Source organism: Triticum aestivum, chromosome 5D (genome assembly GCF_018294505.1).
Source record: "Triticum aestivum cultivar Chinese Spring chromosome 5D, IWGSC CS RefSeq v2.1, whole genome shotgun sequence".
Taxonomy (NCBI): Eukaryota; Viridiplantae; Streptophyta; class Magnoliopsida; order Poales; family Poaceae; genus Triticum; species Triticum aestivum.
This window is the reverse complement of record NC_057808.1, coordinates 481,768,381-481,840,469: the sequence shown is the minus strand read 5'-3', so window position 1 is coordinate 481,840,469 and position 72,089 is coordinate 481,768,381. Positions and strand designations below refer to the sequence as shown.

General features: G+C 44.7%; 2 protein-coding genes and 1 long non-coding RNA gene across 4 annotated transcripts; 2 read left to right on the top strand and 1 right to left on the bottom strand.

Moving 5' to 3' along the window:
• Positions 1-45,610: 45,610 nt before the first annotated feature.
• LOC123122977 (uncharacterized) lies at positions 45,611-49,049 on the top strand. The gene is made up of 2 exons (XM_044543366.1): positions 45,611-47,241; positions 48,687-49,049. The coding sequence occupies exons 1-2, from the start codon at positions 45,831-45,833 to the stop codon at positions 48,698-48,700; spliced, it is 1,425 nt and encodes a 474-aa protein (XP_044399301.1). The 5' UTR covers positions 45,611-45,830; the 3' UTR covers positions 48,701-49,049.
• A 1,165-nt stretch (positions 49,050-50,214) lies between these two features.
• On the bottom strand, positions 50,215-52,554 carry LOC123122978 (cytochrome c oxidase subunit 6a, mitochondrial). Of its 2 annotated transcripts, XM_044543368.1 has the most exons (4): positions 52,344-52,553; positions 52,128-52,234; positions 52,004-52,046; positions 50,215-50,421 (listed from the first exon to the last, which is right to left on the bottom strand). In XM_044543368.1, the coding sequence occupies exons 1-4, from the start codon at positions 52,453-52,455 to the stop codon at positions 50,384-50,386; spliced, it is 300 nt and encodes a 99-aa protein (XP_044399303.1). In that variant the 5' UTR covers positions 52,456-52,553; the 3' UTR covers positions 50,215-50,383. The 2 variants fall into 2 exon arrangements, with proteins under 2 accessions (XP_044399303.1, XP_044399302.1); XM_044543367.1 differs by lacking the exon at positions 50,215-50,421 and having other exon boundaries at positions 51,876-52,046; positions 52,344-52,554.
• Positions 52,555-55,314: 2,760 nt separating this feature from the next.
• On the top strand, positions 55,315-57,698 carry LOC123122976 (uncharacterized). Its single transcript, XR_006460443.1, has 4 exons — positions 55,315-55,406; positions 55,616-55,837; positions 55,933-55,998; positions 56,153-57,698. It is a non-coding gene; the product is annotated as an uncharacterized lncRNA (long non-coding RNA).
• The last annotated feature ends 14,391 nt before the right edge of the window (positions 57,699-72,089 follow it).

The window sequence follows — 72,089 nt, the reverse complement described above, 5'->3', positions numbered from 1 at the left end:
ACTACCTTATCAACCATTGTGCATGCTCTTACCAACCAGCCCTACCAAGAAACGACTACTCTACAAAGTGCCGTTATAGGCACGTTTCAACCCATGTCCCTGTTTGGATACATTTGTTGCCAATCTAACCCTGCCATCCAAACACCACTTTGGTTAGAGTTAGTTCAGGGTTAGAATCTAACCTCTGACTTAGAGTATCCAAATAGGGCCCATGTCGCCCATAAATCAACGCCTTCTATTCGACCGGGCGTTATGACTTGTGGGACCTACATGTCAGTCTGCACAAAAATCCCCGAGTGACCTCCTACCTCCGGCCCGTCCACCTAGTCATCCTCGGCCATGGGACGCAGCTACCGCCGCCGGCAGAAGGCAAGGTCAAAACTGCCGGTGGTGCGGAGCCCATCTTGCGGCAGCACGGATGCCAGCTCCGTCCGGCGCTCGCGGCCGCTAGCTAGCCAAGATAGCTCCGTCCAGCTGCTTGTCTGCAAGGTTTGCTAGCTAGATTGGCACGGCAGCGCGGCGGCTTGCTCACACGCGCCGCGCTAAGGCCAGCCATCTGGCTTGAGCGAAGGCCAGTGCGGCGGCTTGCTCGCTCGTGAGTCACGCTCGGGCCAGCCTACCAACCCGTGCGGAGGCCAGCGCGGCGTCCGGCCCGTCCGGCGGAGCGGCGGCCAACTCGCTCATCACCGGCGCCACCGACGAACACACATCAGTACTGTTTGAAGTAATGTTCAGGAAAAATAATGATTTGAGGGGGAATAACAGGATAGAAGGTCAGATGTGGGTCCCTCGTGTCAATGGTCAAACAAAATGTGTTGGTTTAAGCTGCCTCGTCTGCACGGACATGTGGGCCAACCCTGTCATAAATGGGTTTAAACTAACCTAATCGGTAGGTAGTAGTTTTTGGCATGGATTAAGAAATTTTGGGTATGTTTTTGCTATTTTTTGTACAATAGATTCTTCCTAGGGCTGGTTGAAAGTGGTAGTTTTTTGTTAAATACTCTACATATTGTAAGTAGGAGTGAAAGTTAAGCTTTGGAACCCAATAAGCAAGGCTAGTTACATAGTGCATATGTGTACATGATTGAAAGTAAATATCAACCATGAGTGACTAATATCTTGATGGAAAACTTGAAACTATGGAATACTAGGTTTTTTTTGCATGGTTGGAAATACTAGCAATGTTCATGTGCGTTGCAACGAATCATAATTAGAATAATACTTATTCACAAACTTGATACAAAACACTCTAATTTTGATATACATATATCACTAGAGATATATTATGTTTCAATTAGAATATAATCCTTGGGCTGTTTTGGTGAGGTCAGGGAGGGATGTGGTTAGTTTTAAGATACTAATTATGGGGTTTTCTGCAAATTGGTAGACAAGTGGGATGTTTGTGAGAAAAGGCAACAACTTACCTCACAGTCGTTAGATGTAGATCTAATGGTCACAAACGACGGATGGCAGACACACCATCATCACCAACTTAGTCTTCTGTAGGAGTACTAGCAAGATCCGTGCATTGCACGGAACATCAAGATGCATTTTTATAAAAACACTCATTGTGATTGACCGATGCGAGAGTAACCCATGCGTAAAAACTAATGATATCTCGAGAAATAGGAGATAAGGTGAAGAGGAGTGGGGCGTGGTGGTGATTGGTGGTCGGACCGAGTGGAGGCATGGGGATTGACGACGCCGGCAGCGGCCACCAGGCCAGTTTGTTCCAGAGGCTTCCTTTCTTAATTGCTCAACAATGAGGTTGTTGGAGATAAGGATGAACGAGGGAAGGCCTTGTCTGCAAATGTGGAGAGGGGTGCGGGTATCTTTTAGTTTAATTTTCATCAGTCAGATATAGATCGGACGGTCTATATTGCAAGATGGCACGCGTACCATCATCACCAACTCGGTTTTTTATAAGAGAAAAAAAAATATAAGTATGGAGATACAAACGTATTATCGATACTTGTTTCCGTAAACTAGCATCTATATTCTATTCAACACCTCAGCATGTGAGGCCTTCGCACAATGACTTCTCGACTGTGTAAAACAAAGATTTTCCCGTCGCCGATAAGGAGGGGGTGACGGCGGCGCACTTTTTGGCTTGCTCTAGTCCTAGTAGTCATACTAGGTGGTCTAAGCACGTGTAGATTTATTCTTTGTCACGTCTCGTGTTCGCCGTACTGCCACGACTGTTGATGAATAGACGGTAAGTTATTCACGGGGAAACCCTTGTTGAGCGTGTTTGCGAGAGAGAGAGAGAGAGACAGTGTGCGTGTGTGATATGTCTAGAGACTGAGGCAATGATAACATATTCTTTGTGTCTATGTGTGTGGAGGATAGAGAGAGACATGTACATGGAGCTTTGTGTTGTGTAACGTGGAGACACATATACATAATTAGAGAGTGAGTGTGCGAGATATACATGCGGACATGGGGAGAGATGAGGATCCAGATTAATGGGTGTTTGTGCGGGTCTGTGTGTGTTTGTGCGCACGTTTGTGTGTAAGAGGGAGTGTGTGTATGTGGAGTAGAGAGACCACTAATGATGTAAACCTAGTATAAGGGAAGGGGGAATGGTGTGACATGTGTAGTAGCGGGATAGCATGGGTGCGGGCGGGGGGAGCAGACTATTTGGAAGAGACTTAGATTGTGTGTGGGAGAGGGGTGTGAGAGCGAGAGAGAGAGAGAGAGCTAGCGACGGAGAGAGAGAGAGAGAGAGAGGAAGAGAGGGGGCGAGAGAGGGGGCGTTTGTGTCCATAAATGGTGTATAGATAGGGAGACAATGTTGATGTTGTTTGAAATTGGCCTATGTGCGGAGACGCAAGGGCAGCGAGTCATCGTGTGTGTGATAGGGACTTCATGAGAGATCTAGAATAGATGGTGTAGAGAACAATTATCGAGATCGAGAACGATGATACATGATGGAGCTATGGAAAGAGTCACGACATATATGTATACAGGGAGGAGCTGGGGCGGGTCCGCATGTGGGAGAGATAGAAAGAGGAGAGTGGTGCACAAGGAGACAAAGTGTGCTTGTTTTGCAGTGGGGGTGGTGTGTGAGGTGAGTGTGCGAGAACCACATAACTAGGGAGATAGACGTTTGGGGGCGACGTTTTGTGTGTATGGGAAAGATACACTCTACATAGTGCGTGTGCTTGGGAAAGAGAGATGCCGGGAGACCTAGCTAGAGAGTGGGGGAAGAGATGTGTGCATGCCCAAGAGACAAAGTGATAGAGACCTATATTGGGGTCCGGACTTTAGAAGAGAGAGGGGTGTTAATGTGCTCGTGTGTTGGTGTTTGGGGGAGAGAACGACTTCTCTGTGTGTGGGGGGCGACGAGGGGGGAGGGTTGGCTTCAGATAAAGAGTGAGGTGTCTATATTTGAGGGACTTTAGCATAATTGAGATATACATGGTCAATAGTGTGTGCACTCAAGGTTGATCAATTTGTTTCACAGTTTGGACTATGAGATAACGATACTTTTGAACATGCGTGATATACTTTGATGTACCAGAATTACAAACCTAAGATTGGAATTTTGGAATTCGACTCCATCATTAGCTTTTGTAATTCATTTAAACGGAGGTACATTTTTAAGCCGGGATTTCGTGATTTCAAATTCATATATCAAACCTAGAGATATACACATACGGGCATGTTCAAACTTTATAATCATCCACTTTATTCATACACATACACATTTTTGCTTTTGTCATCATATTTAGGATAAACACATTTGGAATTTCATTTGAATTGGACCATATGATGGTATTTGCTTGTAGTAGCTCAATGATCCATATTTGAATTGAATGGACAATCTAAGTTTCGAGTTGGAGACATTGATTTTCAAAACTTGCACTTTTTTTGCGTGCAAAACAAACAAATTCTCGGCCATGATATCATAGTCGACCGTACAAGAGCAGAATATAATTTCACCAAAAGCTTTCAAACTTCCCGCTCACATCGAAATATCCCGCGCCCAAAAGTTTAGCCCTGCGATATTCCTGTTTTACCCCTGCCACATGAACGGAAAAGGGCTGCTTTGGTAACTCCATTGTTTTCCCCTCTTTGCCCCCAACATTCTTCCCCAGAGCCCCTCCCCTTCCCCTGCCTGACCCCCAACCACGGCAAGCCGCCGAATCTAGTCATCCTCCGCAGCGGTGGACCTCACACCCCGACGGTTCTACCTTCCGCACCTTGGAACCCCCAACTGCCAACTCACCACTTCAACGGAGCCGCTTCAGCGACTGGCTTGTACACCGCTCCAGATCTCCTTGACCGCCATCATGGTCCACCGCACCAGATCTGCTTAACCGGCGCCCTCGTCCACCACAGTGTAGGCCCTTCACTGACTCCCTCGTCCGTCCCTTCGCTGGCCCTTCATACAAGCCCTCGTCCGCCGCAACAGATCCGCCTCACCGAAAGCACTGTACAACGCGCCCGCCAAAGCCTTCGTCCACTGCACCGGACCAGCTCCACGGACGCCATATTCAACTCCACTGGCCCTGCTTTACCGACGCCGCAGCCTCATCAGGTTATTTCGATCTGTACTCCTTCGGTTTTTCTCTTTATCGTGCAACTGTTCACTTACCACAGATGAGCTTTCTTGTATGTCGACAGGCGCCGCAACCGTAGCACCGGAGCCGCTTCAGCGACCGCGACAGCCGGCCCAAACTCAACCGCAACACGAGCACCATCGACGATCCTTATCTATCAAGTATGCCAACGATACCCATACGCCGCCGAGAATCAGGTACTATTATCTAACGGCCGGCGCCTACGTTCACTTTCTTAGCATAAGCACTGCACCTTTGAATTTCTTCAGGGCATCATTCAGTTTTTCATGAGACGCGTTATTCTACTTGCACCTGTAGGGCCATACTTCTGACACTGAACATGTTACATGTGCTAAATTACATACCAGTGCACATATAGTTAATATGCTTTAGTTTTGTCCTAAGTATTACTCTACTTCCTAGATATCACTGCCTACTATTTTACTTCTTGCATGCTATATTTATGATAATGGTGTTGTTCTGATGCCACCTGTTGGTTCCATCAGACTGCTTCATGTTCTCTATGCTTAATTACACATCAGCAAACTAGCATGTGGTTCCGCTGGTTTTTGTTCGTTTTACCCTACATTTTCTGATGCTAGCTATTACATCACTGCTACGAGCCTCTGTTCATTACTTTTTTGTGTTTTCTTGATCTTCCCAAGTTGCATGAATAATTTGACACTTCTATTAATTATGGAGCTGCCAACCCCATCAAGCAAAATATTTGTTCTTTTGGGGCTGGCACCTCGAACAAGCATAAAAATAGAGGGAAGCAGATATATTGTCGTGTATGCACACACCCTTCTTTCATTAGTTTAGATGAACCATTGATGATCAATTCGAACCAGTGCATGCGATTAAAATTAATTTTACCTAAATAGAGGGTGCAGAATAAACTACAACAAGTAGATTTGCAACCACGGGATGCTGACGATATCTTCCAGGAACATTGCAACAGCAGCGAGGCTTCACAGCAACATATGGTAAGCCAGTGTGTTTTAGTACATGTGAAATGTAATGCGTGTGGGCTGCTTTCTTGGCTTGTGCCCTCAACCTGTAATCCTATAGAATAACAAATAGTTCAGTTGTCTGCTTTGCTGTATTGCTTGATTCGAATGCTTGTTTGTTACTTGTTACGCTATACCTGAGTTGGCCAATATGTCAGCAGTGCCTGCTGTACTATCGTAAAGAAATGCATGCCTAGTTCATTTGAGTCCTTAACTTTTCCTCTGAACTTCATCACAAGACTGTCTTCGTAGTTTATACGAGGCCACACTGTTAAGTGCTTTCTCAGATTATTTCAACTGCTTAGATGCCTTGGCAACTTAAATATAGCGGTGGTACACTCCCTTTCAACTAGGGATGTCAACTGGGTCCCGTTTAAAGTCCACTAGTGGTATGATAGTTCAAAAGAGTTTTTGTTTTTTGAGGAAAATGAACCACGGAGCTAGCAAAAACTAACTAGATGGGACTGGCGGATGTCGTTTATTTGCCACTTACATCCCTAGTTTCATCTTACCGTTTTAATTTCTTTTCGGCTGATGCTGCTTCGAACCGTTTAAATATAGCTTGCCATGCTCGGCAATAATTCGTATGTCGTTTACCATGTAAGCTTACTGCCTGGATCATGTGATAACTATCTCTTACTTATGTCCAGCGGAAACCTTTCAGGATGCCATTCACACTAGGACACAATGTACAACCCCAGAATCTATTTGTGGAAGCAGTGCACCATCCATATTACCAGATGGTAGCAGTTCAGAGGCAACACCGCCGGAGAGCAGTCTGAGCACATATATTATAGTTCTTGAGGCTCTACTAGAGGCAGAAAGAGATGGTGTGGCTGCCATGAATGAGGCAATCTCGATCTTGAAGCTGGAAATTATGCAATTAGTTGCACGCATTATGCAAGCAACCCAAGAATTGGAGGAAGTAAGAATGTTGCATTTGAAGATGGAGGAGGTCCTGCTACTTCTGCTATCTGAAGCCCAGGGTAATCCCAGTTCTTCTTTAGATAGCAGTTGAAATTGTCATTAGATTATTGTACTTGCATGTCGTGTCATATCTCTGAATGGATTATGTTGTAAGACCCCCTATATTGTCCATGTGTTGTAATGATCCGAATTTTTTAGGCGAGGTAATCCTCAGTACTTGTATGATTGACATAAGGTGAACTGTTTTTCGTGTGAGCATATTGTATTGGATGAAATAACTGTTTGACTCAAAGTGTATCCAACCTACTGAATTCGAAGATCACGGGATTTCTAAATCAGAATCATATATAAAGGTGGAATAAATCTTTGTTGTGGTTTTGAAGAAATAAATAACAAAACGTAGAATTATCTGTGGATATTCGTAATAAAAAAAATTGGATTTGGATTTAGTTGCCAGGGCCCAGGGCAAACGTGAATGCTAATTCTCCCAAGTTTTGAACGAAGTGGCTAAACACCCACTATCATTTGTGGGCTGCCCAAAGCAAGTGTTTGCGAGATGGAAATTACTGTCTACCCCTGACACTTGACATCCTTATCGACTGGATTTACACTGTTGTCGATAGGGGTAGACTAGTAACTTCAATCAGACGTGACATGACGGCCTCTGAGCCCATTCAGACACGGTGGGCGCCAAACATGGGCGGCAAAACACATTTGATTCAAGCTCGTCCGAAAGACATGTGTCTCTCCCTCCATTTCAACATTCATCCATGGTGGGCGGCAAAACAAACTCTCCTCGTCCCAAATCGATGTAGGCTAATATTTTAAATAGGGGCAGATGTGTAACTTCCCTCAGACGTGACACAACCGCCCTACCTGTCAGCCTCGTTCATACACCGTGGGCGCCAACCGTGGGCGTCAAAACACCCTTTCCTCGCCCGAAATCATTACCGGCAAATATTTGGGAGATGCGAGATTACTGTCCTATCCCCAACCGACGTGATGTCCGAAATTTTAAATGGGGGATAAGTTCGTAACTTTGCCACATTTCAGACAAGCGCGTCCCAAAGTTTGAGATCCCCCTCCCCCTCCATTTCCCCATTCATATACCGTCGCCGCCACGACAACCTCCCCACTATGGCCAGCCTCCTCCGTCCGTGACCCCATCCTCCACCTTGCCGGAGCTGCTACCCCTACCCCGTCGTCCACTGCAAGAGATGGACGTCTCTCATCCACGGCGCCGGACCAGGATCCTTCAATCACGTCGTCTCACTTCATCGGCGCCGTCGTCCACTTTGTCGTTGCTGCTCCTACGACCGCCTCGTCCACGGCAACAGGATTTATCCCCCAACCCGGCCGTCTGCCACCTAAAGTCTTCTTCCCCGCTGCCGACAGCCATCGCACCCGCAGCACCCTCAACGTATCAGCAGGGGCCTACACGGCGTCGCCAGAGAGGTGGTACTCTTCCATATGTGCTTAAGTTATTGATCTCACCCGGAAAATAGATCTTAAATTGTTTGCAAAGTAGCTTTGTCCAGTTTGCACCTTCAAATCCGTACCAAATCGTAGTGGCTAGTTGAATGCAAACATTGGTTGCAAAGTAGCTTTGTCCAGTTTGCACCTTCAGATCCGCCATGTCACGGTCGCTATACTCGTAAAGCTTATGGTTTCCCCCCTTTATATTCACTACCATCATCGTAGGTGATTCACTGCTTCGTGTCGTGCTAGCACTGCTCCTCAAGACCTCAACCCATCAAGCGAAACAACATGCCACTCATAATTCCAAAGCTTACATGTTGAAATACGAATCTGATATGATGCTCATATTACTAAAACAGAGAACGTTTAATTGGTCACCTAATGTTCCTATATTCGTTTTGAAAAGCATGTGCGCCACCCACTGGTCCAGCTAGTTCCACTTTCCTGATTTTACTCTTGATGCTTAGGGTTTTCCCCTTTTATCTACTCTACTATGATCTGCATAGGTGCTTTCTGTCATACTAGCATTACTCCACCCTTCAAGCTAAACAACACAACACTCAAAATTCCAAAGCTTAGTTGTTCAAATATGATTGTGATATGATACTGATATTAGTTAACAGGCACATTTAATTGGTTAGCTAAAGGTCCCACTTGAGTTTCCAAATGCATGTCGCGACATATAGAGAGACAGCAGAATTGCATTTCTTTATCACTTGTTGACTGTACTTTCTTGTCCATACCAAATCTTAGTTGTTATTTCAAAGCAAATATCGGTTTCTAACTACCCTTTGTGCGGTTTGCAGCTTCAGATCTGCCATCCCACTGCCACGGTCAACACTATACTCATCATGCATACGGTTTCCCCATTTTATGATGACCACGATCAGCCTACGTGGTTCGTGTCGTAATAGCACTGCTCCACCCATCGAGCTAAACAAGTTTAGTTGTACAAATTCAAATATGATATTATGCTGATATTCGTAAACCTGAGAGATGTTTAATTGGTCAGCTCAATGCTCCTACTTTAGTTTCGAAATGCATGTGAGCCACATATGGAGAGACCGGAAGGAATAGTATCTCTCTGTGTGATTTGGTTCATCATGGGTGGCCAACCGACATTGTATAGAAAGACTTGTAATCAATTCAATCTGCTTGCTCTTCTGCTCATCTTTAAGACGATCCTCTTCTCTTGTGGTCGACTGGTCAGGTCGAGTTATTCTCCCTTAGTATATTTTGAATCTGTCAGGTCAGGTCGACTTGTTCTTCTTTACTATATGTTGAAGCTGTCATCTGCGAAGTATCATCACTTCTACAGCTCTCATATTTTGAGTAGTAGGCCACATTATATTAATGCACACACCAAATTACAGCATGCATGGCACCTCTTAGAAGAATTGCAGAGATAGCACAAAGGGGTTTACAGGGAGGAAGTATTGGATTAGAATCACTTCTGCATTACAAAGATAATCTCACTTGTTTTTATGTTTTCATGCATGTCAGGTATTGAACATTATCAAAATGAATATGAGAATGGGCGCACGAGAGGAATATTGCAGAACAATCCACTGGCTAAAAAACTTGGTGAAAGAACATGCGGTGCCCCCATGTTTGGTTTTGGTAATTGATGACAATCTCTATGGACTAATGGTTGCCTTGAGTTATATTTGAAGGATTTGTCCATAGGCATTTCTTGAAGTCCATGTGTTGGTTTCAAGGAGTTTATGTGGTGACCAAGGTGTTATTAAGGAATTATCCAAAGATTGGTCATGTGAGAGTAGAGCTTATTGCAAGCATGTCTTGAAGAAGAAGATTGTGTGATCATTCATGTTTATCTTCAAGACATCATCCAAATGAAGAGAGTTGGAAAGAGTCAAGGTTGATCAAGACTAAGTCAAGAGTGAATCAAGTTGATCAACACACAAAGCGCACAAGATGTACCGAGAGGGATCAAGCGATCCCATGGTGTGGTAAGCATTGTCAATTACGCTTTGTGTACTAACCCATGATCTTCGTGAGAGTTCTTTGTGGGGTTAGGTTGCGGTGTGCAAGTTCAAGTGAAGCATCATGAAGAGATCAAATGCTTGAAGCTTGCCGTCCATTGTGGCGACAATGGACTTGTGAAGATGTTGCAGTGTGCAAGTTCAAGTGAAGCATCATGAAGAGATCAAATGCTTGAAGCTTGCCGTCCATTGTGGTGACAATGGACTTGTGAAGATGTGCGGAAGAGTGGCTCACCCATAGTCTTCATCGAGCCAACACAACCAAGAAAGGTGGTCCAACTTGAGGGAGTCAAGATCGTCATCATCTAGCTCAAGTGGACCATGTGCAAGGCAAAGGTTTGCTCTTGATAGGTTTTATATTTTACCGGTCTCATGATGGTAGTTGGGAGACCGGGTTATAGGATCGATGCCGTACTATCAAGGGGGGCTCTCGATGAGTAGCTTGATCGTATCGTTCATAGAGAGCTCAAACCATTGCATCCTTGCATCATCTTTGTTGGTTCTTGTTTGGTTCTTCTCTGTGTGAGTTTTGGAGCTTATGGTCATCTTGATGACAAGCTCGAGTTCATCGAAAACGGAGTTCACTCGCATCTTCTATGATGTTTTCGATCTTGGAGGTTATGCCGGTTCTTCTTGGTTGGAGGTTTCACTCCTCTATTTGTCGTTGTTTTGATGCTACTCGTCTTTCTCAATCCAACAAGCTTGAGTTTGCTCAATTCAGAACTCATATGCAGAAGTTATGGCAGTTTTGGTTTCCTAGCTGTAGTACCGCGGGCCGGAGCGGTAGTACCGCTTGGGTGCTACAAGCGGTAGTACCGCTCTAGAGCGGTAGTACCGCTCCAGAGCGGTAGTACCGCTGGTGGCCCCAGCCGTAGTGCCGCTACGGTCTCGTACTAGTACCGCCTCGATTCGAGGGGTCTTTTTCGTGTCGGGTTTTACGGTACTAGCCGCGGCAGTGGGGGCCGTAGTACCGCTCGTATGCGGTAGTACCGCCCTGCCACCGCGGTAGTACCGCTCTGGGCTCAGCGGCAGTACCGCGAGGGGGAGCGGTAGTACCGCTTATAGGGGCAAGCGGTAGTACCGCTCTCTGCGGGGCTGAAGTGGGGGTAACGGTTGGATTGTTCCCCCCACTATATAAGGAGGTCTTCTTCCCCAATGACCTTATCTCTTGAGCTCGTGTTCTTCCCCCATTGTTGACCTTCTTCGAGCTTGCTAACTCTCAATCCCTCCATGGATTCTTGCTAGTTTTTGAGGGAAAAGAGAGAGGAGATCTAGATCCACATTTCCACCAATCACTTTCCCCTCTTTGTGAGGGGAACCCCTTGGATCTAGATCTTGGAGTTCTTGGTGTTCTCCTTCTTGTTCTTCCTCTCTTTTTCCTCCCTAGCATTAGTTGCTTCGGTGGGATTTGAGAGAGAAGGACTTGGGCACTTCGTGTGCCCTTGCCATTGCATTTGGTGCATCGGTTTGAGTTCTCCATGGTGATACGTGGAAGTTACAAGTTGAGAAGCTTATTACTCTTGGGTGCTTGGTACCCTTGAGCTTGTTCCTCTTGGGTGCTTGGGCGCCCTAGACGGTTGGTGGTGTTCGGAGCTCAATCATTGTGGTGTAAAGCTCCGGGCAAGCGTCGGGGTCTCCAATTAGGTTGTGGAGATCGCCCTGAGCAATTTGACGGGTACCGGTGACCGCCCTCAAGGGTTGCCAAAGTGTACGGGTTCGGTGACCGCCCCCAAGGGTTGCCATTTGTATAGGTTCGGTGACCGCCCTCAAGGGTCCCTTAGTGGAATCACGGCATCTTGCATTGTGCGAGGGCGTGAGGAGATTACGGTGGCCCTAGTGGCTTCTTGGGGAGCATTGTGCCTCCACACCGCTCCAAACGGAGATTAGCATCCGCAAGGGTGTGAACTTCGGGATACTTCGTCGTCTCCGCTGCCTCGGTTATCTCTTACCCGAACCCTTTACTTATGCACTTTACTTTGTGATAGCCATATTGTTTCTTGTCATATATCTTGCTATCACTTAGTTGTTTATCTTGCTTAGCATAAGTTGTTGGTGCACATAGGTGAGCCTAGTTGTTGTAGATTTTGTGCTTGTCAAATTAACCGCTAGGTTTATTCCGCATTTGTTCAAGCCGAAACCGTAATTATTTTAAAGCGCCTATTCACCCCCCCTCTAGGCGACATCCACGATCTTTCACTTGGCATGGTGGAGGATGGCCTATCTTATTCACCCATTAAGGTGCATGCTCTAACTTGGCAAGGTTGTATTGGTCACACATATTTTGCATCTGACCTCTTGCATTACTTCTACTTTGTTACACCATCTGCTTAGTTTAAGCATCATATAGGAGTATATGCCATACCTATCAATTTTCTATACCTATTCCATGTGTCGTCATACTATGTTTTTCCAGTCAAATGTTGTTCTTTCGTGATAGATGTCCAAAAGGAAGAGGGTGATTGCAGATCCTCAAGGAGTACAAACTAGGTATTTGGAAAAGGTAGTGATACCTGTTAAATCAGATAGATCAGCAGCCACAGAAAACACAGGCCCAACTGTAACAGACTTTACCCCTACTCCAGTGGCCAAACCCCTATTAGAACTGCTGACAGCCCAGCGCCAGGTACTGTCTATGATATCAATTCAAAATTTGAACTCCTAAATTTCTGCATGTGCCTTACCTTCTCTCTTGTATGAAAACTAATTTCAGATGAATCTCCTTGCTCAAAGGATCATAGGATCTCACGACAATACTGGGCTCTGCATTGCTCTTGTCGGTACCTCTTGCCCTTTGTCAGCATACTTACACTCATTATTGTTTGATTATGTAGCATCACTGTAAATGTTTGCTTCTTTATCCTCCCTTTGCTTGAAATTATAAGATCTATATTTACTCTTAGATAAATGTAGAATTAACACAATGGTTATGAAGTTTTGGATTGCTCATGTAAGTACCTGTTGTCATGTACTCCCACTGTATCGAATTAATTGTTGATCAATTGGATGTATTTAGAACTTAATAGTGCTAGATACATCCATTTGAGCGACAACTAATAACGGACGGTGGTGGTATTACTGTACATGCATCGCGAGATAGTTGATTGTCTAGCATTACTCTGCATCTTATCTGCCCTGCCCTCCACTTTCTCCAAATTATCATATCAACATTTACTCTTACCAAAATGTTGAATAAAGCCAATGCCACTTCACATGTTGATGTCTGCATTCCTCTTGTCAGTACCTTTTTCCTTGTAACGCTGTACTTAATTAATTGCTATTTGATTATGTATCATCAGTCTGCACCTGAGCTTCATTATCCTCTATTTCTTCCAATATTATTTGATCTATATTTACTCTTTGCAAAATGTAGAATAATGGCAACGCTTATAAAGAATTTTCTTTGGGGAATTTATTGAATTATCTTTCCATCAACATGGAGAAGGGCTTTGTCCAGCCCGTGTTAACATGTAATGTAAGTTCATCCTTCTCAAGCCTTCAAACTTTGTTCTAGTATAGATTTGGATAGGCATCATTTCCTCCACTGCTGTTTACATCTGATTGGATGTTTGCAACAACTACCAGTTTTAAATTGTAGTTGTAAAAACATGTTCTTTATGCGGAACAGATCCATTTATTTTCTTATATAATTGTGAAACCTGTTACGTGTCTCCTTGTTTCTCTTTCAGAGTAGTATCTCTTATGCCAGGCAGAACTTTAGGAAAGATAGTGAGCCAAACCATCTTGAGGACAGCGAGATGACCCCAAGGTCCTATCTTGATGAAGACAGTGAGTTGAAGCTACTCACCAGCAGGTGTGAGACAACCTCTGCGCAGTCGCTGCCTCAGTCAGTTCGACTTCTTCAGTCTCAACTTAAAGCGGAAAGGCTTGCTTCAGCTTAGCTCCGACTTGAAGTCAAAGATGTAATGAAGATGTTAGGGGACTGCCTTGCGCACTATGGTGCCATACAGCTAGGGATGAAGCATCTATCGTTGACACAACTGAGGTCTCATCAGCTTGTTCGTCTGCTTGCGGGGCCCGAGCTTGCCAGGTCTAGTGCCTTCTGAAGTGCTCTCAGTTTTGTATATTCTTTTGTTGGCGCGTTCATATGCACTGGTGGAAACCTTTGATGCCCAGTGTATGTAATCCGCGGTCATGTTGCACTTTATTATCACTGGTAGAGAACTTTGATTCCCAGTGGATGTAATATGCCGTAATTTCTTTGTTGTATAGTCTAGGTTTATTCTTTGGTCGGTATGATGTAATTTAGGCCAGAAGGTTCAGTGGATCTCAGTGTTGTTGGTCTTCAGGCCGGCCCGTTACTCATATGGGCCAAAACGTGGGCCTATAATCATCTTGGGCCATTAGCAGGTCTAAACCTATAGTAGTTTCCCGCCTTTAACAGGCCATGGGCTACATATTTACTGTAGTGACACTGGGCTTCCTACGGGCCGTAGAAACAATGGGCCTTCTACGGTCCGTAGAAACAATGGGCCTTCTACGGGCCGTATCATCAATGGGCCTTAGACGGGTCGTATGATCGATTGGCCAAACATGGGCCAAAAACAGACCGCATTATGGCCGTAAACGGGCTAGAGTTGGAGTCGTTAGTTCATGGGCCGACCATAACGTGCCATTGTTAATAGGTTGTATTTGATGACGCTATGAAAACGGCCCAACGTATTAACGGGCCACAAACGGGCCGACTGTAACCACGGGCTGAATTTGGCCCTCAAGCAGAAAATGGCAGTAACGGGCCGTAAGTAACTGAATGCTGGAAATGAGCCCAAGAATAAATGGGCCCTGAGAAGGCCGAAAGATAACATGGGCTGCAAACGGCCCAATGGATTAATGGGCCTTTAATGGGTATAAAGTGATACACTGTTCATTACGGGCCAGTTTCACCACGGGCCGTTAATGGGCCAAGAGTTACAAAGGGCCTCATATGGACCGAAAGAAGTCATGGGCCATACATGGGTCAGAACTTAAAATGGGCTGGAATCATATTGGACGGCCCAGATGACGCTACTGGGCCTAATTCGGATAGGTCATAACGGGCCCTGGGTTAGCGGGCTGTAAATGGGCTATATGCGAACAGGCCGTTAACAGGCTTTCCGTGGGCCGGCCCGCCACCTTTTGACCAAGTCAAACAGGCCGGCCTTTTCACAGGAATGGGCCTCTGTTCGGCCGTGCCACGTGTCGACGTATCATAGGCGCCTTCGGTCCAATGAGTGGATGACATCTGTCCCAACGGTGAGCCGACACGTGTTTCCTCCAGCCAATGATGATTTTACACGTGGAAAATCCCCATTGGTCAGGGCTGTTAGCGGGTTATCGGATTCAAAACCGGACCCGATAGCTTAACGGCGTTCCGTTACGGTGGATGCCATGTGTCGGTCACCCTTGACGAAAGCACTTCTCTGACGCGCGATTTATCGTCATGGAAGTGGACACTTCCATGATGATAATATTGGTAATGTCATGGAACACTTCTACGATAGCACAGGTATGACTATCTTGATTCTGTCATAAAATTGTCATGGATGTACATGCATGAAAAAAAACGCGACCTACTGTGACCAACACGTATCATCACGGAAGTGTATTTTTTTTGTAGCGATAGCATGAAACATATGGATCCAAATCAGCCCATTACGAAGCAACTCATAAACTAGGGTTTAAGCTTCTGTCACTCTAGCAACCCATCATCTACTTATTACTTCCCAATGCCTTCCTCTAGGCCCAAATAATGGTGAAGTGTCATGTAGTCGACGTTCACATAACACCACTAGAGGAAAGATAACATACATCTCATCAAAATATCGAACGAATACCAAATTCACATGACTACTTATAGCAAGACTTCTCCCATGTCCTCAGGAACAAACGTAACTACTCACAAATCATATTCATGTTCATAATCAGAGGGGTATTAATATGCATAAAGGATCTGAACACATGATCTTCCACCGAATAAACCAACTAGCATCAACTACAAGGAGTAATCAACACTACTAGCAACCCACATGTACCAATCTGAGGTTTTGGGACAAAGATTGGATACAAGGGATGAACTAGGGTTTGAGAGGAGATGGTGCTGGTGAAGATGTTGATGGAGATTGACCCCCTCCCTATGAGAGGATCGTTGGTGATGACGATGGTGATGATTTCGCCCTCCCGCAGGGATGTTTCCCCGGCAGAACAGCTCCGCTGGAGCCCTAGATTGGTACCGCCAAAGTTCCGCCTCGTGGCGGCGGTGTTTCATCCCGAAAGCTTGCTTATGATTTTTTTTCTAGGGTAAAAGACTTCATATAGCAAAAGATGGGCACCGGAGGCCTGCCAGGGGGCCCACGAGGCAGGGAGCACGCCCAGGGGGTAGGGCGCACCCCCCACCCTCGTGGCCAGGGTGTGGGCCCCCTCTGGTTGATTCTTTCTCTAGTATTTTTTATATATTCCAAAACGTGCCTCCGTGAAGTTTCAGGACTTTCGGAGTTGTGCAGAATAGGTCTCTAATATTTGCTCCTTTTCCAGCCCAGAATTCCAGCTGCCGGCATTCTCCCTCTTCATGTAAACCTTGTAAAATAAGAGAGAATAGGCATAAGTATTGTGACATAATGTGTAATAACAGCCCATAATGCAATAAATATCGATATGAAAGCCTGATGCAAAATGGACGTATCAGCATGCGCGTAATGCTTGGTTTTTGATGACTTGTAGATTTTTTGCAATAAGTATGTGAGTTCTTTATACGCACTCTCACCTTTCCATCATTGGTAGCCTCTTTAGTACCGTGCAATTCCCTTTCTCACCTTGAGAGTTGGTGCAAACTTCACCGGTGCATCCAAACCCCCACTACTAGGAAAACGGTTTTTAATGACGGTATATGTGGTCGCTAAAACTTGGATTGTGGTTGTTAATGGTCATTAACGACCACAATTTGCTGGTCATAATAGGCTCCCTCGTTAAAAGTATAACGACCACATCTTGTGGTCGTTACTAATGTAACGACGGGGTATTGTGTTGTCGTCAATCCCGTGGAAATAACGACCACACTCAGTATGAACGACCACCTTTTTCATCGCTAATAATATTCCTATGGTTACCAAAGATCCTTAACAACCTCTTTATAGTATCAACAGCCACTCTCTTCACTATTATGATATCCTTCGAATAACTTATATTCAGTAATAAGTTTTCGTTCAGTGATCACTTTATGAATCTTTCGACATTGGAATAGTAACATCCACATTAACATAGAAACATAAGTATATGAATTGAAAGATAACTACTTTTCTTAATAGAAATCAGGTAAATTAACAAAATTCTGACATGCGATTCTGGAATTAAAATATACAATATCTGAGTCAAAAGCATTGCTTATATGACCAATGTACTTTCTCATGTCTAACTGGAAAACAAGAAACTAGAAAAGATAATATTTAATAATCTTCAATCGAGGGACACCATCGTGTTGCTTGAATGGATATCATTCTTCATTGGCGGTAACAATTCCTTCGAATGCTTCTAAATATTTACGATGGACCATCAGTCCTACAAAACGTTGAGTACTTTATGAAAGTCAATCCATGTAAATAAATTGACAGAACGCATGGCATATAAAATATATGTATAAGAACTACTTACTTGTTCATGCTGGCTTTCATGAGAACTATCACTTAGAGATGTACCGAACATAAGCCACTTAATTTCTGACACTTCTTGTACCACGCCATTGGACTTTTCTTCAAGTACAAGTTTCACTTGCTAGGGAAAAATGACATTTTTACATAGCATCAAATTCACCCATATCATTTCCTATGTCACTGTCATTGTTAGCATCAACTTCATATTTCATAGCTACAATATATTATGAGTAACTTGAAAACAATTAAATGTAGAAACAAATTCTCCATACAGTACAAACTAGTAAGAAACTCACTTTCGGAATCATCTGCATCCCAATTTGCACTGAACAAGAGTATTTGTCGGTGCATCATTTGTATCTAGGAAAGCAAGCAACCACGTTATATCTTGAATGATATTTTTAGGTTTGTGTAGTACCTTTTGTAGCTAACTCATATTTTTTTTCCATAGTTGCTCTTCTCGCATATGAGCCTCATTGTGATAACCTATAGTGTTAGTTTGAAGTGTGTGGAAAGTCTGTGCGAAGTAAAATTAAATTAAATAAGTGAATGTTTGATGTACTGAACGCTAAGAAAAGGTAAGTACAAGACTTCTTGTGTCACTGTTTATGAATAAGGTAAAAGCTGAAATAGGAAGCATATGGATAACTACAGATTAAGGCTTACATAAACTAGTGGCATCATGTTGTTCTCTTACTAGAGATTAAGATTTGCATAAGTACAGAACCAAATTTTCAAGCAAGTCGTCTTTGGTTGTACATTATCAGAATGTCCGTGTGGTACATTATAAGCATGACGTGATGGATTTTGCACAACTGTGTGACATCCCTGAAAAAGATTGTCCTTATCTGTTCGAAAACTTGACTAGCCAGAATGAAAGCTCATCGGTTCGAAATAAACACTGCAGGTTAAGACTAACAATTTCATGCTTGTTGTCTTTCTTCATCCATGCTCTTTGTTAACTACGTCAATCCATTTGCAACGGAATAATGTCACACGCCTTAGTGCCTTACACCTAAATTTTGCAGCTCATCTATCTCTCTCAATATGTTATAATATCGTACTACTGTGTTATCATGATCCCCTTCTTAAAGTATAGCCACCCCACTGTTCTGCGTACAGGAAGGACCCACAACAACAAAAAAATAGGGGAAGGAGGAAACCAACCAATGTAGCGTTGGCGAATGGCGATATGCAGGCGGTAGCTCGGGCACACTGGGGCGAGGCAACCGGCCATGTGCAGGCGGCAGTGCAGACGCGACGGGGTTGAGGCGACCGGCGACTTGCAGGCAGTAGCGCGGACGCGTAGGGGTGGAGGCGACCGGCAAGGTGCAGGCTGCAGCGCGGACGCCATGTGTCGAGGCGACCGGCGACTTGCAGGCAGCAGTGTGGACGGGTCGACATGACCTATGAGGTGCAGGTGGCAGTGAGGACGCGACGGGGTCAAGGCGGCCGCCTACTTGCAGGCAGCAACGCGGACGCGCCAGGGTCAAGGCGACCGGCGAGGTGTAGGCTTCAGCGCGGATAGCCATAGGAGAAGAGAAGGGAGATGCGATCTGGAGGTAAGAAGGAAGGAGAGAAGAAAGCTGCGTAGGGAGATGAACGGGATCCTATAATAATGGATTAAAAACTGGCTGTTACGGAGGGTTATCCAATGGAAGTCCGATTTACTTTTTAATCGAGCACCAAATATTTGTGAAAAAGGTTGGATATGCGTGTGCTACTGGGTAGCTATTAGGCAGAGGCTGATTTTACCTGCGGGGACTCAACTTATACTAATGTTTAACGACCAAGCGTTTACGGGACATCGTCGTTAATGTTAGTTTTCCTAGTACTGCCCGTGATATGATACGCTCTATCACACATAAACCTCCTTATATCTTCCTCAAAACAGCCACCATACCTACCTATAATGGCATTTCCATAACCATCCGAGATATATTGCCATGCAACTTTCCACCGTTTCATTTATTATGACACGCTTCGTCATTGTCATATTGCCTTGCATGATCATGTAGTTGACATCGTATTTGTGGCAAAGCCACCATGCATAATTTATCATACATGCCACTCTTCATTCATTGCCCATCCCGTTACACTGCCGGAGGCATTCATATAGAGTCATATTTTATTCTAGTATCGAGTTGTAATCATTGAGTTGTAAATAAATAGAAGTGTGATGATCATCGTAAATAGAGCATTGTCCCAAATAAAAAAGAAAAAAAAAGAAAAAAAAAAGAGAAAGGCCCAAAAAAAGAAATAAAAAGGGACAATGCTACTATCCTTTTTTCCCACACTTGTGCTTCAAAGTAGCACCATGATCTTTATCATAGAGAGTCTCTTGTTTTATCACTTTCATATACTAGTGGGAATTTTTCATTATAGAACTTGGCTAGTATATTCCAACAATGGGCGTCCTCAAATGCCCTAGGTCTTCGTGAGCAAGCAAGTAGGATGCACACCCACTTAGTTTCTTTTGTTGAGCTTTCATACATTTATAGCTCTAGTGCATCCGTTGCATGGCAATCCCTACTCCTTGCATTGGCATCAATTGATGGGCATCTCCCTAGCCCGTTGATTAGCCACGTCAATGTGAGACTTTCTCCTTTTTTGTCTTATCCACATAACCCCAATCATTATATTCTATTCCACCCATAGTGCTATATCCATGGCTCATGCTCATGTATTGCGTGAAGGTTGAAAAAGTTTGAGATTACTAAAGTATGAAACAATTGCTTGGCTTGTCATCGGGGTTGTGCATGACGAGAGCATTCTCGTGACGAAAATGGAGCATGACCAAACTATATGATTTTTTAGGGATGAACTTTCTTTGGCCATGTTATTTTGAGAAGACATAATTGCTTAGTTAGTATGCTTGAAGTATTATTATTTTATGTCAATATTAAACTTTTCTCTTGAATCTTTCGGATCTAAACATTCATGCCACAATAAATAAAATTACATTGAAAATTATGCTAGGTAGCATTCCACATCAAAAATTCTATTTTTATCATTTACCTACTCGAGGACGAGCAGGAATTAAGCTTGGGGATGCTTGATACGTCTCCAACGTATCTATAATTTTTGATTATTCCATGTTATTATATTATCTGTTTTGGATGTTTAATGGGCTTTACTAAGCACTTTTATATTATTTTTGTGACTAACCTACTAACCAAAGGCCCAGTGCAAATTGCTGTTTTTTTGCCTATTTCACTGTTTCGCAGAAAAGGAATATCAAACGGAATGAAACCTTCGGGAGAGTTATTTTTGGAACAAACGTGATCCAGGGGACTTGGAGTGGACGTCAAGAAAGAAGCGAGGAGGCCACGAGGTAGGGAGGCGCGCCTGCCCCCCTGGGCACGCCCCCACCCTCGTGGGCCCCTCGCAGCTCCACCGACCTACTTCTTCCTCCTATATATATATATCCATATACCCCGAAAACATTCAGGAGCACCACGAAACCCTATTCCACCACCGCAACCTTCTGTACCCGTGAGATCCCATCTTGGGGCCTTTTCCGGCGCTCCGGCAGAGGGGGAATCGATCACGGAGTGCTTCTACATCAACACCATAGCCTCTCCGATAATGTGTGAGTAGTTTACGACAGACCTTCGGGTCCATAGTTATTAGCTAGATGGCTTCTTCTCTCTCTTTGGATCTCAATACAAAGTTCTCCTCGGTCTTCTTGGAGATCTATTCGATGTAACTCTTTTTTGCGGTGTGTTTGTCGAGATTGTGGGTTTATGATCAAGATTATCTATGAACAATATTTGGTTCTTCTTTGAATTCTTATATGTATGATTTGATATCTTTGCAAGTCTCTTCGAATTATCGGTTTGGTTTGGCCTACTAGATTGATCTTTCTTGCAATGGGAGAAGTGCTTAGCTTTGTGTTCAATCTTGCGGTGTCCTTTCCCAGTGACAGCAGGGGCAGCAAGGCACGTATTGTATTGTTGCCATCGAGGATAAAAAAATATGGGGTTTATATCATATTTCTTGAGTTTATCCCTCTACATCATGTCATCTTGCCTAATGCGTTACTCTGTTCTTATGAACTTAATACTCTAGATACATGTTGGATAGCGGTTGATGTGTGGAGTAATAGTAGTATATGCAGAATCGTTTCGGTCTACTTGTCACGGACGTGATGCCTATATACATGATCATGCCTACATATTCTCATAACTATGCACTTTTCTATCAATTGCTCGACCGTAATTTGTTCGCCCACCGTAATACTTATGCTATCTTGAGAGAAGCCACTAGTGAAACCTATGGCCCCCGGGTCTATTTTCCATCATACAAGTTTCCAATCTATTTTACTTTGCAACCTTTACTTTCAATCTATATCATAAAAAATACCAAAAATATTGATCTTATTATCTCTATCAGATCTCACTTTTGCAAGTGGCCGTGAAGGGATTGACAACCCCTCACTACTTGGGAAAAGCCTAGCAGTAGCGCTGGTTTTTGGCCTATCAGTAGCGCGGGTAAGCGCGCTACTGATACGGCGCTACAGCTAAAGCTTAGCAGTAGCGCCTACTGGCACTCGCTACTGCTATATCTACTTAGTAGTAGCGCTTTCCGAAACAACCGCTACTGGTAATTACTAGTAGCGCTTTCCAAAACAACCGCTACTACTATTATTTCGTATTCTATTTCTTTTAAATTTTAGGTCGTATTCATACACCTTTATACAATTTTTCATACAGTAGCAATTTAGAGATTGTTTTTACATTATAATGAGTTATTAAATCACTAGGTGAAAGAACCTTGGATTAGTTTCAAGTCCATGGATCCAAAGTAACCAATTGTCACTTTGGATCCATCCATTTGAAACTAATCCGCGGTTCTTTCACCCAATGACATAATAACTTATCATCATCATCATCATAATATCATTAACAACTTATCATCATAATATATAATTGTCATATAACTCCTCATCATCATCATTTTCGTCCATGACATCATCTAACAACTTGGTCACTAGTTATAATAACAACTCCTCCTCATCATCATCATAGTACTCATAATCACTACTCCTACTTAGCATCACCATCAAGTCTAAGACAATGTAGCACATAATAAAAGCTTCTCATCATCGTCATAGTCATATATAATCAACACTAACTAATTGTTCTTAATACTTAGGACCTACTCCTCTCTCCTAGCTAAAATACCATAAAACAGATAAACCGGTCCTTATCCATAATGGAGAATGGACATAAACCTATATCCAACTTGTGGCTTGCGCACATTGATTTTCTCTCCAATTATTTGCGTGTGCGCATTCATCACTTTGCTCCATTCTTTGATTTTGAGCCTTCCATCATTTGAAGAAATCGAGTATGCAGTATGGTAAGCCTTCGAAGGAGTTGGTCGTAAGCTAACCATATGCATATCACCTTCGGTAAATAGCATGTCAGGCACAACCTGCTTCGGGAGCCTCTGTTCAAAAACGTAATAGTAACATATATAGTTAGCAATGTAGTTTACTTAAGAATAATGTATGCAATGAAGTTACCATCATTAACAAAATCTTACCAAGTTTTTGGCAATGAAGTTACCATCAAGCAATTTATGGATTAGTGGCACGTATCTAGTATAATTTGGGTTGATAGAGTGACTGGTTTTGAAGGCCTCAACATCTTCTATGAATGAGACAAGATAACCTTTCTCCTCAAAATTAAGCTTGGAGTCATAGTTGTAGTATGTGTTGTCTATTACCTTCTGAGTATTTCTTGAAGATAAGAAATAAGCCGGCAATTATAAATAAATAAGTTTAGTACCGACGAACACCAAATAGTTTTAAATTAACAACATAAATTACTGAACTTAACAAATTAGTTTGACAAACTCACATCTAGGCAAAACTGGAGGCATATCCACATCCACCCAGATGTCGATATTATCATCATCATCATAATCTTTGGGACAAATATCAAATCTTATTCGCATTCCCTCCTCAAATCCATATGCCTTGCAGAGAGCTTCCCAATTAGAGCAACCGAAATGGGAGCGATCGACCGCATTGTACAGCTTAACCAAAAACTCATAACCATGTTTAGTTCTTAAGTGAGCCCTCCTCGTCTCCACATTCTCAAAGTCATCTAAACCAAAACCAAGCTTCTCCAATACATATGGTCTAGCATGGCACGGGATGTACTAATCAAATTTTAAAAAATCCATAAATTACACGTTGAACAAAAGAAGCACAAGTGATGATATTAATTATGATGAAATACTTGTCATTGCATACCGTACAAACATCAAAGGTCTCTTCCAGCTTCACGGTGAAAAACCTACCATTTTGCAGGTGAGGAAACCTATCGCACAAACCCCGGTCATCGTAGCAGTACCCGCACTCCGGGATCCGATCGTCATCAGACATCTCCTGTGTTCAAAATTCAAAGATTATAACTCGACGGCAAAACCCAAAAAATCCGCATGATCTTTGCTAAAAAAGGACAAATCGAGCGCCTGAAATTTTGCTGGAACAGAAATTAATCAACACTCCGGCAAAACATAGGTCACTTATCGATGGTCATTGCATTTCAATGGTGTAAAATATGAACAAAAACATTTCAAAATATCTTATATATAATACTAACACTAAATAAACTAGTTTTAATAACTACTTACTAAATAAACTAGTTTTATTAACTACTTACTAAATAAACTAGTTCTATTAAGCACTTACTATAAATAAACTAGTTCTATTAAGCACTTACTAAATAAACTAGTTCTATTAAGCACTTAATATAAAAAAAGTAGTTATATTAATCACTTACTAAATAAACTATTTCTATTAAAGACTTGCTAAAAATTCTACCAACCTAGTTCTATCCTAAATTTTCTTACTTCTATTTGATTCAAACACCTAAAATAATCAAAAAATTATTCTATTAAAAAACCTACATTCTACAATGTCTACATTCTAAAATCTACATTTAAATTACCTACAATTTGCAAGAACAGAGACAAGGGAGGGAGGGAGGAGAGAGGAGGGGGAGGGGGCGGCCGGAGGAGGAGGGGGAGGGGCCGGCCGGAGGAGGAGGAGGGAGGGGCGGTTGGAGGAGGGCTCCCGGCGAAGGAGGGAGAAGGGAGGAGGGGCGGCCGGAGGAGGAGGGGGAGGGGCCGGTCGGAGGAGGAGCAGGGAGGGGCGGTGGGAGCACGGCTGCCGGCGGAGGAGGGAGGAGGGAGGAGGGGGCGGCCGGAGGAGGAGGGAGGAGGGGGCGGCCGGAGGCGGAGGGAGGAGGGCGCGGTGGGAGGAGGAGGGAGGAGGGCGCGGTGGGAGGAGGAGGGAGGAGGGCGCAGTAGGAGGAGGAGGGAGGGAAGAAGGGAGTACCTCGGTGGAGGACGGACGACGGCGGCGGCGGTGGCGGACGACGGGTATCGGCGCGGGCGAGAGTGACTGAGAGGGAGAGTGAGTGAGAGAGGATCGGCCACGTGGCGAGGATAAGGTAGGGTTAGTAGTAGCGCGGGTGCGAGAAAAGTGTTACAGCTAAGGAGAATAGCAGTAGCGTTGGGCGAGGATACGCGCTACTGCTAAGTTGGGCTAGCCATGTGCGCCCAGTTGAAACATAGCAACAACGCTTTTTGCTAGTACGCGCTACTGCTAAAGTTATAGCAGTAGCGCGGTTTATTTATACGCGCTGCTACTAAGTAGCAGTAGCGCATGATTTTGTCCAGCGCTACTGCTAAGATGTTGTGTATAAGGTTTTCCCTAGTAGTGCCTTTATCGCGTTGGTTGCAAGGTTCTTATTTGTTTGTGTAGGTATGAGGCGACTTGCGTGTATTCTCCTACTGGATTGATACCTTGGTTCTCAAAAACTGAGGGAAATACTTACGCTACTTTGCTGCATCACCCTTTCCTCCTCAAGGGAAAAACCAACGCATGCTCAAGAGGTAGCATCTAGTGATCCACTCCTGGATTACTTGGTACCTCCCTGCTAAACTGATAGCAAGGCACACATCAGGTCTGGTACACAGCATTGCATACATGATAGAGCCTATGGCTGAAGCATAGGGAACACCTTTCATTTTCTCTCTATCTTCTGCAGTGGTCGGGCATTGAGTCTGACTCAACTTCACACCTTGTAACACAGGCAAGAACCCTTTCTTTGCTTGATCAATTTTGAACTTTTTCAAAACTTTATCAAGGTATGTGCTTTGTGAAAGTCCAATTAAGCGTCTTGATCTATCTCTATAGATCTTGATGCCCAATATATAAGCAGCTTCACCGAGGTCTTTCATTAAAAACTCTTGTTCAAGTATCCTTTTATGCTATCCAGAAATTCTATATCATTTCCAATCAGCTCCCACTCACTTTCCTGTAAATACAGGCTTCTCCAAAAGTCTGTATAAAACCATATGCTTTGATCACACTATCAAAACGTTTATTCCAACTCCGAGATGCTTGCACCAGTCCATAAATGGATCGCTGGAGCTTGCACACTTTGTTAGCATCATTTGGATCGATAAAACCTTCAAGTTGCATCATATACAACTCTTCTTCCAGAAATCCATTCAGGAATGCAGTTTTTACATCCATTTGCCAAATTTCATAATCATAAAATGCAGCAATTGCTAACATGATTCGGACGGACTTAAGCATCGCTACGGGTGAGAAGGTCTCATGGTAGTCAACTCCTTGAACTTGTCGAAAACCTTTCGCAACAAGTCGAGCTTTGTGGACAGTAACATTACTGTCAGCGTCAGTCTTCTTCTTGAAGATCCATTTATTCTCGATGGCTTGCCGATCATCGGGCAAGTCAACCAAAGTCCACACTTTGTTCTCATACATGGATCCCATCTCAGATTTCATGGCCTCAAGCCATTTCGCGGAATCTGGGCTCATCATCGCTTCCTCATAGTTCGTAGGTTCGTCATGGTCAAGTAACATGACCTCCAGAACAGTATTACTGTACCACTCTGGTGCGGATCTTACTCTGGTTGACCTACCAGGTTCGGTAGTAACTTGATGTGAAGTTACATGATCATCATCATTAGCTTCCTCACTAATTGGTGTAGGAGTCACAGGAACAGATTTCTGTGATGAACAACTTTACAATAAGGGAGCAGGTACAGTTACCTCATCAAGTTCTACTTTCCTCCCACTCACTTCTTTCGAGAGAAACTCCTTCTCTAGAAAGGATCCATTCTTAGCAACGAATGTCTTGCCTTCAGATCTGTGATAGAAGGTGTACCCAACAGTCTCCTTTGGGTATCCTATGAAGACACATTTCTCCGATTTGGGTTTGAGCTTATCAGGTTGAAGCTTTTTCACATAAGCATCGCAGCCCCAAACTTTAAGAAACGACAACTTTGGTTTCATGCCAAACCATAGTTCATAAGGTGTCGTCTCAACGGATTTAGATGGTGCCCTATTTAACGTGAATGCAGCCGTCTCTAAAGCATAACCCCAAAATGATAGCGGTAAATCTGTAAGTGACATCATAGATCACGCCATATCTAGTAAAGTATGATTACGACGTTCGGACACACCATTACGCTGTGGTGTTTCGGGTGGCGTCAGTTGCGAAACTATTCCGCATTGTTTCAAATGAAGACCAAACTCGTAACTCAAATACTCTCCTCCACGATCAGATCATAGAAACTTTATTTTCTTGTTACGATGATTTTCCACTTCACTCTGAAATTGTTTGAACTTTTCAAATGTTTCAGACTTATGTTTCATCAAGTAGATATACCCATATCTGCTCAAATCATCTGTGAAGGTGAGAAAATAATGATACCTGCCGTGAGCCTCAACATTCATCGGACTATATACATCAGTATGTATGATTTCCAACAAATCTGTTGCTCACTCCATTATTCCGGAGAACGGAGTTTTAGTCATCTTGCTCATGAGGCATGGTTCGCAAGTACCAAGTGATTCATAATCAAGTGATTCCAAAAGCCCATTAGAATGGAGTTTCTTCATGCGCTTTACACCAATATGACCCAAACGGCAGTGCCACAAATAAGTTGCACTATCATTATCAACTCTGCATCTTTTGGTTTCAATTTATGAATAAGTGTGTCACTACTATCGAGATTCAACAAAAATAGACCACTCTTTAAGGGTGCATGACCATAAAAGATATTACTCATATAAATAGAACAACCATTATTCTCTGATTTAAATGAATAACCGTCTCGCATCAAACAAGATCCATATATAATGTTCATGCTCAACGCTGGCACAAAATAACAATTATTCAGGTCTAAAACTAATCCCGAAGGTAGATGTAGAGGTAGCGTGCCGACCGCGATCACATCGACTTTGGAACCATTTCCCACGCGCATCGTCACCTCATCCTTAGCCAATCTTCACTTAATCTGTAGTCCCTGTTTCGAGTTGCAAATATTAGCAAAAGAACCAGTATCAAATACCCAGGTGCTACTGCGAGCATTAGTAAGGCACACATCAATAACATGTATATCACATATACCTTTGTTCACCTTGCCATCCTTCTTATCCGCCAAATACTTGGGGCAGTTCCGCTTCCAGTGACCAGTCCCTTTGCAGTAGAAGCACCCAGTCTCAGGCTTAGGTCCAAACTTGGGCTTCTTCACTTGAGCAGTAACTTGCTTGCCGTTCTTCTTGAAGTTCCCCTTCTTCCCTTTACTATTTTTTCTTGAAACTGGTGCTCTTGTTGACCATCAACACTTGATGCTCCTTCTTGATTTCTACCTCCGCAGCCATTAGCATTGCGAAGAGCTCGGGAATTGCCTTATCCATCCCTTGCATGTTATAGTTCACCACGAAGCTCTTGTAGCTTGGTGGCAGTGATTGAAGAATTCTGTCAATGACACTATCATCAGGAACATTAACTCCCAGTTGAATCAAGTGATTGTAGTACCCAGACATTCTGAGTATATGTTCACTGACAGAACTATTCTCCTCCATTTTGCAGCTGTAGAACTGATTGGAGACTTCATATCTCTCAATCTGGGCATTTGCTTGAAATATTAACTTCAACTCCTGGAACATCTCATATGCTCCATGACGTTCAAAACGTCGTTGAAGTCCCGGTTCTAAGCCGTAAAGCATGGCACACTGAACTATCGAGTAGTCATCAACACGTGACTACTAGGCATTCACAATGTCTACAGTTGCCGGCGCGGGTGGTACACCTAGCGGTGCTTCCAGGACATAATTCTTCTGTGCAACAATGAGGATAATCCTCAAGTTACGGACCCAGTCCATGTAGTTGCTACCATCATCTTTCAACTTAGCTTTCTCTAGGAACGCATTAAAATTCAACGGAACAACACCACGTGCCATCTATCTACAACAACATAGACATGCAAAATACTATCAGGTACTAAGTTCATGATAAATTAAAGCTCAATTAATCATATTACTAAATAACTCCCACTTAGATAGACATCCCTCTAATCATCTAAGTGATCACGTGATCCAAATCAACTAAACCATATTCGATCATCACGTGAGATGGAGTAGTTTTCAATGGTGAACATCACTATGTTGATCATATCTACTATATGATTCACGCTAGACCTTTCGGTCTCAGTGTTCCGAGGCCATATCTGCATATGCCAGGCTCGTCAAGTTTAACCCGAGTATTCTGCATGTGCAAAACTGGCTTGCACCCGTTGTATGTGAACGTAGAGCTTATCACACCCGATCATCATGTGGTGTCTCGGCACGACGAACTTTCGCAACGGTGCATACTTAGGGAGAACACTTGTACCTTGAAATTTAGTGAGAGATCATCTTATAATGCTACCGCCGAACTAAGCAAAATAAGATGCATAAAGGATAAACATCACATGCAATCAATATAAGTGATATGATATGGCCATCATCATCTTGTGCCTTTTATATCCATCTCCAAAGCACCGTCATGATCACCATCGTCACCGGCGCAACACTTTGATCTCCATCGTAGCATCGTTGTCGTCTCGCCACCTATTGCTTCTATGACTATCAATAGCGCTTAGTGCTAAAGTAAAGCAATTACATTGCGATTGCACTTCATATAGTAAAGCGACAACCATATGGCTCCTGCCAGTTGCCGATAACTCCGTTACAAAACATGATCATCTCATACAATAAATTTTGGCATCATGTCTTGACCATATCACATCATGACATGCCCTGCAAAAAAAGTTAGACCTCCTCTACTTTGTTGTTGCACATTTTACGTGGCTGCTACGGGCTTAGCAAGAACCGTTCTTACCTACGCATCAAAACCACAACGATTTTTCGTCAAGTATGTGCTGTTTTAACCTTCAACAAGGACCGGGCCTAGCCACACTCGATTCAACTAAAGTTGGAGAAACTGACACCCGCCAGCCACCTGTGTGCGAAGCACGTCGGTAGAACCAGTCTCGCGTAAGCGTACACGTAATGTCGGTCCGGGCCGCTTCATCCAACAATACCGCCGAATCAAAGTATGACATGCTGGTAAGCAGTATGACTATTATCGCCCACAACTCACTTGTGTTCTTGTGACGCCCCCGATTCAATCGTACACAAATCATGCACGCAAATGCGTACGATCAAGATCAGGGACTCACGGGAAGATATCACAACACAACTCTAAAACATAAATAAGTCATACAAGCATCATAATACAAGCCAGGGGCCTCGAGGGCTCGAATACAAGTGCTCGATCATAGACGAGTCAGCGGAAGCAACAATATCTGAGTACCGACATAAGTTAAACAAGTTTGCCTTAAGAAGGCTAGCACAAACTGGGATACAGATCGAAAGAGGCGCAGGCCTCCTGCCTGGGATGCTCCTAAACTACTCCTGGTCGTCGTCAGTGGCCTGCACGTAGTAGTAGGCACCTCCGGTGTAGTAAGAGTCATCGTCGACGGTGGTGTCTGGCTCCTGGGCTCCAGCATCTGGTTGCGACAACCAGGTAGAAGGGAAAGGGGGAAAAGAGGGAGAAAAGCAACCGTGAGTACTCATCCAAAGTACTCGCAAGCAAGGATCTACACTACATATGCATGGGTATATGTGTAAAGGGCCATATCGGTGGACTGAACTGCAGAATGCTAGAATAAGGGGGGATAGCTAATCCTGTCGAAGACTACGCTTCTGGCCACCTCCATCTTGCAGCATGTAGAAGAGAGTAGATGGTAAGTTCACCAAGTAGCATCGCATAGCATAATCCTACCCGGCGATCCCCTCCTCGTCGCCCTGTTAGAGAGCGATCACCGGGTTGTATCTGGCACTTGGAAGGGTGTGTTTTATTAAGTATCCAGTTCTAGTTGTCATAAGGTCAAGGTACAACTCCGGGTCGTCCTTTTACCGAGGGACACGGCTATTCGAATAGATAAACTTCCCTGCAGGGGTGCACCACATAACCCAACACGCTTGATCCCATTTGGCCGGACACACTTTCCTGGGTCATGCCCAGCCTCGGAAGATCAACACGTCGCAGCCCCACCTAGGCACAATAGAGCGGTCAGCACGCCGGTCTAAATCCTATGGCGCAGGGGTCTGGGCCCATCGCCCATTGCACACCTGCATGTTGCGAACGCGGACGGAAGCAGACCTAGCCTACCAGGCGTTCGAGTCCAATCCGGCGCGCGCCGCTCAGTCGTTGACGTCATGAAGGCTTCGGCTGATACCACGATGTCGAGTGCCCATAACTATTCCCGCGTAGTTGGTTAGTGCGTATAGACCAAATGGCCAGACTCAGATCAAATACCAAGATCTCGTTAAGCGTGTTAAGTATCCGTGAACGCCGACCAGGGCCAGGCCCACCTCTCTCCTAGGTGGTCTCAACCTGCCCTGTCGCCCCGCCACAAAGTAACAGTCAGGGGCCGTTGGGAACCCAGGCCCACCTCTACCGGGATGGAGCCACCTGCCCCTTCAGCCCCCATCTACAAACAGTATCATAAGTAATGTGACAGTATAAAGTATATACCATATGCCCGTGATCACCTCCCGAAGTGATCACGGCCCAGTAGTATAGCATGGCAGACGAACAAGTGTAGGGCCACTGATGGAACTCTTGCATCCTATACTAAGCATTAGGATAATAGGTAAAGGTATCAACAATTGTAGCAACAATGACAGGCTATGCTGCAGAATAGGCTTAACCGAAAGCAGTAACATGCTACGCTACTCTAATGCAAGCAGTATAGAGAAGGAATAGGCGATATCTGGTGATCAAGGGGGGGCTTGCCTGATTGCTCTGGCAAGAAGGAGGGGTCGTCAACACCGTAGTCGATCGGGGTACCAGCAGGACCGTCAGTCTCGTAGTCTACCGGAGAGAAGAGGGGGAAGAAACAATGAATACAATGCAAACATATGCATATCGATGCATGACATAACAAGTAGCGGTGCCAAGTGTGCCCTAATGCGGTAGGAGGTGATACCGGCGAAGGGGGATAACATCCGCGAAAGTATTCCCGGTGTTTCGCGTTTTCGGACAGATGAACCAGAGGGGGAAAGTTGCGTGTTTGCATGCTAGGGATGTGTGGCGGGCGAACGGGCTGCGTATTCGGATTTGTCTCGTCGTTCTAAGCAACTTTCATGTAGAAAGTATTTCGATCCGAGTTACGGTTTATTTTATATTAATTTTAAAAGATTTAAAACATTTTTAGGATTTATCTAATTAATTTAATTCAACATTATCCAGAACAGTACATGCTGACGTCATGATGATGTCAGCACAACATCAGCAGTCAACAGAGGTGTTGACTGGGTCGCTGACGTGTGGGTCCGAGATGTCATTGATAGATTAGGCTAAACTATAAGTTTAATTAAGTTAACTAACTAATTAGTTAGTTAAAAAGGTAATTAATTAAGTTAATTAATTGATTAATTAATATTTTTATTTCATATTCTTTTTTTTCTATTTTTTTAACGTTCTGGGGGGGCTGGGCCCCACGTGTCATTCGCCAAGGGGACCGATGCGGGTTAGCGGGCGCTGGGTGTGGGCATAGCCCGAACGGGCGTGTGCCCGAGAGGGTGCAAGGCGCGCACGATGCACGCAAGCGCCGGCGGCGGGGCGCGGGCGACTAGCCCCGGGCGAGGCCAGCAGGCACACGGGCGGCCGGTGCAGACCGCGGGGCGCGCGCGGCCAACGGCCACCGGCGACGCCAGGAGAGGGGCGAGGCCATGGCCGAGGTGGCCGGGGCAGGGAGGCGATGGGAGCCAGAGCGCGGGCGAGCAGAGGCGGACGGGGCGTGCGCGGCGGCAGTCGAGGCGGGGCACCGGCGAACTACAACTCCGATGTAGACGGCGTCTACGGGGCGAGCACGAGGTAGAAGAGAGGGGAGAGGAAGATATGCTCACAGTGCGCCTGCAGATGAGCAAAGTGAGCGCGAGGACGGGTTGTCAGAGTCGAATTCAAGGACGAAGTCATCGGCGTCCGAGGAAGAAGAAGCCGGCGGAGAGGGTGATGCAGAGGCGGTGAGCTTGAGGCCGGGGTCGGGGAAGGCAGAGCAGAGCACATAGGAGCTCGTGGGCATGCTCCTAGGCGATGGCGAGGCCGTGGGGCGCGCGGGTGACGGCTCCCATGGCGACGGCCTCGATGGGGCGACGAGGCCTGGGGAGGCCGGCGGGGCGATGGGGCGGCGCAGGTGGGGGTCCGCGAGTGCCTGGCAACGGCGGAGCGCCGGGGAAGGCGGAGGGCGTCGGGCGCTGAGTTGGTTGCCCCGATCCAGAAGGGGATCGGGGAGCGAGGGGAGTGGGGAATCGGGGAGGGAGAAGTGGGAGGGGTTAGGGTTTCGGTCGGGTGGACCGGGGTTAAGTGGTGGGGGTTGCGGGCCGGCCCGTTCGGGCGGCACAGGCCAGCTGGGCCACGAGGCCCAGCGGGGAGGTCTGTTGTTCCTTTTTTTATTCTTTTCTATTTTATTTTAGTTACATTTTATTTTAGTTTTAGTAGAAATTATCACTAACACCTATTTGGTACCTTTAATTAAACTACTGCCACATCAATTCTCATCCCAATTAAAATAGTTTAATATTTTATAAAATTCAAAAGGCATTTATTTTATTATTTAACCCATAGTTTTAATTATTTTGAACACTTAAACATTTTATTAAATTTAGGTTTCTCCACCACAATTACCCACGCATTATCTGGCACCTTTAGAACATAAAGGTTTTATGTTTGAAATTTTTTACTATTTGACTTAAATTCAAAGTTGAATTTGGATCGGTTCTAAACTAACGCGAGATTAGCAACGGTAGCCAAGATGACGTGGCATCGTTAACGTGGGATTACTGTAGCTTAATTATCCGGGCGCCACAATTCTCCTCCACTACAAGAAATCTCGTCCCGAGATTTAAGGGGTGTGTAAGGGGGAGAGATCTGGTTACGAAATTCTAACGAAACTTCTCGATCTTGGTTGTTCTTTTCGAAGCGGTCGATCCATTACGTTGATGTCTTCTTTTCTCTGCTTCAGGTCATCATGATGAAGTAGGCATCCTTTCTTCAGGTTCTTCATCGTACTTACGAAAGGGTAAGAAGGGAAAACTCTATAAGGACGGATTCTAACAAGATCGAGCATCAGACGGTTAACTCAGGGGAAGAAGCATATGTATCTCTCGAATTGTAACTTAAGAAGATATCGAGAGCAAAGTAAGAAGGTACCATGAGAAGTTTCAAATGGATAGGCAATCGTTCGATGCCTAATCAGAAGGTGAAAGGGTTCCAGAGCAACGAGAATAAGTATTGTGTCTGATACCAGAATAGATTACTAGGGAGGTGACCCCGTGAATTACATACGAAGTCAAGCGCGAGGAATAACTTTGGAGACAGGGATATACAGAAGAGTCAGGTTTCGATCATGTGGAACTGTGGGTTATGGGCCCACCATGTGAGTTAACGGTAGGAAGGGCGGTGGTATTTTGCACAGTCATGATAACAAGGCATGTCAGAGGGTAGCCTGTCAGTTATGTCGGCTACAGCATCGGTACCAAGGGCGAGGGACGAAGAGAACCCTTTTCCTGCTCGTTGAACGAGGCGGACCATTAGGCAAAGTTCTCGTCCATCGGTGGATACCGGAATGTCATCAACAATAGTAACAGGTTCTTACTGACAGAGTTGTACACCGAGGTGCTTACAAAAGCAGTGACTTATTACTACTTAGATCATATAAATCACCAGAAAGGTTAAACAAAACAATGCAAAGGAAAAGGTGATCATCAGATTAAATAGAACAATGGAAAGGAAAATGCGTTTAAACACATTATTCAGGGTATATCCTTCCCAAGGACAAACAGAGCATGATATCCACGACATGATATAATGTGGAAAACCATTTAGGAAAGGGGGGAGAAATTTCATGACATTACCCATACAACGGTGTTTGGATAATTTGATAAAGAAAATTCAGCATGGTGCTTCAGATGTTCTTATTGAAAATCGGAGTACCACATACATGCTTCGAGATAGCATTGACATGATCTTCAGGCAAAGGTCAGACTCTAGATACACAAAGGACTTATTAGGAACAACTTATAGAATAAGTCTTACAATTTCCTCATGGAAGAATGGTTAACCTTGCTAAAGAGGAAACTATAATAATAGGTCCTCCGGCCAGGTGTGCTAGGCATGACATCACCTTAATGGGCCATATAACGACAAAATGTTATAACTCTTGGGAATATGATCCAACCATCATATCTGACCAAGATTCAGATCTGATTGGTGTCAGGATACCTCAGACTCAGGATGCTTGAAAAGAAAAGGTGCAACACCAATTGACGAATTGACGTTGCAAGATTCTCGGGAAATGGCGTCCAGAAGCAAGGCTCTGAAACAAGGGTTCATCATTAAACCAAGGAGAGGATGATGAGGTGGCTGATGGGCTAAGGACAATTCATCGAGATTCCCAAAAGATGGATTTCCACAATTATGTGAACAAGGAGATAACATTCGTCAGATCAAATGATATAAGGATGTATGCTCGAGGAAAATATACACAATCAAACATTGGTTGAAATGTGCGCCCGAAATATGGGCTGGGTTGCACGATCAATGTTTAGACTGGTGATTCAATAACCGATAGGCTAAGAATGAACTATCGATCATTAATTTCAAAGCAATAGGGTTGCTAGAAGAGCAGAATCCAAACAGCACCGTGCACTTGTTGGTACCCCGGTTAGAACCAACACGGGGACCAAGAAAGAATGATGATGGGGAGAAGCATCACTATACCAAGAATTCTTAAGAGGTGGAGCAATCTCAAGACATTCCTGACATAAAAGATGGTAATACTCCAAGGTAAAGAAGAACTAAGGCTGGATAGCAAGGATCTCAAGGTACAACACAAAACACGAACAAGTTTGTGTTGAACGAAAGGCAATAAAGTGGTCAATGATAACACAAATCATCGAGGGCAAGGGTGGTATTTCTCATCATGAATTCAAGTGCTATCCTGGAAGAGCTCAGAATGCCGATGATGATCACGACACATTTGTCGAGAGATTTCATGAAGATGTAATCGATTGGCGATGACATCAAGTCAAAGGAATGATGAAGCGAAAGGATATTGGAACCACGGGTATGACACAAATTCGAAATCAAGCTTGCTGCTCAAGGTGAAATGGTATTATGGGGAAGATCAACGTAAGCTTTGCTCACCGTCGAAAGTTGTGCTCTGGGAAGAAGGACCGGGTGGCACAGTTTAAAATTTAGCACGATAATGATATAGCCAATCAGGCTAGGAATGACGTGTTTGGGTACAAACTCGTAAGTAAAGAAGATTACTAAAGTTGTTGAACCGTAGTGCGGACTCGGTTCAGTTATCGGTGTCTTTGAGTGTTTAATAACTGAGAGCCCGTGAAAAATTGGAATCAGTGAGAATGTAGTACTTGATGAAGAACTCATAAGAAGTTATGATGTTTTGTGTTTATCTCGAGATACCAGGGGGTAATACTCGACGATAGATTAAAGTAAAGGTTGGACAGGTGCAATGATCTGCAGAGGACAAGTGGTTTAACTTGTCTGAGAAATTGAATCAAGGGGAACAGTATGGTCAGAACCACATTTGTAAATGATCAAACCACGGATACAAGAACTTATAACAAGGGGGTAACTATTTTACGAGAAGCTTCCATGATAAGATTTACATCGTGTCCATGGGCATGAACACAAAGTTCAAGGTCGATTCTCACTTCTTTAATGCATAACCTTTCATTCACTTCTCGCCTTCAACGAAGTTGTGTGTTGAAATTTTATCTGACATAACACCAGTAGAGTATGACCCGTAGTAGTTTCCGGGTTCACACAGATTAGAGAAGGCATAGGTCCAACCCATCGGGGCCTCTTAGGAACATATACCACAAACTTCGAGAGTAATTATCACTAGCTCGAAAGCATAGCATGGTTGAGAAAGTAGAGGATACCATTTTGCAAAGACATTATGTATCCTAGGAAAGGCTCACAAGGTTATTGAATATGAAGGACATTGTCGGATAAAATCCAACAAAAGATCTGGTGGTCCACGAAAGGATCTGATGTGAGTATCAGCACACAACCAGAGGAAGAATCAATGCAAAGACATTGGATTATAGAAACAACTGAATAACTTAGAGCTCAATTGTAAAGGAATTATGATTTACAAAGCGAAGGATCAGAAGCAGACGCTCTGATCAAGGATGGATAAGTTCAATAGACTTAGGGGCACAATCGACGACAATTTGATTGGCGAGAACCAGCTCATGTTTAAAATGACGTCTGAGTCGGAAGGATGAATTCTAGGATTTGTTTGAGGATTGCGAGCATTCGCAACAAATTGAATTAACGGACTCAAAATGATAATGACAATGGATGTCAACAAGATTACTAGACTTAAGATTAATCATAATGCAAGTAAGCAAGAATATCAAGAGAAAAAAGGCTCCTGAGGATTTTCGGAAGATCGAATGGTATTTTGAACACTTTGTGAAATACTTGAATCAACTGGGGATGAGCGGATACTCGGTAAGTGCGAGAATTATCTGTAGAGGTATTTAGGTGCAAAGAACATCAAGGCAGTAAGCTCAAAGGATTCTCGGAACAACAGAGAGAATTTTGGGGTATCTTGTAATAACAAGATCAACTGGGAAACATTGTATGAATGGCGAGTATACGTGGTTATCCATAGGAGTTTATCGATGGAAGGGAATTGCAAAAGCGATGAACAGAAGTTCTTGGGTTAACAGCGGAGAGTGTCTTCAGGGTCTTCACGTGCAGCAGACGATCATCAGTAATAAGGGGCTCTCCGGGTGAAAGTGATAACGAGATCCTAATGTTAGATTTAGCAAAATTCATTTAACCCGAATAGGAGAGAGATCAGAGTCCCAGAGTAAAGGTCGAGGAGTAAAAGATCCTAGTACCACCCAATGGCGACGTGGGCCCGTAAGACACACAGCCATGTTAGTAAAAACTTTTCCAATGACTAGACTCGACTTCGGCCAAGGAGTTGGAAAGGGGGATTCCTACAGGCAGTCGGCTCTGATACCAACTTGTGACGCCCCCGATTCAATCGTACACTAATCATGCACGCAAACGTGTACGATCAAGATCAGGGACTCACGGGAAGATATCACAACACAACTCTAAAACATAAATAAGTCATACAAGCATCATAATACAAGCCAGGGGCCTCGAGGGCTCGAATACAAGTGCTCGATCATAGACGAGTCAGCGGAAGCAACAATATCTGAGTACAGACATAAGTTAAACAAGTTTGCCTTAAGAAGGCTAGCACAAACTGGGATACAGATCGAAAGAGGCGCAGGCCTCCTGCCTGGGATCCTCCTAAACTACTCCTGGTCGTCGTCAGCGGCCTGCACGTAGTAGTAGGCACCTCCGGTGTAGTAGGAGTCGTCGTCGACGGTGGCGTCTGGCTCCTGGGCTCCAGCATCTGGTTGCGACAACCAGGTAGAAGGGAAAGGGGGAAAAGAGGGAGAAAAGCAACCGTGAGTACTCATCCAAAGTACTCGCAAGCAAGGAGCTACACTACATATGCATGGGTATATGTGTAAAGGGCCATATCGGTGGACTGAACTGCAGAATGCCAGAATAAGAGGGGGATAGCTAATCCTGTCGAAGACTACGCTTCTGGCCACCTCCATCTTGCAGCATGTAGAAGAGAGTAGATGGTAAGTTCACCAAGTAGCATCGCATAGCATAATCCTACCCGGCGATCCCCTCCTCGTCGCCCTGTTAGAGAGCGATCACCGGGTTGTATCTGGCACTTGGAAGGGTGTGTTTTATTAAGTATCCAGTTCTAGTTGTCATAAGGTCAAGGTACAACTCCGGGTCGTCCTTTTACCGAGGGACACGGCTATTCGAATAGATAAACTTCCCTGCAGGGGTGCACCACATAACCCAACACGCTCGATCCCATTTGGCCGGACACACTTTCCTGGGTCATGCCCGGCCTCGGAAGATCAACACGTCGCAGCCCCACCTAGGCACAACAGAGAGGTCAGCACGCCGGTCTAAATCCTATGGCGCAGGGGTCTGGGCCCATCGCCCATTGCACACCTGCACGTTGCGAACGCGGCCGGAAGCAGACCTAGCCTAGCAGGCGTTCCAGTCCAATCCGGCGCGCGCCGCTCAGTCGCTGACGTCACGAAGGCTTCGGCTGATACCACGACGTCGAGTGCCCATAACTGTTCCCGCGTAGTTGGTTAGTGCGTATAGACCAAATGGCCAGACTCAGATCAAATACCAAGATCTCGTTAAGCGTGTTAAGTATCCGCGAACGCCAACCAGGGCCAGGCCCACCTCTCTCCTAGGTGGTCTCAACCTGCCCTGTCGCTCCGCCACAAAGTAACAGTCGGGGGCCGTCAGGAACCCAGGCCCACCTCTACCGAGATGGAGCCACCTGCCCCTTCAGCCCCCATCTCCGAACAGTATCATAAGTAATGTGACAGTATAAAGTATATAGCATATGCCCGTGATCACCTCCCGAAGTGATCACGGCCCAGTAGTATAGCATGGCAGACGGACAAGAGTGTAGGGCCACTGATGGAACTCTAGCATCCTATACTAAGCATTAGGATAGTAGGTAAAGGTATCAACATTGTAGCAACAATGACAGGCTATGCTGCAGAATAGGCTTAACCGAAAGCAGTAACATGCTACGCTACTCTAATGCAAGCGGTATAGAGACGGAATAGGCGATATCTGGTGATCAAGGGGGGGCTTGCCTGATTGCTCTGGCAAGAAGGAGGGGTCATCAACACCGTAGTCGATCGGGGTACCAGCAGCAGCGTCAGTCTCGTAGTCTACCGGAGAGAAGAGGGGGAAGAAACAATGAATACAATGCAAACAGATGCATATCGATGCATGACATAACAAGTAGCGGTGCCAAGTGTGCCCTAATGCGGTAGGAGGTGATACCGGCAAAGGGGGAAAACATCCGCGAAAGTATTCCCGGTGTTTCGCGTTTTCGGACAGATGAACCAGAGGGGGAAAGTTGTGTGTTTGCTATGCTAGGGATGTGTGGCGGGCGAACGGGCTGCGTATTCGGATTCGTCTCGTCGTTCTGAGCGACTTTCAGGTAGAAAGTATTTCGATCCGAGTTACGGTTTATTTTATATTAATTTTAAAAGATTTAAAACATTTTTAGGATTTATCTAATTAATTTAATTCAACATTATCCAGAACAGTACATGCTGACGCCATGATGACGTCAGCACGACGTCAGCAGTCCACAGAGGTGTTGACTGGGTCGCTGACGTGTGGGTCCGAGATGTCATTGATAGATTAGGCTAAACTATAAGTTTAATTAAGTTAACTAACTAATTAGTTAGTTAAACAGGTAATTAACTAAGTTAATTAATTAATTAATTGATATTTTTATTTCATATTTTTTTCTATTTTTTAACGTTCTGGGGGGGGGGGCTGGGCCCCATGTGTCATTCGCCATGGGGACCGATGCGGGTTAGCGGGCGCTGGGTGCGGGCATAGCCCGAACGGGCGTGTGCCCGAGAGGGCGCGAGCCGCGCACGATGCACGCAAGCGCCGGCGGCGGGGCGCGGGCGACTGGCCCCGGGCGAGGCCAGCAGGCGCACGGGCGGCCGGTGCAGGCCGCGGGGCGCGCGCGGCCAACGGCCAGCGGCAACGCCAGGAGAGGGGCGAGGCCATGGCCGAGGTGGCCGGGGTAGGGGAGGCGATGGGAGCCGGAGCGCGGGCGAGCAGAGGCGGACGGGGCGTGCGCGGCGGCAGTCGAGGCGGGGCACCGGCGAACTACAACTCCGATGTAGATGGCGTCTACGGGGCGAGCACGAGGTAGAAGAGAGGGGAGAGGAAGATATGCTCACAGTGCGCCTGCAGATGAGCAAAGTGAGCGCGAGGACGGGTTGTCAGAGTCGAATTCAAGGACGAAGTCATCGGCGTCCGAGGAGGAAGAAGCCGGCGGAGAGGGTGATGCAGAGGCGGTGAGCTTGAGGCCGGGGTCGGGGAAGGCAGAGCAGAGCACATAGGAGCTCGTGGGCATGCTCCTAGGCGATGGCGAGGCCGTGGGGCGCGCGGGTGACGGCGCCCATGGCGACGGCGTCGATGGGGCGACGAGGCATGGGGAGGCCGGCGGGGATGAGGCGAGGCGACGGGGCGGCGCAGGTGGGGGCCGCGAGTGCCTGGCAACGGCGGAGCGCCGGGGAAGGCAGAGGGCGCCGGGCGCTGAGGTGGTTGCCCCGATCCAGAACGGGATCGGGGAGTCGGGAGGGAGCGAGGGGAGTGGGGAATCAGGGAGGGAGAAGTGGGAGGGGTTAGGGTTTCGGTCGGGTGGACCGGGGTTAAGTGGTGGGGGTTGCGGGCCGGCCCGTTCGGGCGGCACAGGCCAGCTGGGCCACGAGGCCCAGCGGGGGGGGGGGGGTCTGTTGTTCCTTTTTTTAATTCTTTTCTGTTTTATTTTAGTTAACATTTTATTTTAGTTTTAGTAGAAATTATCACTAACACCTAACTTGGTACCTTTAATTAAACTACTGCCACATCAATTCTTATCCCAATTAAAATAGTTTAATATTTTATAAAATTCAAAAGGCATTTATTTTATTATTTAACCCACGGTTTTAATTATTTTGAACACTTAAACATTTTATTAAATTTAGGTTTCTCCACCACAATTACCCACGCATTATCTGGCACCTTTAGAACATAAAAGTTTTATGTTTGAAAACTTTTACTATTTGACTTAAATTCAAAGTTGAATTTGGATCGGTTTTGAACTAACGCGAGATTAGCAACAGTAACCGAGATGACGTGGCATCGTTAACATGGGATTACTGTAGCTTAATTATCCGGGCGTCACAGTTCTACTCGTGCATATAACATCTACGCATAAACATGGCTCGGATGCCACTGTTGGGGAACGTAGTGATTTCAAAAAAATTCCTACGCACACGCAAGATCATGGTGATGCATAGCAACGAGAGGGGAGAGTGTTGTCCACGTACCCTCGTAGACCGAAAGCGAAAGCCTTATGACAACGCGGTTGATGTAGTCGTACGTCTTCACAATCGACCGATCCTAGTACCGAAAGTATGGCACCTCTGCGATCTGCACACGTTCGGCTCGGTGACGTCCCACGAACTCACGATCCAGCAGAGTGTCGAGGGAGAGCTTCGTCAGCACAACGGCGTGATGACGGTGATGATGAAGCTACCGGCGCAGGGCTTCGCCTAAGCACTACGACGATATGACCGAGGTGAATTATGTTGGAGGGGGGCACCGCACACGGCTAAGAGATCAATGATCAACTTGTGTGTCCTAGGGTGCCCCCTGCCCCCATATATAAAGGAGTAAGGGGGGAGGCCTGCCGGCCCTTGGGGCGCGCCAGGAGAGGAGTCCTCCTCCTAGTAGGAGTAGGACTCCCCTTTCCTAGTCCTACTCCTACTAAGAGGGGGAAAGGAAGGAGGAGAGGGAGAAGGAAAGGGGGGCGCCGCCCCCCCTTGCCTAGTCCAATTCGGACCAGAGGGGGAGGGGGCGCGCGGCCTGTCCTGGCCGGCCCTCTCTCTCTCTACCAAGGCCCATGTGGCCCATTAGTTCCCCCGGGGGTTTTCGGTAACCCCCTGGCACTCCGGTTTTCTCCGAAATCACTTGGAACACTTCCGGTGTCCGAATATAGCCGTCCAATATATCAATCTTTATGTCTCGGCCATTTCGAGACTCCTCGTCATGTCCGTGATCACATCCGGGACTCTGAACTACCTTCGGTACATTAAAACACATAAACTCATAATACCGATCGTCACCGAATGTTAAGCGTGCGGACCCTACGGGTTCGAGAACTATGTAGACATGACCGAGACACGTCTCCGATCAATAACTAATAGCGGAACCTGGATGCTCATATTGGCTCCCACATATTCTACGAAGATCTTTATCGGTCAAACCGCATAACAACATACGTTGTTCCCTTTGTCATTGGTATGTTACTTGCCCGAGATTCGATCGTCGGTATCTCAATACCTAGTTCAATCTCATTACCGGCAAGTCTCTTTACTCGCTCTGTAATGCATCATCCCGCAACTAACTCATTAGTCACATTGCTTGCAAGGCTTATAGTGATGTGCATTACCGAGAGGGCCCAGAGATACCTCTCCGACAATCGGAGTGACAAATCCTAATCTCGATCTACGCCAACTCAACAAGTACCATCGGAGACACATGTAGAGCACCTTTATAATCACCCAGTTACGTTGTGACGTTTGGTAGCACACAAAGTGTTCCTCCGGTATTCGGGAGTTGCATAATCTCATAGTCATAGGAACATGTATAAGTCATGAAGAAAGCAATAGCAACATACTAAACGATCATGTGCTAAGCTAACGGAATGGGTCAAGTCAATCACATCATTCTCTAATGATGTGATCTCGTTAATCAAATGACAACTCATGTCTATGGCTAGGAAACTTAACCATCTTTGATTCAATGAGCTAGTCAAGTAGAGGCATACTAGTGACACTCTGTTTGTCTATATATTCACACATGTACTAAGTTTCCGGTTAATGCAATTCTAGCATGAATAATAAACATTTCTCATGATATAAGGAAATATAAATAATAACTTTATTATTGCCTCTAGGGCATATTTCCTTCACGTCTGTGTTACCAATCTGTCCGAGGACACCCACGAGCCCGACGTTCTCGAGTTGTTTCGCACGTTTGGCCTGGTCAGCTTGTGTCTGTTGCGGTGGACCAGAAGACGGGATCAAGCAGGGGCTTTGGCTTTGTCAACTGTTTCCACAGGGAAGATGCTGAGAATGCCATCAGCAAGCTCAATGGGTATGGTTATGATAACCTCATCCTCCATGTTGAGTGGGCAACACCCAGCCTAGCTAGTTACTGCCCACTATCATTCAGTCTTCCTGCAAGTGTCCTTTTAGTATAGTATTTGAAATGGTATTTTCGTGTCTCTGAACTCGGTGTCTGTGCTTTGCATGGTTGAGAGTAAACCATCACTCTCCCGTTGTTCTCACCAACCGTCCAAACTTGGATGTTGTATGGATTGGATGATAGTTTCGTACTTTTGTCAAGTTCTGTATTGCTTTTGCTTTGTTTGGTTACCAGTTGAATTATCCTTGAGCTAGCCACTGGTTTCTAGGTACACAGGCAAGCATACGGGAGAATATCCAGTGATACTAAGACCCACATGCTCCGAAGCTATGATTAACAAAAACTAATTTAAGTTTCAAAAAATTCTGAAAACAATCGTTAATGTTCACAAGGAATGTGTCTACAAACCTAAAAATTTCAGTTTCAAATTCAAAATGCACATTCAGAAACAAAGAAGCAAATCCAAACGTGAATTCTGAAATTTTGCTTTTGTCTTTTCATGACACTATTCATATTTATCATTTGTTTCCCAATGTCTATTTCAAATTTCAAGCTGATTTTCTTAGGGATTGTAGTCACATACGTTGTGAACGTTCACAAAATACTTGAAACATTTGGATTTGTTTTTTCAAACTACGTATCATGGGAGTGATCACTTCATACTTTCCCACAAGCATACCTTGTTCATTCAATGCTTATTCCTCTGTAGAGTGAGTCCGCGTTTTGTCTCTTGCGGATCATTGAGACTCTACAAGACACCCCTGGCAAAAAAAAATTCTCCTGAGATGCTTAGGGCATCTTCAAAGCAGACCCTCAAATCACCCGTAAACGTTCAGACCGTGCTGTCCGGACGTAATTTGCCATCCAGCGCCGTCCGACATCGGTCCATGGACCAGTCTGCTTGTTTGTTTCCCGCAAATCAAAAACAAACTAGGGGACTCTGCGGGGGTCCAAACCATAGCTATGTAGGACCGTGGCACCGTCGTCCCACTCAAAGGGGACAACTAGAACATATGTGCTAGTTGAATGCAAGTTTGAACTATTTTAAATACTTATTTGGATTGTAATAATTAAATTAGAACTACTATTGCATTTGAATATTTTCAATCTTTGATGATTTGATATGCTGCTATTTTGAGCTCGCGAATATTTTTTGAAAGAGGCGGAAATTTTAGGGGATAAGGTTGGATGACTGACTTCCACATCACTGCCCGTGGACTAGTCTGGATCAGTCTACAGACAAATATCGTGTCCGTAGTGATGGTCAACTTTGGAGATCTACGTCAGCAGTGTATACTCCCCTGTGCGGCTGGGCCCTTCGATGGCCCCGATCCTATCAAGGTCGGTATGGCAAAATCATCATGCCATTGCTTGGTGCTACATTTCATTTAGCAGTATCTTTTAACACCGGCTCATTCAATGTGGAGGAAATCCAAACTCAGGAATTAGGAGTGCACAAGAATTTGATAGAATGACATTTGCCATTCCAAGGAATTGTCTTGACTTGTTCCTACGTAAAAAAAAATGAGCTTTACGTGGATGCGATGTGTAGTTTCCTCCAAAAACACAGGAAACGAATAGTATTTCTATGAAATTCCTGTAAGCATTTCTTACAAACCCAATGCATCTATTCTTGTGTGTGTGTTTTTCTATGAAAATTCTCCAAACAGAATGAGGCCAAACCCAGTTCTCAACCTGCTTTCTGGGTGTTGTGGGAATGCGGGTCTTTGGCCCAGCAAGACAACGGCGCAGCTAGTCTTCAGGTGGGGCCTCCAGAGAAGAACTTGTAGCAGTGAAAGCTCGCCCTTGGAACGGAAAAGAAAACCCTAACCCCTACCCACCCCCTTGGCGGCGCCCGATTGAACGGCCGCCGTGAAAGCTCGCCGGAGTCGTCTATGACCGAATAACAACCACCACCAGAATGAAAACCTACCACGGGGTTTCCCCAGGCGGCCGCCGCAGCCGTTCTCAAATCGGCGCGAGCGAGGAAGCCGCCGAAATGGCCGGCGCTCGCCGCAGTCGCCGCCGCTCCCAGATCGCGGTGACCCGCCCCAGTCGCCGTAGCCGCTCCCAAATCGGGGCGAGCGAGGAGGATGATGGGCTGGTCCGCCCCGGCCGCCGCCGCCGCTCCCAAATCGGGGCGAGCGAGGATCGCCGCCGCCGCCGCCGCACCTCTCCGGAGGCGCCTGTCCCTCTGCCGGGCGACGGCGATACGCCGCGGAACGGCCGTCGTCCCCCCGCCCCGTGCGAGTCGCTGCCGTTGGATATGCTTTGGGAGATCCTTCTCCTTCTGCCACCGCAGCCGTCGTCCCGCCTGCTCGCGTCCTTGGTCTCCAGGCGCTGGCGAGGCCTCGCCACCGACCCCAACTTCATCCGCCAGTTCCAAGCCCGCCGCAGGAGCTGGAAGCCGCCCCTGCTCGGCTTCTTCGAGCGCCGACGGAAGATCGTGTTCAACCAGGACATCCTGCACCCTCCCGACCGTGTCCCTGCTGAGCGCATCCACATCCCGTTCGGCATGGCCTCCCGTGGCTTTGAAGTTTTGGGGTGCCGTGGCGGCCGCGTGCTTGCCTTGCACCGGGTGTTAAGGCAGCTTATTGTGTTCGCCCCCATCACCGGTGAGCAGCGCTACCTGGCTGTTCCTGCCGAATTCGGGCCGCCGTCCATCCTCTACGGGGCGGTGCTCTGTGCTGCTGGCGAGCAGGACCATGTGCACGGCCACTGTCATTGCAGCCCTTTCAAGGTTGTCCTGGTGTCCCACAGAAGAGATCATCAACCACAGGCCTGTGTTTTTTCCTCGGAGACTGACACATGGAGCAATATCATATCAACAAAGTATCCATGCGAGCTCCATGGTGATAGTGTTCCCGCGACCCTTATTGGTAATACACTCTATTGGCTGCTTTCGTGCAATGCCATATTTTGGTTTGATTTGGATATGCAGAGCCTAGCTGTCATCATGGGGCCTCCTGGTATGAATGAATCTGGCAACTATAGGATCATCAAGCCTGAGGACGGCGCCGATGGCCTAGCCATAGCCATATTCCTCTTCCCGAACCTTCAGATCTGGCAGAGGGTGATTAACTCTCAGGGTATTGCCACATGGTTTTTGCGGAAGACTGTTGAAATGCATAGCACTCTTGGGATCCCTCATCAGACTAGGAGGAAGGTGTGGCAAGACAAAGTGCTGGGGTATGATGAAGATAACGATGTGATCATCCTCTATGTGGATGACAGTGCCTACATGCTTGAACTTAAGCAAATGCAATCCAGGAAACTTAATGGAACCCGTTCTATGAAACAATGTCATCCTTTCACGAGTTTCTATCCGCCAGGTAATTCCTCATTCTTAGTATATTTATATCATAGAGTAACCCAATCTAGTTATGTTCTGTACAAGATTGCTTGAATACAGATATTGTGATTCTGAAATTTTCACCTATAACTTGTATCGAGTAAGCAATTGTCGCTGATAAAACTTATCTAACACCAAATTTGATGTCAAATGAGTGAGTTAGCTGGCAAGTTTGAAACCTCAAAGCTGGTTATACTTTTATCTCTTAATATCTGTTCTGATCTTGTTATTAATCGTAATTCCATAAAAACAACTTCTGTTGAATCCATACTTTGTGAAATAACTGTGATTTTGTCATTCATGACCCCTTCTGCTGGTGCGTATTACATTTGTAGCACATAGGATAAATTGAATTTCTTGTCTCGGGATCCTTTTTATTTAAGACAGAATACTTGACATCTGCTGGTGCCCTTGGTTGGCCGTCTATACCGGCACTTCTTTGATTCGGACACGCTCCTGGAGCTGTGTCTCCTTCCAGCTCCTTGGGCTCACTGGCGACCCTGCTGTCCGGTCCCGTTGGCCTGGATCTGCCCTCCCCTCCAGATCCTGGCTCGTCTGGGTCTACGGCCACCTTCACATCCCCTTCCTGCGGTCGCGGTTCCGGCCTATGCCCGACTTCCTCTTCTCTGATTTGTGCTCTGATGGCTTGGGATTGCATCCCTGCTTCCTATGCTGGCAGCGGCGACCCACGGGTGCCGTCCCCTTCTTGGAGGCACTGCCATGGCCTTTATCTATGGCCCTCTTCTAGCATCAGGGGAAACCCTAGGTCCAGTTATGTGGATCGGACGGCGACGCCATCTCGGTGTCGTTCTCCTTCGTGAAGGCGTTGTCTTGTTTGCTCGCGGCGTCCTGGGTTCTGGATTGGTCATCTAGTTGTTGGTTCGGGTTGCTTCTCAGGGCGGTGAGTTTAGCTGTGCTTTTCTCTGTTTGGGCCGAGCATCCCTTGTATCTCTGCTCTGGGCATCATATTCACGCCTCTTGCGTCCGTGCCATGTATTGTACCACCTCTTGTACTCACTCTAACTTCTATAAATGGAATGATATGCAAGCTTTGTGTTTTCGCGAAAATAAAAGAATACCTGACACCAATTTTCTGCTAGACTTTATTGTTTTGGCCTAGTGTTGTTTGCTTGACATGACAAGGGATGATCTTACATGAAAAAAGTTATAGGACATGTTTTTCTTCTTGGTAGCTAAATTCTCCATTCGAAGGTAGCTAAGTATGCTACTTTTATGAATATTCTTTGCATTTTACAACATATGTGGCTTTTCAAAATCTATTGCTGGTACTGTAAAGAGTGAGTTATAACACATATATAAAAATGAGTTAAATGAGATGTTTCTAATTGTCTCATTGTCACCTTTTGTTCTCCATTGGTCTCTTCATCATAACTGTTGCTAATTGTCTGACTTTTATGCTTCTAGACATGGCCATCTAAGAAGCACTGATATGGGAACATGGAGAGTTGGAGACGCAGATATGGATGCAGAGTTTTAGGATATGGCATTTTCCAGAAACAGCCATGCGGGGATGCAGCGAGTATATAAATGAAAAAGTAGAGCATGTGATGTAATGAGGACAATAGTATGTATCTGTAAAATGTAAGATCAAAGTAGTGGCCATTTGTTGTCTGCGGGCCTTGGTTTACCTGTGTGTATGTGGCTGAGCTTAATGCAGCTGATGCCGCAAGTATATGTAAGTAAATATTTCAGGAAGGGAAAAGACAATGCAGCATGTAGTATGGACATGATCATATCTGTAAGATGTGGGATCAAGTCTTGATTCTACCATGTGGTGGACAAAATTATAGTTGTAAGATGTGAGATCATTTGGTTTCATTTCCACGTTTGTATATGACTGAACTCAATGCAGGTGAAAGCCTGAAACGTGCGATGGTGTGACTGGAAAGACAGTCAAGACAAATATGTTCTGGGGTTCGAGTTGGATTTTGTCGCGCCTCGCGTACGAGGGTACTCGAGGACGAGCTCTCCGTCGTCGGGAAACGCTGCCCCCCGTCGCTTTTTTTCTCGCCAAATCGCTCTCGGGAGCGTGCTGATAATGTGTTTATTATGTGTTTATTAGAATAAAAAGGTATTGAGAGAATGGACCGCATTCTTTATTGATGATGATGATGAACTATTTATAGCGCCATAAATTCAGTTCCCCTCATATCCAGGAAACAGGGGTCGTTTCTTATGCTGCTGCTGCTGCTCTCTCTTCTGGCCTATGAATCCTATGTAGGCACAGCATGAGATGATGAAGGTTTCTTCATGATTGTTCATCGCACCAGGGCAGCAAACAAGCGCCAGAGATATGCATCACTTTCCAGAGAGATGCTGCAGAGACGGCGTTCTTGCAGACTACTCCTACATTGCTTTCTTTTTCTTCTCTCCCAAGGTACTGTATTAGATTAGCTTGTGTTTCTGTTTGTTATAATCTGGAAAACATTTGCTGTTCGTATTGCCCCAGAGCCATGTTTACTTCACGAGATACGATAGATTCCCTTAACTACCTTTGAGCATTTGGTTAGCTAGCAGCAATACTTTATTATAGAACCAAAAGCTGGTTGCAAATTCAATAATTCACTAGTAATCCCTAAGTAAAGAAATATAAGATCTTATATTTCTTTACAGAGAGTACTAGTGCAAACATCACAGTATTTGATCTGCAGCAACAGTTTTGATCTGCAGCAACAGTTTATAAGAACCAAAGCTAGTTTTGTGTGGTCTTAAACTGCTTTACATGGCCGTCTAATCTCGTGTCGTCTTACTCGCCACATAAACAACCATATTCCACCTCGAACAAGACGGAAATCATAAGCATTAGGAGGTGAATATGTATGTATTGGGACAGAAGTTCATCCAGATAGCTGAGCATTACACTGGAGTATTATAATGACCGGTGTGTCAAACTGGGCAAGACAAGACAATCGTCTCACATAGATCATTGATGTGAAAAAAAGGGTAGACACAATTCAGTCAATTCCGGATTGTCAACACAAGAGTTTGTCTTTCTTATTTCTTGCCACAAATAGATCGCAATGAAAATAAAAAAACCACTGGAACAAACAGAGAATTTTACTGAAGCATTCACCGACTTCTTATGATGCACTATTCAGTACTCAATGGTCGTGCTTGACCTCAAACAGGCCATTGGGTCCTGCAACGTAGAATTTTAAGACATGTGAGAATAAGAAATATGCAAAACATAATCAATAGCATAGCATAAACTGGGACTAAGTGCAAGTGTGCAACCAATAAGATAACCTCCTGCTTGACATTTAGCAGGCACAAAAGTATAACAATCATGCGAACTATTTATAGCCTAACTTCTTTATGTTGTAAAATACCTGATTAAATTAATCTAGTAACAGTCTTTGTTTTATGGGAAAAAAAGTTCAACCAATATACTTGAGTAGTGGAGTCAATGCTGTAATGCTCAAAATATGACAAAGGTTGCACCGTGGACTTATGGTCATGTTTTCTACTATGGCTCTCCTTCATGGAATCTATTACATAAAGTTTCAAGGGGTTCCTAGCAAAGATCCAATGATCCTTGAGGAATAACACGATACTACCAGATCAAGAGGGTTAGATTCTATCATCACCCATGCTAGGCATGAGGGAATCAGGGCGTAGCAACTGAATAGATCACATAATCGCAGTAAGTAGTTGAGCACACAGAAATGGCACTAATAAGCAACAGACTCAGCTCAACAACAAAAAAAGCAACACACTGGGTTAGGTTAATTGTTTAAGACTGAAGAAATACATCCCACAAAACAAGAGGCAGTAGCAGAAGTTTGTAACTTTGTACAGCTGAATGAACATCTAAAGCATGATGCAAGTACAATCTGCATTAATAAAGCTCTATCACAGAGCACAGTAAATTTGTGGTCAGATAGTCGCAACGTGTACAAAGCACATGTTGAAATGATTTGCATCATCAAAAGGTGCAAGGAGAGTTTTCCAGTTAATATTCTAAGAACTTGTTTAGCTAAGAAGAGCTTTGCACTTTGTTTATAAAGAAGTTCTATGGTCCAACATGGAACTAATATGCCTTTCTTTACCTTCATACCCAAATGCTAAAATGTGTAAGCATGAACATCCATAAAATAGGTTAAGGCAACAAAGAGACTCGCAAACATTCAGGGAACCCAGCTAAGCGTGTCCTTTCATACAAAAGTCATTCATGAAGTCACAAACGAATTGCTTGATGTGGCATAGAGCAGAAATTAAGGTAATGATTCAACGGGTCAGTAAAATTTATACTATTCTTTGAGGGCTTCCAGGATAGACAAACGACATCTCTTGGATAGAGCACAATAATGACCTAAACACCGTCGCACCCCCGAAAAACACTTATTACAGTATACACTGAAACAACTCCTGTAAATTAGTACAACAGGGTAACTGCTCATAGCTAATTTCAAAATAGCTGTATGCCAATCATTAACATTATTCAGTATTTCAGTGAGTTATGTACAGCTGAATCCAACTAACAAATGAAACACACAATCTACCTAGAAGGAAATGTGAAACCCATCAAACGAAATGCAGCTATACATTAGAACAATCTGGCATACACATATTGCCCGTCCATTTTAACCCAAAACATATCGCATCCAATCAAACCATGTCACTTTTGATAAAGATCACATCGCAGACAGTCAAACCAAGGAGGAAATTACAGAAGTAGGCATTGAAATGGGCACGGGTAGAAAGGGGTAGGCAATTCATACCCCAGGGGAACTCCTTGTTGCGGATGTGCAGGTAGGGGTAGGCCTGCAACACGAGAAACAAATCAGACTCGGGCCACGGCCGCCACGAGGCCCGAAAATATACAGCATAGGCGCGAGATCTGACCGGCGGCTCGTCGAAGTGGGGGTGGCCCTTGGAGAGGTTCCACGCCGCCAGGAGGGTGCAGGTGACGGCCCCAATGATGGTGATCTTCTCCCACTTGGCCGTCTCATCTGCGAGGAATCATCATCAACCAAACGAGAAAAATCCCCAAATCCGTGTCAAACGGCCGATCGAATCGGGGTAAAAGAGAGGGAGGTAGGGTTCGCGAGGTGTACGGACAGGCGTCGTCGTGGGCGGAGGAGGACATGCGGCGTCCGCCCGTGGCCGGGGCGGGGGCCCTGGCGCGCGCCGCCAGGGAGCGGAGGCCGGATCTCGCCGCCAGGGAGGCCATGGGTGGGTGGTGGTGGTGCCGCCTGGTTTCGGGGAACGGGGCTCGATTTGGCTGGCTGGCTCGCTCGCGTTCGGTGTCTGACCTGGTTCGTGCGCGTCCTGTTTTTATTCCGCTAGTTTTTGGTGGGCCGCCGCTGTGTTTCGGGCTTTCGAATGGGCCGCGTAGCCCGTTCACCACCGAAAAGAGAAGACGACTCGTTCCTCCTCCTTTTTCTCAAAAAAAAAAAACTCGTTCCTCCTGCTCCCCCTCTCTCTCCAGTTCTCCTCTGTCTCAGGCGACAGCGGCGGGCGGCGGCGTGCTTCTCTCTGACCACTTGGAGGAGACGACTCCGAGGTGAAGTGGAGCGGCTCAGCGAGCTCGAAGACGACCCGGAGGTGACCTTGCAGCGACCTCAGCGACTCGTCTCCGCCAGCGGTTAGGATTCAGTAGTTCGTAGTACTAGTTCTTGATTTTTCTTCATCAGCTCTGAGATCTGGTCGTCCAACATTGCTGGACAGGGTGATTGGAGCGGAGCAGGGCGAGGGCAAGGAGGAGGGAGGGAGTGACGGAGAAGAGGGGGTGAGTGCTCCTGAACTTCTGTTTTCTTTTCCCGTGGCATCGATCCTGGTTCGATTGGTTGGAATGTTGCGATGATTTGTCGTCACGAACCAGGATTTTGCTTGGCTTGTCTGGCTGGTTGGCTCCTGCTTGGCTTAGTTATGATTTCTCTGCCCTCTGTGTGGTGTATACTGACTTAAGTTAGACTCTGCCCTGATTTGGTTTCATTCAGCCTTGTCCGATCCACCAGTTCAGCTGCAGCCCTGCGGTAAACCATTTTCTGGATACTGGTTTCGGCACGTACCCGGCGTCAAACAACTCACAACAGCAAGCCAATCCATTTGGTTGGTGGTAGCCTTTTCTATAGGCTGCACAGCTCAGGAGCTAATAGTATCCCGAGCGAGTCAATTGCAAGAAACTACCACATTTGCGGCTAGGTTTGCAGAAAACCACCAAGTCACTAATCCGTTGCAAAAAACACCGTAAAATCTCTAATCTTATTGCAAAAAGCACTCATCGGGTGATTTGGTCCCTTTGATTGCTTTCTGACAACTGGGGCCCAATTGTAAGGTGCTGACATGGCAAAAAATTAACATACACATCCCTAGATCAAAAATAAAAAAGCAATCAGACCCCCCACCCATCCCCCCCTCCCTTGCGCTCGTGACCCATCTCACATCTCCCCTGCGCGACTGACCTTCCTCCGGCGCCGACTCCGGCTCCGGCCACCTCACCTAACCCGTCGGCGCTGCCCTAACCTGCTAGGGCCTAGCCCTTCTTCCTGCTGTAATCAACATCGTCGTTGTCTCCTTCCTTGTCGGCGGCAGGGGCGGGGGCGGGCGCGGTGGCGGAGTGCAGGGACGAGACGGCGCCGGCGAGTGCGCGGAGGAGGGGGCCACAGCGGGGGAAAGGAGCAGGGACGCCTCGGTGGGCACGGGAGGGGACGCCACGAGGAGGAGGAGGATGTCGTCATGGAGCCCCGTCGCCCAGCCCCTGGTGGTGGTGCACCGCACGACGTCCCCAACTGCTCTGAGCTGCTGCTTCGGGCACGGCGTCGAGCCGGGGAGGAGCGGTGTCGAGCTGCTGCCGCTGCTTGCACGGCGTCGAGCAGCCACGGGGCCGAGCACTCCCGCCGCCATGGAGCTGAGGGTGCCGCTGCTGCCCTTCTCTACTGAGGATGTCGCCGCGGCGGCTGCGTGCAGACGAAGCCATCATCTGGGCACGGCGGCTCAGGACATCGACGGCGACATCGTCAGGTTGGAGCAAGGCACGGCGGCGGTGACGGGAGCCGGCGGGATCGAGAGCAGGGGGATTGAGAGCAAGGGGGTTGATTGCTTTTTATTTTTAGATCCAGGGGTGTGTATGACATTAGTTTGCCAAGTCAGCTCTTGACAGCCGGGCCTCACTTGTCAGAAAGCAATCAAAGGGACCAAATCACCCGATCAGTGCTTTTTGCAATAAGATTAGAGATTTTGCGGTGTTTTTTGCAACGGATTAGTGACTTGGTGGTTTTCTGCAAACCTAGCCGCAAATGTGGTAGTTTCTTGCAATTGACTCGTCCCGAGCAAATGCGGTTTTGTGTGCGATTGTGCCCGGCCATTCCTCTATGTCAGTCGTGTAATGATATGTCTGTATTCGCTTCGCCACACGGCTCTGTGGCGATGTCTCTTTCACATTTCTCTAATGCTATGATGATATCTGAACTATCCTGGCTAAGGTACTTGTTGAGTTATGTAAACTTTTTCTTGAAGGAAGAGTTATGTAAATTTCATTGGCTGTCCATAATAAACTCGGAAATGCATATCACTATTCGCTTGTTGCCTGTCTGGCTAAAGTTTGCTGTTAAATTTTTGGTAGTAAGATGTATTTCAAAAAGAAAGTAGGTAAGAGAGTGGTGCCAATCATTTGCAAGGACCAATCACTGTATCGTACCCTTGTTGTTAACATTGCCCTCATTTTCGCATGGATCGACCGAAGCTAATTGCCTTTTTCCGGCAGAGAAATAAAACTACTTCCTCCAATCCAGTTGTACTAAATCAGCGACTTGTACTAAATCAACGACAATTAATATGGATCGGAGGGAGCAGATGATTAATGACAATGGCGCTGCGTCATAAATTACAATATCTCACCACCTATCTACTCTGCTGAACATACTTGTCGAGTTGTCGTGTCCTGGATTTAAACAAAAATAACAGCCAGAAGAATCTTTAATCAGTGATCCGGGGTTTCGCCTGGTGAGAAGAGACGAAAATATAAATAAAATTAGATTTATGCCTTGCCTGCTTGTTTTTCTGTACTTAATTGTTTGCATTTGCTGCAGGTCACCTTTTGTTAGTGGGCATATTATTCTGCATTGGTCTGAAGTCGTGTTGTCATTTTAGTGGTGTTGCAATCACCACATACCACGTTTCGTAAGTATTTTGTAGGGAAAAGAAGTATTTTTTTTGAGCCAGCTGATAAATGTGTGAATTTTTTGTTTGACCTTGGTCTAAGATTCCGTGCTCTGAACAGCACACTCTGCATTGAACTTTGTACTTGGAATGTTCTCTTATATTCTGGAGCTGCTATGTAGTTACGATCATTCGAACAATGCCTTAACAGAAAATATTGATTGTTGCAGGAACTCAAGGCACATTCCTATCTACTCCCCCTGTCCGAAAATACTTGTCGGAGAAATGGATGTATCTAGATGTATTTTAGTTCTGGATACATCCATTTTTATGCATTTCTCCGACAAGTATTTTCGGACGGAGGGAGTATTCTGCCATGACACTTGAAGAAGACCTGTCATGACCTGAGACTCTCTCCAAGATCTTCCTTAAAGAGTTAAGACCAAGAACAGGTAAAAATATGATGTTGAAACATGACGAATTTAAGGCGTTCCTCGATTTCGCTCTTGCTGGTTCTTGACAAACACATGCACATGATCTTTTGCAGGTTACCTTCGTTGACTCGCAGTCACTAGTTAAACATCGGCAAGTACCGATGGCGGCCTTCTTACCGGTGAGTTGTTCCTCATCAGATTGTAGATGTCAGCAAAAAGGTTACGCAGTCTTCATCAGATTGTGTGATTTGAGCACTGCATACGTAGATAATTAGCCATAGCTGGTGCCAGTTTCTTGTTAACACTACAACTCTCAATTTGTATTCATGGCAGATTTACCAACATCTCGATCTACAATTCGAAGGAGGAAGATGAATTGGGGAATTTCTCACACCACACACGCCAGCACACAAGCCGTGCCCCGGCTTCCAGCCATCCTTTTCCACCCCCTCACACACACACGCACTCTGGCTTAAGTAGTGGACGCGGTGACTTGAGCCCATTCAGGCCCAGCAAGCCTAGCGGGCCGCTGAGGCTTGCGACGGGGCCTGGATGAGGTGGCTGCTTGCTCTTCCTGCGCTTCTGGGTCCTCAGGGGGTGCTTGGTCGCTGACAATCCCCCTTCCCTTAGACACGGCTTGCCCCCAAGCCGGTGCACGGGGAAACATCTGCTTGAGCGTTTCCTTGCCCTCCCATGTGGCTAGCTCAGTTGAAGAATCACTCCACTTGATCAAAACTTGAACCACAATGTCATTGCCACGGCGCACCAGTCTCTGTTGCAGTACCTGCTCCGGTACCTGCAGGTGATCATCAGGAGAGGGAAGTCGAGGTAGAACCTGAGTATCTGGTGCCAGGACTCTCTTGAGCAGAGAAACGTGAAATACAGGGTGAACACGGCTGGACGCAGGCAGATCCAATTCATATGCAACCTCTCCCACACGAGCCACAACCTGAAATGGCCCATAAAACTTGAAAGCTAGTTTGTGATTTGCTCGCGGGGCCACTGATGATTGAAGGTAAGGCTGCAGCTTCAGAAAAACTGAATCTCCAACAACAAATGTACGTTCGGTCCTGTGCTTATCTGCTTGCGCCTTCATACGCTGTTGAGCTCGCAGCAAATGTTGACGCACTGAATCCAAAATTACTTGGCGCTGGGATAGCCATAGTTGCAGGTCTGCTGACTGAATAGCATCATCTGTATTCAGACCGAAATGACGAGGTGGGTGTCCATAGATAATTTCAAATGGAGTGGAACCCGTGGCTGAATGCCAGTTCGTGTTGTACCAGAACTCACAAAGTGGTATCCATTGAGCCCAACGTGAGGGGTGAGCGCTGACAAAACATCGTAAGAAACACTCGACTTGTTGATTTACGCGTTCAGTCTGACCGTCCAACTGGGGGTGGCGAGCAGAACTGAGGTGAAGCATTGTTCCTGTTTTATGAAAGAGCTCCTTCCAAAACAGACTTGTGAAGATGCGGTCACGATCAGAGACAATGGATAGAGGCATACCATGTAACTTGTATATTGAATTTAGGAACGCTTCATCCACTGTAGCAGCAGTGAAAGGATGATGTAGAGGGACAAAATGGCCATACTTTGAAAGCTTGTCAATGATCACCATTAAGCAATTGTACCTGCCTGAAGTGGGCAATCCCTCCACGAAATCCATTGTAACCATTTCCCAGGGCACTTTAGGTATAGGAAGAGGTTGTAGCAATCCAGGATAAGGGGTACGATCCAGCTTAGCTTGCTGACAAGTAAGGCAGTGCTGCACAAACTGCTTGATGAATCCACTCATGCCAGCCCAGCGAAACAGTTGCCGAACTCGACGGTAAGTCACTGGAAACCCTGAATGACCCCCAACCGGACTATCATGGAAAGCGCTGACAATCTTGTGATGCAATGAAGGAGAACTGCCAACCCAGATACACTTATCGCATCTGATCAAACCAACTTTCAGAGAAAATTTCTTGTCAGCTTCGGGATTAATGGCCAGACGTTGCAGCAGCCCTTGAGAAAAAGTATCATTGGAGTAACTGGATAAGATTTCTTCAAGCCACAGTGGTTGAATCGATGAAACTGCTTGTATCTCAGGTGCCATGTCCCCGTCAGAGTGAGGTCGACGTGACAAAGAGTCTGCAGCCCCATTTTCAGATCCTTTTTTGTAGCAAATGGTGTAGCTCAAACCCAACAGCTTGGTAAGAGCTTTTTTTTGCCAGACTGTATGCAATCGTTGTTCAGAAAGACTGGCTAGACTACGTTGGTCAGTGTGAATCACAAATTCTGTGAGCTGCAAGTACTGACGCCAGTGATCAACAGCAAGCAGTATAGCGAGGTATTCCTTTTTGTAAACTGACAAGGTTTGCTTTCTGGGCCCCAAGGCTTTACTCACATATGCCAGGGGGTGCCCCTCTTGCATGAGGACTGCTCCAATTCCCATCTCGCAAGCGTCAATTTCAATCACAAATTTCTTAGAGAAATCTGGGAGAGCCAAGACAGGGGCTGACACCAAGGCTTGCTTAAGGGCCACAAAAGACTGTTGATCCATATCTGTCCAACGAAAGATCACTCCCTTTTTTAGCAGATTAGTGAGAGGCCTGCTGATAACTCCAAACAGCTTGATGAATTTTCTGTAATACCCAGCCAAACCTAAAAATTCTCTGACTTCTTTAGCAGATACTGGTATAGGCCATTTCTCAATCGTGTCGATCTTGGAAGGGTCTGTTGCTACCCCTTGTCCACTTATGATATGCCCCAAATAGCTGACTTCCTGCTTAGCAAAATCACACTTGGACAGTTTGGCTTGCCATTGTTGTTTCTTGAGCACTTGCAGCACTTCCTCCAGATGCTATAAGTGTTGCTCATAAGTGACACTAAATACTAAGATGTCATCAAAGAAAGTGATAACAAACTTCTTTCCCTATGGCGTTTGAGGACAGGAGCAAAATCACTGTTGATAGCAAAATGAAAGGTATTAGGTGCTCCGGTTAAACCAAAGGACATCACGAGGAATTCATAATGCCCTGTGTGTGTTTGGAAGGCAGTTTTGTATTCTTCTCCTGATGCCATACGAATTTGGTGGTAGCCAGCTCTGAGATCAAGCTTTGAAAACCAATGAGACCCAGCTAATTCATCCAGCAGCTCGTCGATAACAGGAATAGGATATTTACCCTTAAGTGTAATATTGTTCAAATGCCTGTAATCAATCACTGGCCTCCAGGTGGTATCTTTTTTCTGCACCATGATGATAGGAGAAGAAAAGGGGCTATTACTGTGTCTGATAATGCCATTGTCCAGCATTTCTTGCACCTGTCTTTCCATTTCATTCTTCAATGCAGGAGCAATTCTATATGGTCTAAGAGAAACTGGGCTAGCTCCAGGAATAAGGGGTATTGTATGATCATATTGTCTTCTAGGTGGTAAACCTTTTGGAACTTCAAAAAATGAGGAAAATTTCTGGAGCAGAGCTTGAACTTCCACTGGCACTTCAACAGGAATATCTTCCATGTGATCTGACAGAGCACACACTTCCAACAGAGCACACAAGGGAAAGACAGCATCCTCTCCCACTAAGGTGATAGTGTTGCCATTTTGTTTAAAAGCAAGCCAGTGAGCTGCCCAGTCGACTTGCATAGGGCTGTGAGCAGCCAGCCAGTCAACCCCTAAAATACCATCGTAAGAGCCCAACGGAAAAATTCTGAAATCACTGACAAATTGGTGATTTCCGCAAGTCCACTCACCATTCACCAACTGTTTAGAGCATGGAATTAATTTGCCATTGGCCACTTGGACCATAGACACTGGCCTGTCAGAAACTCCTTGCAGCAATTCAGCCACAGCACCATCCAGGAATGTGTGGGTACTCCCTGAGTCCACTAAGAAACTGAGAGTTCTGCCTTGCAACTGTATCTTCAATTTCATCGTCAGTACAGATTTTGAGCGCTTTGCTGAAATGATTAGACCTATCTTTTTGCGTATGTGTTTGACTGATATGCTCAAAATAAATCCTTATGCTAAGTATATGAAAGATATTGTTACAAATAAGAGAAAGATACCGGAAGCTGAAATTCCCACCATGCTTGCTAATTATACTTTTAAGGGTGGAATACCTAAGAAACTAGGAGATCCAGGAGTACCCACTATACCATGCTCCATTAAAAAAATTATGTTAAAACTGCTTTATGTGATCTTGGAGCCGGTGTTAGTGTTATGCCTCTTTCTTTATATCGTAGACTTGATTTGAATAAGTTGACACCTACTGAAATATCTTTGCAAATGGCTGATAAATCAACTGCTATACCTATCGGTATTTGTGAGGATGTGCCTGTTGTGGTTGCAAACGTTACTATTTTAACGGACTTTGTTATTCTTGATATTCCCGAGGACGATAGTATGTCTATTATTCTTGGAAGACCCTTTTTGAATACTGCAGGGGCTGTTATTGATTGCAACAAAGGCAATGTCACTTTTCATGTTAATGGTAATGAGCATACGATACACTTTCCGAGAAAACAACCTCAAGTACATAGTATAAATTCTATTGGAAAAATTCCATCGATTATTTTTGGAGGTTTTGAATTTCCTCTTCCTACTGTCAAGAAGAAATATGATATTCTTATTATTGGGGATGTGCATATCCCCGTTGAGGTAACATAGTGTTATTCGAAATTTCTCCGGTTCCATGTTAATCGGAATGAGTTTGCTAACAAGACCTGATCAACCTTGTTAGTGGATTCCTTTTGATGAGCATGAGATGGATGAAACTAGAAGGCACAACCTTCTGTACCCTCTCTCTACTTTCTGTTATTTAGTTGAAATAAAGTAAAAATAGTATTTCTCTGTCTGTTTTCTGATTTATCCGTGCAATATAAAAATACCCTGAAAATAAAAGTTCTCCAAATGCCCTGAAAATGGAATATGATTTTTTCTAGAATTTTTGAGAATATCTGGCACTGAGAACACAGCAGGAGGGGCAAGCACCTGGCCACGAGGGTGGAGGGCGCGCCCTACCCCTTGGGCGCGCCCCCTGCCTCGTGGGCCCACGGTGGCCCCCTCCACTTATTCCTGCACCCACACACTCCTTCCTCCCACAAACACCAATATCCATCTCAAGCACGAGTTCTAGCTCATTTTGCTGCGATTTTCGATCTCCTTGCTCAAAGCATCTCTCACAAAACTGCTTAGGGGGATTGTTCCTTGGTATGTGACTCCTCCATTGGTCCAATTAGTTTTTGTTCTAGTGCTTTCTTCATTGCAAATTTGTGCTGCTTAGGTGACCATGTTCTTGAGCTTGCATGTCAAATTTATATGGTTCCAAGTAGTTCTAATGCTTGATATAGGCTCTAGGCACTTGTAGGAGTAGTTGCTATCAATTTTGTTGAGCTTGGTTTACTTTTGTTTGAAGTTACTAAAAATTTCAGAATATTTCAGAAAATAATGAAGAGATTTTTGAGGGGCTCATCGAGCCGAAGCTTGAAGGAAAAGCAGAATGAAGAAGCACAGAGGCCCAAATATAATTTGCCTCGCACCGCGGAGGTTCGGCCGTGTGAATGGCCTTCCGATGATTTCTTGAGAGAAGCCGGGATTTATGATGATTTCTATTCATTGGCTGAGAATGCTGGCCTCACCGACTTTCTCCGCGACCAACGTCATCAGTATCTCTTACTCACCAATACTTTTGTGCAAAACTTCTACTATTTTCCTAAAGAAACACCTCCTTCAGTAGAGTTTCATTTATATGATGTTGTTAAGAAGATGCCACTAGATGAATTTTGCAAGGTTTGTAAAATACCCTTCGAGGGTACCTTAGATGAACCACATCGTAAAGATGTGGATGGGTTTATTGACACTATTACTGTAGGGGAAACTAGGAAGGTTTCCGATGCAAGAATCACTAGCATACATTTTCCTGTTTTACGCTACTTTGCCATATTTGCTAGTCGTTGCCTGATTGGTCGCGGAAACTATGGAAACCTTAGTGTTCCTGATATTATCATTTTGTTCCATGGTTTATTTTCTGATAACACTGTTAGTATGGGCGGTATTATTGCTAAACGGTTAAGTTTGAACCGTACTAAGGGTCCCATCTTTGGAGGTATTTATGATTCACGCCTTGCTGCACATTATAACATACCTATTAGGCTCTATGAGAAAGAAGAAAAATTGCTGCCCAATGCTTATTTAGATTATAAGAGTATGGTAGCGCATGACTTTATTGTTAAAAACAGGGAAGGGGAGCTTAAATACAAATTGTTCTTTGATAAACATCACCCTGAGACTATTACCTTGCCTGCTCCTTCCTTGTTTAATTTATCTGAAGGTCCGTATCTCGTTCCGTGGGCGGCCATTTACGCTTACCGGAACCCTACACCAGCCCCGGAGCCGGAACCACAATTTGAGCCTCCACGACAGTCTGATTACTTTTGGGATCCGGAGATGACTACCAGCCAGTGGTAGTCAGAGTCCTCTTCATCTCAGTACGACCCCAGCTACAACTACGGATATCCGCCAGGCCATCCTTGGCAATAAACCAACTTAGGCCAAAAGCCTAAGCTTGGGGGAGTACGTATTTCCCACCGACATTACATTCATGTTCACACACTCATTGCTAGATGTCGGTGCTCATACTCTTTCACTGTAATATCCATGCTAGTTTATTTTCTTTTTCCTGCTTTCTTCTTGTGTGTTTAATAAACCTTAAGAAAAACCAAAAAAATTAGTGTAGCTTTTAGTTAGTTTACTTTTCTTGCTGTAGTAGTAATAATTAAAAAGAAAACCCAAAAAGATTTCCCGTTCTTCTTTTGCTTGTTGGGAGCTTTCCCGTGTAAATAGTTTTATTTCTTTTCTTTTCTTTGGGGGTCGATAGGAGAAGACCATGATTAAATTGTTGAAGTGGCTCTTATATGCATTATTGTTGATTTAACCAAGAGCCCATATTTCCTGTCTCCTCCTGTTTATTGAATGCTCGCAGATTCCAGCTTAGTCCAATGCACGTGCACTCTTATTATTATTCACATCATTCGGTCGTGCAAGTGAAAGGCAATTATGACGATATATGGACTGACTGAGATGAGAAAAGCTGGTATGAACTCGACCTCTCTTGTTTTTGTAAATATGATGAGTTCATCGTTCCTGATTCAGCTTATTATGAATAAACATGTTTGCAATGACAATTAGAGATCATAGTTGCTCGTGCCATGCTTGATTAGCTATGAGTTATAATGGTTTACCTTGCGTGCCAACATGCTATTAAAATGGTTGTGATGTGGTATAGTGGGGTTGTATCCTCTTTTGAATGATTTAAGTGACTCGACTTGGCACATGTTCACACATGTAGTTGAAACAAATCAACATAGCCTTCACGATATTTATGTTCATGGTGGATTATATCCTACTCATGCTTGCACTCAATGTTTATTAATTTTAATGCATGTTCATGACTGTTGTCGCTCTCTAGTTGGTCGCTTCCTAGTCTTTTGCTAGCCTTCACTTGTACTAAGCGGGAATACTGCTTGTGCATCCAATCCCTTAAACCCCAAAGTTATTCCATATGAGTCCACCATACCTTCCTTTATGCGGTATCTACCTGCCGTTCCAAGTAAATTTGTATGTGCCAAACTCTAAACCTTCAAATAAACATTCTGTTTTGTATGCTCGAATAGCTCATGTATCAACTAGGGCTGTCCGTATCTTCCCTGCTAGGTGGGTTATTCTCAAGAGGAGTGGACTCCGCTCCTCACTCACGAGAAAATGGCTGGTCACCGGGATGCCCAGTCCCATGCTTTATGCAAACTAAATCAAAAGAATTGCAAACAAAACTCCCCGTGGGACTGTTGCTAGTTGGAGACACTCGTTGTTTCGAGCAAGTCATGGATTGATGCTTGTTGGTGGAGGGGGAGTATAAACTTTACCATTCTGTTTGGGAACCGCCTATAATGTGTGTAGCATGGAAGATATCGCCATCTCTTGGTTGTTATGTTGACAATGAAAGTATGCCGCTCAAAATATTATTTATCTCTATTTCAAAATCGAGCTCTGGCACCTCTACAAATCCCTGCTTCCCTCTGCGAAGGGCCTATCTATTTACTTTTATGTTGAGTCATCACCCTCTTATTAAAAAGCACTAGCTCGAGAGCGCAGCTGTCATTTGCATTCATTACTATTAATTTATATTGGGTATGGCTATGACTGGATCTCTTTTACCATGAATTACAATGTCTAGTCAGTCCTTGATCTTTAAGGGTGCTCTGCATTTATGTTTTGCGGTCTCAGAAAGGGCTAGCGAGATACCATCTTGTTATATCATATCATGATTGTTTTTGAGAAAGTGTTGTCATCCGAGATTTATTATTATCGCTCGCTAGTTGATTATGCCATTGATATGAGTAAACATGAGACCTGAGAGTTATTGTGAATATGGTTAGTCATAATCTTTGCTGAAAACTTGAATGCTGGCTTTACATATTTACAACAACAAGAGCAAACAGAGTTTGTAAAAGTTTTTCTTTACCACTTTCAGTTTATCAACTGAATTGCTTGAGGACAAGCAAAGGTTTAAGTTTGGGGGAGTTGATACGTCTCCATCGTATCTACTTTTCCAAACACTTTTGCCCTTGTTTTGGACTCTAACTTGCATGATTTGAATGGAACTAACCCGGACTGACGCTGTTTTCAGCAGACTTTCCATGGTGTTATTTATGTGCAGAAACAAAAGTTCTCGGAATGACCTGAAACTCCACGGAACGTCTATTTGGAAATAATAAAAAATCCTTGCAAAAGATGAAGACTAGGGGGCCCACACCCTATCCACGAGGGTGGAGGGCGCGCCCCTACCTCGTGGGTCCCCTGGAGCTCCTCCGACCTCAACTCCAACTCTATATATTTGCTTTCAGGGAGAAAAAATCAGAGAGAAGAATTCATCGCGTTTTACGATACGGAGCCGCCGCCAAGCCCTAAACCTCCCGGGAGGGCTGATCTGGAGTCCGTTCGGGGCTCCGGAGAGGGGGATTCGTCGCCATCGTCATCGTCAACCATCCTCCATCACCAATTTCATGATGCTCACCGCCGTGCGTGAGTAATTCCATCGTAGGCTTGCTGGACGGTGATGGGTTGGATGAGATCTATCATGTAATCGAGTTAGTTTTGTTAGTGTTTGATCCCTAGTATCCACTATGTTCTGAGATTGATGTTGCTATGACTTTACTATGCTTAATGCTTGTCACTAGGGCCCGAGTGCCATGATTTTAGATCTGAACCTATTATGTTTTCATGAATATATGTGAGTTCTTGATCCTATCTTGCAAGTCTATAGTCACCTACTATGTGTTATGATCCGGCAACCCCGAAGTGACAATAATCGGGACCACTCCCGGTGATGACCATAGTTTGAGGAGTTCATGTATTCACTATGTGCTAATGCTTTGTTCCGGTACTTTATTAATAGGAGGCCTTAATATCCCTTAGTTTCCATTAGGATCCCGCTGCCACGGGAGGGTAGGACAAAAGATGTCATGCAAGTTCTTTTCCATAAGCACGTATGACTATATTCGGAATACATGCCTACATTACATTGATGAATTGGAGCTAGTTCTGTGTCACCCTATGTTATGATTGTTACATGATGAACCGCATCCGGCATAATTTTCCATCACCGATCCAATGCCTACGAGCTTTTCCCATATTGTTCTTCGCTTATTTACTTTTCCGTTGCTACTGTTACAATCACTACAAAACACCAAAAAAATTACTTTTGCTATTGTTACCTTTGTTACCGTTACCACTACTATCATATTACTTTGCTACTAAATACTTTGCTGCAGATACTAAGTTATTCAGGTGTGGTTGAATTGACAACTCAACTGCTAATACTTGAGAATATTCTTTGGCTCCCCTTGTGTCGAATCAATAAATTTGGGTTGAATACTCTACCCTCGAAAACTGTTGCGATCCCCTATACTTGTGGGTTATCATGCCTCAACACTCATTGGACCGCGTACATCGGTATGTATTATTTCCAATAAGTCATTAGCTCGCTCCATTGTTTCGAAGAATGGAGTTTTAGTCATCTTACCCATGAGGCATGGTTCGCAAGTATCAAATGATTCATAATCAAGTGATTCCAAAAGTCCATCCGCATGGAGTTTCTTCATGTGCTTTACACCAATATGACCTAAACGGCAGTGCCACAAGTATGTTGCACTATGATTATCAACTTTGCATCTTTTTGCGTCAATATTATGAATATGTGTATCACTACGATCGAGATTCGACAAAATATACCATTCATCAAAGGTGCATGACCATAAAAGATATTACTCATATAAATAGAACAACCATTATTCTCTGATTTAAATGAATAAACATCTCACAATAAACAAGATCCAAATATAATGTTTATGCTCAACCCTGGCACCAAATAACAATTGTTGAGGTCTAAAACTAATCCCGAAGGTAGATGTAGAGGTAGTGTGCCGACGGTGATCACATCGACCTTGGAACCATTCCCGACGCGCATCGTCACCTCGTCCTTAGCCAATCTTCGTTTATTCCGTAGCTCCTGTTTCGAGTTACAAATATGAGCAACCGAACCAGTATCAAATACCCAGGCGCTACTACGAGCATTATAAGGTACACATCAATAGCATGTATATCAAATATACCTTTGTTCACTTTGTCATCCTTCTTATTCGCCAAGTATTTGGGGCAGTTCCATTTCCAATGACCATTCCCTTTGAAGTAGAAGCACTCAGTTTCAGATTTGGGTCCAACTTTGAGCTTCTTCACGGGAGCGGCAACTTGTTGCCATTCTTCTTGAAGTTTCCCTTTCTTTCCCATGCCCTTTTTCTTGAAATTAGTGGTCTTGTTAACCATCAACACTTGATGCTTCTTCTTGATTTCTACCTCCACCGATTTCAGCATCGCGAAGAGCTCGGGAATCGTTTTCATCATCCCTTGCATATTATAGTTCATCACAAAGCCTTTGTAGCTTGGTGGCAGTAACTAAAGAACTCTGTCAATAACACTCGCAACTGGAAGATCAATTCCCAGCTGAGTCAAGTGGTTATGATACCTGGACATTTTGATTATGTGTTCACTGACAGAATTGTTCTCCTCCATCTTACATCTATAGAACTTGTTGGAGACTTCATATCTCTCAACCCGGGCATTAGCTTGAAATATCAACTTCAAGTCTTGGAACATCTCATATGCTTTGTGGTGTTCAAAACGTCTTTGAAGTCCCGGTTCTAAGCCGTAAAGCATGACGCACGGAACTATTGAGTAGTCATCAGATCGAGCCTGCCAGATGTTCATAACATCTGCAGTAGCTCCTGCAGCAGGTCTGTCACCTAGCGGTGCATCAAGGACATAATTCTTCTGTGCAACAATGAGGATAATCCTCAAGTTATGGACCCAGTCCGTGTAGTTGCTACCATCATCTTTCAAATTAGCTTTCTCTAGGAACGCATTAAAATTCAAGGGAACAGTAGCACGGGCCATTGATCTACAACATAGATATACAAAAACTATTAAGACTAAGTTCATGATAAATTTTAGTTCAAATAATCAAATTACTAATGAACTCCCACTGAAATCAACATCCCTCAAGTTGTCTAAGTCATACATGATCCAAATCAACTAACCCATGTCTGATCATCTAGGGTAGTCTTCAATGGTGAACATCTCTATGTTGACCATATCTACTATATGACTCACGTTCGACCTTTCGGTCTCCAGTGTTCCGAGACCATGTCTGCACATACTAGGCTTGTCAAGTTTAACCCAAGTATTCTGCATGTGCAAAACTGTCTTACACCCGTTGTATGTGAACATAGAGTCTATTACACATGATCATCACGAGGTGCTTCGAAACGACGAACTTTGGCAACGGTGCATACTCAGGGAGAACACTTTTATCTTGAAATTAAGTGAAGGGATCATCTTATAATGCTACCGTCGTTCTAAGCAAAATAAGATGCATAAAGGATACACATCACATGCAATCAAAATATGTGACATGATATGGCCATCATCATCTTGTGCTTTTGATCTCCATCTCCAAAGCATCGGCATGATCTCCATCGTCACCGGCTTGACACCTTGATCTCCATCGTAGCGTCGGGGTCGTCTCGCCAACTATTGCTTCTACAGCTATTGCTAATGCACAGCGATCAGGGGCGGATCTGGAGCTAATCTTACCCTGATGCACTACTTAACCATGGCATAAATTTTGCAAGCAACCGATGCATTAAATAAAGGTGTATTTCATAGCTTGCAACACGCATTACCTAACATAATAGAAGTCAAATTGTGAAAAGTTAAAAACAAAATGCAACACTCAAACTGTTTAATATAATGCCAAATCAAACAAGAAAATTACTTGAAAATCATGTCTTGCATTCTGAAATTCGAAAACACATCATTGGACACAATGGTTTATTAACCTACAATAAAAAAACTAGAATTAAAATTTTGAGTAGAATATAATAAAATGCCTAAATCAAAGTACTTAAACTTGCTAAAATGTTATAAATTACCTTTAGTACATTCTCTTCCGATCCTTCGAGCCATGAAATACTCAACCACTTGATCATTGGTGACCTTTTTCATTTCTTCCTTCTCCACATAACAAATAACATCATCACTCAAGCTGTCATCGTTGAGGCGATTGCGCAGGCAAGTTTTGACCAATTTCATTGCTATAGCCCAACGTTTTGCCAAAACACATACATCATACATTTAAATATATTTACATAAGATTTAATCTACTTGCAACAATTTCATTCATATAATATAGGAACGTAATCTTGAAAAAATTAAAAGCACATTGCTAGTCATATTGTAAGAGAAGAAGAAGAGAAAATTACGACGCCGCCGGTGCCGGCTGCCGTAGCTGTGCGGACGTTCGGATGATCGGATCAACCAAGAAGACAGGAACGGATCCGTCCTGCCGGCTGCCACAAATCGTCAATTCATCAGGACTAGGGAACATATCAATTCCAATCTTTAAATCTGTAGAAAGATTAGCTACAGCCTATAGACTACAGCATTACAGTAGAAGACTAGAAGTATTAGCTAGATTTTGCCTCTTGGTTCGCCGGCCGCCGCCGCTGCACAAGTTCTCAATCTGCGGATCGATCGATCGCCGCCGGCCGCTGCACAAGTCGATGAATCGGGAGTCGGGATAGATTAGGAGATGAGGAGACGTGGTTGTTTTAGTTTTTTTTGAGACAACGTGGTTGTTTTAGTCAGATCGATTGTTTTGTTCGCTACAGGGACACCAGATGGATCGTTCATTGTGCTCGATGGGCTGCTAGAATCGGACCTAAGGAGGCCTGGTGCGCCTGGTATGATGGCCCCTGTGGCACACTTTTCGGCCCACCCTGTTGCACCGAGCTAAATACCTGATATTTAGTACGTAAAATGAAATCGGACCCTGTAGCCTGTGCTACAGGATTGGCCCATTGGGCTCCACCCCTAACAGCGATAAAGTAAAGCAATTACATGGCGCTTAGTGATTGACACACAGGTCATACAATAATTAAAGGCAACCCTAAGGGTCCTGCCGTTTGTCGTACTCATCGACATGCAAGTCGTGAAATTATTACAAAACAGTATCATCTCATACATCAACATATATCATATCATATCTTGACCATATCACATCACAACATGCCCTACAAAAACAAGTTATACGTCCTATACTTTATTGTTGCAAGTTTTACGTGGCTGCTATGGGCAACTAGCAAGAACCATTCTTACCTACGCAAAAAGCACAACGGTGATTATCAAGTTTGCTGTTCTAACTTTCTTCAAGGACCGGCCGTAGTCAAATTTGTTTCAACTAAAGTAGGAGAAACAGACACCTGCCATCCACCTTTATGCAAAACAAGTTGCATGTCAGTCGGTGGAACCGGTCTCATGTGCGTGGACATGTAAGGTTGGTCCGGGCCGCTTCATCCCACAATACCGCCGAATCAAAATAAGATGTTGGTGGTAAGCAGTATGAACATCACCTCCCACAACTCATTTGTGTTCTACTCGTGCATATCATTGATGACCCACAAGTATACGGGATCAATTGTAGCCTTTTCGATAAGTAAGAGTGTCGAACCCAACGCGGAGCAGAAGGAAATGACAAGTGGTTTTCAGCAAGGTAGTGTCTGCAAGTGCTGAAATTGTAAGTAACAGAGTAGTTTGATAGCAAGATAATTTGTAACGAGCAAGTAATGATAGTAGTAACAAAAGTGCAGCTAGGTAGCCCAATCCTTTTGAGGCAAAGGACAGGCCAAAACAGTCTCTTATAATACATAAAGCATTCTTAAGGGTACACGGGAATTTCATCTAGTCACTTTCATCATGTTGATTTGATTCGTGTTCGCTACTTTGATAATTCGATATGTGGGTGGACCGGTGCTTAGGTGCTGTTCTTACTTGAACAACCTCCTACTTATGATTAACCCCCTCGCAAGCATCCGCAACTACGAGAAAAGTATTAAGAATAAATTCTAACCATAGCATTAAACTCTTGGATCCAATCGGTCCCTTACGGAATAGCGCATAAACTAGGGTTTAAGATTATGTCACTCTCGCAACCCATCATCTAATAACTACTCCACAATGCATTCCCTTAGGCCCAAATATGGTGAAGTGTCATGTAGTCGACGTTCACATGACACCACTAAGGGAATCACAACATACATACTATCAAAATATCGAACACATATCAAGTTTACATGATTACTTGCAACGAGATTTCTCCCGTGACCTCAAGAACAAAAGTAACTACTCACAAATGATAATCATGCTCAAGATCAGAGGGGTATTAAATAGCATATTGGATCTGAACATATAATCTTCCACCAAATAAACTATAGTTCTGGTACACAGATTGAACACAAGAGATGAACTAGGGTTTGAGAGGAGATGGTGATGTTGAAGATGTTTATGGAGATTTCCCTCCCCAAGATGGCAGAGTTGTTGGTGATGATGATGACGATGATTTCCCCCTCCGGGAGGGAAGTTCCCCCGGCGGAATCGCTCCACCGGAGGGCAAAAGTGCTCCTGCCCAAGTTCCGCCTCGAGACGGTGGCGCTCCGTCCCCAAAGTCCTCTCCTAATTTTTTCTAGGTCAAAATGACTTATATACCAGAAGATGGGCACCGGAGGTGGGCTGGGCTGAGCACAACCCACCAGGGCGCGCCTAGGGGGCCAGGCGCGCCCTGGTGTCTTGTGCTCACCAGGTGGCCCCCCTCCGGTGGTTATTTGCTCCAGTATTTCTTATTTATTCCATAAAAAATCCTCGTGAAGTTTCAACTTGTTTGGAGTTGTGCAGAATAGGTAGCTTGACATAGCTTTTTCAGATCTAGATTTCCACCTACCAGAATTCCCCCTCTTTGTGTGTACCTTGCATATTATGAGAGAAAAGGCATTAGAATTACTCCAAAAAGCATTATTATGCATAAAAACATTATAAATAACAGTAGGTAAACATGATGCAAAATGGATGTATCAACTCCCCCAGGCTTAGACCTCGCTTGTCCTCAAGCGAAAACCGAAATCGAAAAACATGTCCACATACCTAGAGAGAGAGAGGTGTCGATAAAAACAAAATACGGACATATAAGCATCATGTGAATTATTATAACAGCAACAAACTTTAACATAAAACTTTTATCATAGAACTTTTATCATAGACTTCTCATGAATAAGTAGAAATTCATCACACTGTCGAAGTATAAAGCATAAACTCTATTGGAAACCAACAAACTATGTTCTCAGTCAACTTTGCAACTACAATTCATCATCTTTTCAGGAAGGCTCACGTATCGGAGCCTTTAGCCAAGTCCACATACTCAACCATCATATAGTCTTCTATGATTGCTAACACTCACCACATACACATGAGCAAAATGTTTCAACCGGACACATAGAAAGATAGGGGCTTATAATTTCGCCTCCCAACGTATCCACCTCAAGAGTGATGTCAACAATAATAACTCATGCTACCCATATTCAACTGGACATATGTGCCTAGGTCTTTCCTCACCACATGATGCTTGCCAAAGGAGAAAAATAAAAAGGAATAGAGAGAAAAACTTTGACTCTTGCATAAAAATAAATACATAAAAGTAAAAGATAGGCCCTTCGCAGAGGGAAGCAGAGGTTGCCACGCGCTTATTTGTTTGTATGCTCAACCCCTTAGTGCAAAAGAATGTCACGTTATATTGCCCCTTATAATAGCAACCTTTATTATGCAGTCTGTCACTTTTATT

Coding starts and splice junctions, on each gene's coding strand:
- LOC123122977 (XM_044543366.1), top strand. CDS start 45,831: ATGAAAACCTACCACGGGGTTTCCCCAGGCGGCCGCCGCAGCCGTTCT.
- LOC123122978 (XM_044543367.1), bottom strand. CDS start 52,455: ATGGCCTCCCTGGCGGCGAGATCCGGCCTCCGCTCCCTGGCGGCGCGC. Junction 52,235..52,343: donor CTCCGCCCACGACGACGCCT/GTCCGTACACCT, acceptor GATTCCTCGCAG/ATGAGACGGCCAAGTGGGAG. Junction 52,047..52,127: donor CCCACTTCGACGAGCCGCCG/GTCAGATCTCGC, acceptor CTCGTGTTGCAG/GCCTACCCCTACCTGCACAT.